The sequence below is a fragment of the Peromyscus leucopus genome, chromosome 16_21, assembly GCF_004664715.2.
Source record: "Peromyscus leucopus breed LL Stock chromosome 16_21, UCI_PerLeu_2.1, whole genome shotgun sequence".
NCBI classification, from domain to species: domain Eukaryota; kingdom Metazoa; phylum Chordata; class Mammalia; order Rodentia; family Cricetidae; genus Peromyscus; species Peromyscus leucopus.
The window spans coordinates 64336051-64408139 of NC_051084.1; the positions used below are offsets into that span (position 1 = coordinate 64336051).

The 72089-nt window shown below is 37.2% G+C and overlaps 2 protein-coding genes across 3 annotated transcripts in view; both read right to left on the minus strand.

Annotated features, from left to right (window-relative positions):
- Positions 1 to 16403: 16403 nt before the first annotated feature.
- Positions 16404 to 43573, minus strand: LOC114692398 (cysteine-rich secretory protein 1-like). Of its 2 annotated transcripts, none has more exons than XM_028868128.2 (8): positions 43390 to 43573; positions 31119 to 31192; positions 28594 to 28710; positions 27387 to 27474; positions 23990 to 24135; positions 22343 to 22437; positions 19409 to 19497; positions 16404 to 17153 (listed from the first exon to the last, which is right to left on the minus strand). In XM_028868128.2, the coding sequence occupies exons 2-8, from the start codon at positions 31188 to 31190 to the stop codon at positions 17026 to 17028; spliced, it is 735 nt and encodes a 244-aa protein (XP_028723961.1). In that variant the 5' UTR covers positions 31191 to 31192; positions 43390 to 43573; the 3' UTR covers positions 16404 to 17025. The 2 variants fall into 2 exon arrangements, with proteins under 2 accessions (XP_028723961.1, XP_037055705.1); XM_037199810.1 differs by lacking the exon at positions 16404 to 17153 and adding an exon at positions 18606 to 18694.
- Positions 43574 to 68088: 24515 nt separating this feature from the next.
- The window catches only part of LOC114692399 (cysteine-rich secretory protein 1-like), a 14655-nt gene continuing 10654 nt past the window's right edge, over positions 68089 to 72089 (minus strand). The window contains exons 6-7 of the mRNA XM_028868129.2: positions 71814 to 71906; positions 68089 to 68686 (exon numbers count right to left, since the gene is read on the minus strand). Coding sequence (XP_028723962.1) covers positions 68626 to 68686; positions 71814 to 71906 — 154 coding nt within the window. The 3' untranslated portion in view covers positions 68089 to 68625. The remainder of the gene's footprint in view (positions 68687 to 71813; positions 71907 to 72089) is intronic.

Sequence of the window (72089 nt, forward strand, 5' to 3'; positions counted from 1 at the left end):
TGATTATTTCCTGGCGTCTATTTCTCCTGGGTGAGTTTGTTTCTTTTTGTTCTAGAGCTTTCAGTTGTGCTGTTAATTCATTGGTATGGGATTGCTCCATCTTCTTTATGTGTGCATTTAGAGCTATGAATTTTCCTCTTAGCACTGCTTTCATAGTGTCCCATAAGTTTGGGTATGTTGTACTTTCATTTTCATTGAATTCTAGGAACTCTTTAATTTCTGTCTTTATTTCTTCCTTGACCCATTGATGTTTCAGGTGGGCATTATTCAGTTTCCATGAGTTTGTGGGTTTTCTATAATTTTTGTTGTTATTGAGGTCTAACTTTAAGGCATGGTGGTCTGATAAGATACAGGAGGTTATTCCAACTTTTTTGTATCTGTTGAGATTTGTTTTGTGTCCAAGCATGTGGTCAATTTTTGAGAAGGTTCCATGGGGTGCTGAGAAGAAGGTATATTCTTTTGTGTTAGGATGGAATATTCTGTAGATATCTATTAGGTCCATTTGAGTCATAACATCTGTTAGGTCCTATATTTCTTTGTTAAGTTTCAGTCTGGTAGATCTATCTTTTGGTGAGAGTGGTGTGTTAAAATCTCCCACTACTAATGTGTGGGGTTTGATGTGCGTTTTAAACTTTAGTAGTGTTTCTTTTATGAATGTGGGTGCTTTTGTATTTGGAGCATAAATGTTTAGAATCGAGACTTCATCTTGGTGGATTTTTCCCGTGATGAATATGTAATGTCCATCATGGTCTCTTTTGATTGATTTTAGTTTGAAGTCTATTTTATTAGATATTAGGATAGCTACACCAGCTTGTTTCTTAGGTCCATTTGCTTGGAAAACCTTTTCCCAGCCCTTTACTCGGAGATAGTGTCTGTCTTCGGAGTTAAGGTGTGTTTCTTGTATGCAGCATATGGATGGGTCCTGTTTTCTTATCCATTCTGTTAGCCTGTGTCTTTTTATAGGTGACTTGAGACCATTGATACTGATGGATATTAATGACCAGTGATTGTTAATTCCTGTTTTTTTTTTTTTGGTTGTGTTGTGTTGTCCTTCTGTGGTGTATGTTGGTGTAGGATTATCTATTGCTTGATTTTTCATGGATGTGTTTAACTTCTTTGGGTTGAATTTTCCCTTCTAGTTCTTTCTGTAGGGCTGGGTTTGTGGACAGGTATTGATTAAATCTGGTTTTATCCAGGAATATTTTGTTTACTCCGCCTATGGTGATTGAGAGTTTTGCTGGGTATAATAGTCTGGGTTGGTATCCGTGGTCTCTTAGTGTCTGCATGAGGTTTGTCCATGATCTTCTAGCTTTCATAGTCTCTATTGAGTAGTCTGGTGTTATTCTGATGGGTTTGCCTTTATATGTTACTTGGTCCTTTTCCTTTGCAGCTCTTAATATTTTTTCTTTATTCTGTGTGTTTAGTGTGGCGAGGGGACTTTTTTTTTTTTTTGGATCCAGCCTATTCGGTGTTCTGTAAGCTTCTTGTATCTTCATAGGTATTTCTTTCTTTAGGCTAGGAAAGTTTTCTTCTATGATTTTGTTGAATATATTTTCTGTGCCTTTGAGTTGGTATTCTTCTCCTTCATCTATCCCTATTATTCTTAGGTTTGGTCTTTTCATGGTGTCCCAAATTTCCTGGACGTTTTGTGTTAGGACTTTTTTGTCTTTATTGTTTTCTTTGACTGATGAATCTATTTTGTCTATCGTGTCTTCAGTGTCAGAGATTCTCTGTTCCATCTCTTGCAATCGGTTGGTTATACTTGTTTCTGTAGGTCCTGTTTGTTTAGTCAGGATTTCTATTTCCAGCATTCCCTCAGCATGTGTTTTCTTTATTGTCTCAAATTCATTTTTCAGATCTTGGAATGTTTCTTTCATCTGTTTAATTGCTTTTTCTTGGTTTGATTTGATTTCTTCCCATTTTTTGTTCGCTTTTTCTTCCATTTCTTTAAGGGAGTTTTTTATTTCGTCTTTAATGGAGTTTTTCATTTCCTCTTTAAGGGAAGTTTTTATTTCCTCTTTAAGGGAGTTTTTTATTTCCTCTTTAAGGAAAGTTTTTATTTCCTCTTTAAGGTAGTTTTTCATTTCCTCTTTAAGGAAAGTTTTTATTTCCTCATTGAGGGAATGTTTTATTTCTTCTTTAAGGGCCTCTATCATCTTCTTAAAGTCATTTTTAAGGTTGATTTCTTCTGTTTCTTCTGTCATGGTATGTTTAGGTCTTCCAGGTGTAGAATCACTAGGTTCTGATGTTGCCATATAGGTCTTTATGTTGTTGCCTGTATTTTTGCACTGGGGTCTACTCATCTCTTCCTCTGTGCAGTGCAGGTGGTGTCTGTGTCTGAGAGTGCCTCTCTTGTTCTAATTTTTAGTCTTGGTTTAGTAGGGGTTCTTGGTTAAATTGGTGCTATTGGGCTATTTCTTCAGGGACAGCTGATTTCAATCAGTGAGTTATATACTTATGATTCTGGTGATCTGGTTTGGTGTCTGGGTAGTGCCTTCTTCTGTGTTCCCAGGTCACGTTTTGTTCATTTGTCAACTCCTCAGCTGATCTTGTTTCTTCAGACTTTAAACTGTAGGCATCTGAATCCTCTCCCAGATGGGTTTCAGCTGAGCAGGGTAGTCTCACCAACACCTCCAAGTTGTTGGGTTTCATAGGATCAGCAGCTGGGCCCTGGGTTGTCCTCAGACGGAGTGTTCAGATTCATTCTGGTTCTGACCCATAGAGATAGCCTCTTCCCCAGATGTTGGGGTTAGGGGCGTCCCTGTTCCAAGCTGCGTCTGCTTGTCTCCATCCCTGGGCCTGTCTACCTCTGTGGTCCGCTGCTGGGCCTGTATGTCCCTGTCAGCTGCTGCTGGGTCTGTCTGCCTCTGGGGGCTGCCACCGGGCCTGAATGTCTCTGCCGGCTGCAGCCGGGACTGAATGTTCCTGTCGGCTGCCGCCGCTGGGCCCATCTACCTCTGCGGGCCGCTGCTGCAGGCCTACCTGCATCTGCTTGTCTCCACCGCTGGGCCTGTCTACCTCTGTGGGCCGCCGCTGGGCCTGAATTGAAATGTGATTTTGATTGTATGTTAATAAATAAAGTTGCCCGGGGATCAGAGCTATTAGAGCCATAGACAGAGTGTGGCGGTGGTGGCACATGCCTTTAATCCCATAGATCTCTGTGTGTTCAGGGATACAGCCAGCATTGGAGACATATGCCTTTAAGACCTAGGGGGATGTACATACAGACAGTGACGAGGCAGTCACGTGTTTGCGTTTACAACCAATGAGAAGGCAGAATGACTATGAAATGACTTACACACAGAGAAATAGCTCTCTTTTGGGAAGCTGGGACCACCGCAGGAGGAAGGGTGAGATTTTAGCTCTGAGCTCTGACCTCTTGGCTTTCTCTTTTACATTGTTTCTGCATTACTTATTTAATAAGACGGTTGGTTACATCTACAGACATTGGGAAGGATATTACATATTCATCACAGGAAAGATCAACTGAGTTGAAGTCTGAGTTCTGAATATTCATGTTCTCAAATACAAGGGTACCACATATGTAAAAGAAATATTACTAAAGCTTAAATCATACATCAAATTGCACACATTAATAGTGGAAGACTTCGAAACCCCACTCTCACAAATGGATAGACCTACCAGACTGAAACTTAACAGAGAAATAAAGGAACTAACAAATGTTATAACTCAAATGGACTTAATAGATATGTACAGAACATTCCACCTTCACAAAAAAAAGATACACCTTCTTCTCAGCATGCCATGGAACCTTCTCTAAAATTGACCATATACTCAGTCACAAAGCATATCTCAACAGATATAAAAATTTGTAATAACTTCCTGTACTTTATCAGACCATAGTGACTTAAATTTAAATTTCAACAACAAAAATTACAGAAAGTCTACACTCTCATGGAAACTGAATAATGCTCAAATGAATCGCCAATGGAACAAGGAAGAAATAAAAAATAAAGACATTCTAGAATTCAATGAAAATGAATATAGTACATACCCAAACTTCTGGGAGACTATGAAAGCAGTGTTAAGGGGGAAATGCCCATATAAAGAAGTTGAAGAAATCTCACACTAGTGACTTAACAGCATACCTGAAAGCTCTAGAAAAAAAGAAGCAAATTTACCCAGAAGGAATAGATGCCAAGAAATAATCAAATTGAGAGCTGAAATCAATAAAATAGAAATAAAGAGAACAATACAAAGAATCAATGAAACAAAGTATTGGTTCTCTGAGAAAATCAACATTATAGACAAGCTCTTATCCAAATTAACCAAAAAACAGAAAGAATTTCCAAATTAACAAAATCAGAAATTAAAAAGGAGACATAGCAACAGACAATGAGGAAATACAGAGAATCATCAGGTCATATTTCAAAAACCTGTACTACACAAAATTGGAAAATCTAAAAGAAATGGATAATAGGTACCACATACTACAGTTAAATCAAGACTAGATAAGCAATTTAAATAAACCAATAACCCCTAGGGAAATAGGAACAGTTATTAAAAGCATCCCAACCAAAAAGGGCCAGGACCAGATGGTTTCAGCACAGAATTCTACCAGATTCTCAAAGAAGATACTCTTTGAAAATACCAAATAGTATTCACATAATAGAAATATTCTTCAAATAGTTCCACATAATAGAAACAGAAGGAACATAACCAAACTTCTTTTATGAGGCTATAGTTACTGTGATACTCACATGACACAAAGATGCAACAAATAAAGAGAACTACAGACCAATCTCTCTTGTGAACATTGGTGCAAAAATACTCAAGAAACTATTCACAAAACATATCATCCAAAAACATATCAAAAAATTTATCCACCATGACCAAGGAAGTTTCATCCTAGAGATGCAAGGATGGTTCAACATATGAAAATCTGTCATTGTAATACACCATATAAACAAACTGAAGCAAAACATGATAATCTCATAAGATGCAGTAAATGACATTGACAAAATCCAACACCCCTTCATGATAAAGGTGTTGAGAAAACAGGAATACAAGAGCATACTTAAACATAATGAAGGGAAATGACAGCAAGCCAACAGCCAACATCAAATAAATAGAGAGAAACTCAAAGTGATTCCGCTAAAATCAGAAACAAGACAAGACTGTCCACTCTCCCCATGTATATTCAATATAGTACTTGAAGTCCTAGCTAGAGCTATTAAGACAACAAAAGGAGATCAAGGGGATACAAATTGGAAAGGAAGAAGTCAAACTTTCACTATTTGCAGATGATTTGATTGATAGTATACATTAGTGACCCCAAAAAATTCTACCAGGGAACTCCTACAACTGATAAATACCTTCAATAATGGGGCAGGATACAAGATTAATTTAAAAATCAGTATCCCTCCTGTATAAAAATGATATATGGGCTGAGAAAGAAATCAGAGAAACATCACCCTTTACAATACTCACAAATAATACTAAATATCTTGTAGTAACTCTCACTAAGGAAATGAAAGACCTGTATGACAAGAACTTTAAATCCATGAAGAAAGAAACTGAAAAAAATATCAGAAAATGGAAAGATCTCCCATGCTCATGGATAGGTAGGATTAACATAGTAAAAATGACAATCTTACCAAAAGCAATTTACAGATTCAATGTAGTCCCCATCAAAATACCCACACAATTCTTCACAGAGATGGAAAGAACAATACTCAACTTCATATGGAAAAACAAAAACCCAGGATAGCTAAAACAATCCTGCACAATAAAGCCACCTCTGGAGGCATCACCATTCCTGACCTCAAGCTCTACTATAGAGGTATAGTAAAAAAAAAATAATAATAAAATAAAAAATAAATAAATAAAAACGGCTTGGTATTGGCAGAAGAAACAACATGTGAACCAATGGAATTGAATTGAAGACCCTGACATTAACCCACATACCAATAAACAACTGATTTTTGACAAAGAAGCCAAAACTGTACAATGGAAAAAAGAAAGCATCTTCAACAAATGGTGCTGGCATAACTGGATGTCAACATGTAGAAGATTATAAATAGACCCATATCTGTCACCATGCACAAAATTCAAGTGCCAGTGGATCAAAGACCTCAACATAAAACCAGTTTCACTAAACCTGATAGAAGAGAAAGCAAGAAGTAGTCTTGAATGCATTGGCACAGGAGACTACTTCCTAAATGTAAGACCAGTAGCACAGACATTGAGAGCAACAATTAATACAAGGGACCTCCTGAAACTGAGAAGCTTCTGTAAGGCAAAGGACATAGTCAATAGGAAAAACTGACAGCATACAGAATGGGAAAAGATCTTCACCAACCCCACATCTGATAGAGGGAAGATCTCCAAAATGTATAAAGAATATAAGAAACTAAACATCAAAATGCTGAACAATCCAGTTAAAAAATGGGCTACAGGAAGATGGCGAAGACAAGCAGACACAGGTAGGCCTGTGGCAGCGGCCCGCGGAGGTAGATGGGTCCGGCGGCAGCGGCCGACAGGGACATTTAGGCCCGGCGGTAGCCGGCTGAGACATTCAGGCCCAGCGGCGGCCCACAGAGGTGGACAGGCCCTGCGGCAGAGATAAGCAGACGGAGGTGGACGGGCCCGGCGGCGGCGGCCGACAGAGACATTCAGGCCCGGTGGTGGCGGCCCACAGAAGTAGACAGGCCACTGGGCGGAAACGGACAGACGCAGGTGGGTCCGCGGTGGCGACTCCCGGTGGCGGCGGCAGACAGGGACATACAGGCCCAGCGGCAACCGGCAGAGACATACAGGCCTGGTGGCAGTTCGCAGAGGTGGATGGGCCCTGCAGCAGTGATGGGCAGAGGTAGGTAGGCCCGCGGTGGCAGCCGGCAGAGACATACAGGCCCGTTGGCCGCCCGCAGAGGCAGACAGACCCAGTGACAGCTGACAGGGACATACAGGCCCTGTGGCGGAGACAAGTGGACCCAGGTGGGCCTGTGGAGGCGGGCCACAGGGGTGGACAGGCCCGGGGACGGAGAGGGGCGGACACAGCTTGGAACGGGGATGCCCCTAGCCCCAACACCTGGGGAAGAGGCTATCTCCGTGGGTCAGAACCAGGGCGAGTCTGGGCACTCCGTCTGGGGACAACCCAGGGCCCAACTGCTGATCCTGTGAAACCCAACAACTTGGAGGTGCTGGTGAGACTACCCTGCTCAGCTGAAACCCATCTGGGAGAGGATACAGATGCCTACGATTTGAAGTCTGAAGAAACAAGATCAACTGAGGAGTTGACAAATGAACAAAACGTGACCTGGGAACACAGAAGAAGGCGCTACCCAGCCACTAAACCAGATCACCAGAATCATAAGTATATAATTCACCGACTGAAATCAGCTGTCCCTGAAGAAACAGCCCAATAGCACCAATTTAACCAAGAACCACTACTAAACCAAGACTAAAAATTAGAACAAGAGAGGCATTCTCAGACACAGACACCACCTGCACCGCACAGAGGAAAATATGAGTAGACGCCAGTGTAAAAATACAGGCAACAACATAAAGACCTATATGGCAACATCAGAACCTAGTGATTCTACACCTGCAAGACCTAAACATACCATGACAGAAGAAACAGAAGAGATCAACCCTAAAAATGACATTAAGAAGATGATAGAGGCCCTTAAAAAAGAAATAAAACATTCCCTCAATGAGGAAATAAAAACTTTCCTTAAAGAGGAAATGAAAAACTACCTTAAAGAGGAAATAAAAACTTTCCTTAAAGAGGAAATGAAACACTCTCTTAAAGAGGAAATAAGAACTTCCCTTAAAGAGGAAATGAAAAACACCATTAAAGAGGAAATAAAAAACTCCCTTAAAGAAATGGAAGAAAAAACGAACAAAAAATGGGAAGAAATCAAATCAAGCCAAGAAAAAGCAATTAAACAGATGAAAGAAACATTCCAAGATCTGAAAAATGAATTTGAGACAATAAAGAAAACACATGCTGAGGGAATGCTGGAAATAGAAATCCTGACAAAACAAACAGGAACTATAGAAACAAGCATAACCAACCGATTGCAAGAGATGGAACAGAGAATCTCTGACACTGAAGACATGATAGAGAAAATAGATTCGTCAGTCAAAGAAAATACTAAAGACAAAAAAGTTGTAATACAAAACGTCCAGGAAATTTGGGACACCATGAAAAGACCAAACCTAAGAATAATAGGGATAGAAGAAGGAGAAGAATACCAACTCAAAGGCACAGAAAATATGTTCAACAAAATCATAGAAGAAAACTTTCCTAACCTAAAGAAAGAAATACCTATGAAGATATAAGAAGCTTACAGAACACCGAATAGGCTGGATCCAAAAAAAAAGTCCCCTCGCCACATAATAATCAAAACACTAAACACACAGAACAAAGAAAAAATATTAAGAGCTGCAAAGGAAAAAGACCAAGTAACATATAAAGGTAAACCTATCAGAATAACACCAGACTACTCAATAGAGACTATGAAAGCGAGAAGATCATGGACAAATCTCATGCAGACACTAAGAGACCACGGATGCCAATCCAGACTATTATACCCAGCAAAACTCTTAATCACCATAGGCGGAATAAACAAAATATTCCAGGATAAAACCAGATTTAATCAATACCTGTCTACAAACCCAGCCCTACAGAAAGCACTAGAAGGGAAAATTCAACCCAAAGAAGCTAAACACATCCATGAAAAATCAAGCAATAGATAATCCCACACCAACATACACCACAGAAGAAACAAACTGGCGTAGCTATCCTAATATCTAGAGAAAAAGGATGTTTCAAAAGAGAAGAAGTCTTGTGGCAATGCCTCAGTGGTCCAGGTAACTACCAGAACTCGGAAAAGTTGGTTGAACTTGGCATTGACTGGGAGGCCAAAGATTTAAAAAGCAGAAGATTCTCTTAAGACATAAGTTGTGTGATAATAGTGTGGTTTGTGTGTGTGAATGAGAATTTGTAAATGTTGAATTCTAGGCTTCGACAATCATTGTCAGTGCAGATTAAGCTGCAAGTATTTATGTTCTAAAACTTAAATTATAAAGCTAGTTACGTCTCTCTAACAACTAGTTTTAATGTTCATGAGCATATTTTACCTACATTACTTTTTCAGGATATTGAGAAAGCACAGGCTGGAGGCTGGGGGCTAGATGGTTTTGAGGAAGAGGTCTTGGTGGACTCTTTCATAGAGCAAAGGGAAGCAATGCCTTCTGGGAAATGAGCTAAGTTTTAATCTAGTCTTTAAGATTAGAAATCAAAAACAAAAATATTAAGGAAAGGAAAACTTAATTGATCTTTGAAGTATTGTTATGTGGAATTGAGTGGGACTTTTGAGGCCTTTCTTCCAGAAAACAAGGACTTGGTTGTCAGGCCTATATTAGGCCTAAACCTTGGTGCCATGTAGTTGTACTTAAATCATTTCAATGGAAAGTGTCTTAGTGATTGGATCTTCTAGTGCAGTTTGGAGTTCTTCCATTTGAAAAATGTGATATTTACATGGGATTGTTTGAATCTTGTTTTCTAGTCCCTCCCCATCACCACCCTTATAATCTGAAGGTAGATTTTTCTCTTGATAAAGGAACAAAAAAGGTGAACATCCTGTTTGTAAATAGGTATCTAGTAACTAGTGGTAAACTTGAAATGGTAGAATTCTTTAAAGCCTAATTCTAGGTAGCCTTAAGAAAATGTATCTTAATTATTTTTGAACCTGTATTCACCTTGTTTTTTTCAAATATCTTAAGTTGTATTTTCTTTTTCAGAGCTGCTTCTTATTTGGGGCTACTTTTTTTTTTTTTTAATTGGGGCGTAATTCATAAAAGGGTATATTGTTTTGATGAGACTTTTTACAACTATGGCTGGATGTCTATCTTTAGTCTTCCAAGAAGGGCCATTTTACTTTTTTAGAGTTACTTTTTAAAGTCATGAGGTCAACAACTTGGACTACTATGCATGCAAGCGCTAATGCAAATTAAAGCCCAAGTTGACCTCCAGCAGCAGTTCATTCTATGTTGACAGTGAGAGAACACTTTGCCTGTTAGGATACTGTTACTCGTGGACTGAAATCCTGAAAAAACCCCTCCCCCTATTTTGTTTTTTGCAAAAATCAAGGTATATTCCAGGGTTTCCTGGTTGACCTCAACAGATAAACTGAGATGATCGTCTTAGATCAGAAATGATCTGAATGTAGATTTACAGTCTACGTGTACAGCTGGCTAAGTGAGATCGCTTTCACAGTTCTGCATGTATCCCATCGGCTCCCCATTAGTCACTGAACTCTTAAAACTGGTATTGTAACATTATCACAATGTTTTGCGCCAATTTTATAAACTTTACAGTACAATATGTGTTCCTTTTCTGAGGCAAACCAAAGGTATATTTCTCAAGGTTCTGCTGCTATCAGCAGCGTTGATGGAGGATTTTTTATACATTTGTAATAGATAGGAATAAACCAGAAAAAAAGAAGGAAAAAAAAGTGGTGGAGGAAAAGGTGAACACTGCAAGAATACTCAAAAGGCCTGAGAGTTGCAAACGCCAAGAATGGCTTTGCATAGTAAATGGAATAGAACAGCTCTGAACTATAGCTTACTTTTCCTGGTTTGGTCTGACAGAATGATTGAATGCTTTTGTACAAAAATCAGAGCCTTAAAAACAAGGATTTGGTGAGATTGTAAAATGGTGTGCCACTTTGGCAAAACAGTTTGGTGGTTGGTCAAAATGCAAAACATTGTTACTCTGTTACTCAACAATTCTATCCTTAGGAATATATCCTCAAACTACTGAAAATGTGCACCTATGAAACATGTACATGAAGGTTTACAGCAGTGTGTTGCTAATAGTAAAAAAGTTAAAACAACTCAAATAGCTATCAAATACTGGAGAGAAATAAAATGTGGCTTATTCATACAATAGAATATTATTAAGACATAAAAATGAATGAGAAACTGACAGATTAAATGACTTTGGTGAACCTTCATAATTTCATTTGTAGATCTTTCCATTTCTAATTTATAAGTACATTTGGGGTTATAAATTATAAATGTACTGCCTCCTGTCAACATTGTATACTTCTATTTGATGATTTCTGTGTCAAACATTATATGGAAATGTTTCCAAGTATTTTCTGTATTAACTGTGAATGAATAGAACAAAATAAATTGCCTGTGATGGAAAAAAAAAAAAGCAAAAAAAAAAAATGGGCTACAGAGCTAAACAGAGAATTCTCAACAGAAGAATCTCAAATGGCTGAAAGACATTTAAGGAAATGCTCAACATCCTTAGTCATCAGGCAAATGAAAATCAAAACAACTCTGAGATACCATCTTACACCTAGATGTCAAAAACACTAATAACAGCTTATGTTGGAGAGGGTGTAGAGCAAGGGGAACACTCCTACACTGTTGGTGGGAATGCCAACTTGTACAACCACTTTGGAAATCAGTGTGGCAGTTTCTCAGGAAAGTCGGAATCAATCTACCTCAAGACCCAGTTATACCACTCTTGGCCATATTCCCAAGGAATGCTCACTCATACCACAAGGACACATGCTCAAATATGTTCATAGCTGCATTATTCATAATAACCAGAACCTGGAAACAACTTAGATGCCCCTCAACCAAAGAATGGATATAAAAAATTGTAGTACATATACACAGTGGAGTACTACTCAGAACCGAAAAAACAATGACATCATGAAATTTGCAGGCAAATGGATAGAACTAGGAAATATCATCCTGAGTGAGGTAACTTAGACTCTTCTTCATAATTTGTGTGTATGTGTGCATGCACCTGTGTGTTTGCATGTCAAATATATGTTACCTGTTTTGTAGTTTTTCTAGGTTTTCTTCTTTATGTATGGAATGAGGACTTTCAAGGGGATCTGCCCCTATCAAACCTGGTCCATATCAACCTGGAATGAATCCACAGTCTCTCATTTCCTGAGGAAATAAAAGCATAACCACTTTCCCAATGCGACATATTTTTGACTTTCATTTTGAAGTCATGATATTTTTTTAAATATATAGGTTGGTTTAATCTGGATGCTTTCATAATCAAATGTCTCTTAGTAGCTATTGCTTCTTTATCAGTACTCAAAAAAATTTAAAGACAACACAATAGCATGTAAGATCCAGACTTCCTGTTTGTTTTCTATCTTTGCATGGTTTTTTCCATTGTATTACTTTCTTCTTTCTTTAAAGACTTTACTTTATTATCATTGAACTATTTATTTTATGACTGCATATGCCATTTTTCTTTTCTCTCCCATGTCTATGTACATATTTAAACACACTGTAAACCACTTAGAGATTTTTTTCTGTCTGCATATATCCTTACTGCATATCTATAATCTTTTCTGTCTGCATGAGCAAAACTTGAATTCACCAGGCATTTTAGTTCATAGTGTTCTGGTGGAGTTCTCTCTGGCAGTACTCACACTGGCAGCTCAAGGCAGAAGGCAGCAGCTGGGAGATGTATCTCTGTATTGCAGTTAGCATGAGAGATATGACACAAGGAAGCCATGTTTGGCTCTATTTTTGTGTGTTTAGGACCTATTTTAAAGCTTTTTTCAGGTCTTATGTGGATGTAGGTAACTCTCTTTGGGGGCCATATATAGGCAGACTTTTCTGTTTCACCAGCCATTTGCCAAATAACCACATAGAGACTTATTATTAATTATAAGTGCTTGGTTGATTGCTTAGGCTGATTTTTACCTAGCACTTATAACTTAAATTAATCCAATTTTATTAATCTATGTGCTGCCCTGAGTATTATTTACCTCACATACATACATCCCATTCTGCTCTCTTCATGTCATGGCAACTTGTCTTGACTCCTCAAACCCACTCTTCTAATCCCAAGTATACACTCTGCCCCAAAAATCCTGCCTAGCCATTGGCCAGTCAACTTTTTATTAACAATGACAGCAAAGGTTTATCCCGCAACAATGCTGGATTTTGTCAAAGGTCTTTTCTGCATCTATTGAGAAGATATTATGTTTTTTGTCATATATATGATTTATTGTATATATTGACTTATGTATGATAAACCTCCTATGAATCTCCTAAACGAATCCTACCTTTTGGATTCCATGTGGATTATTTTTTTTATATATGCCTATATTCAATTTACAAGTAGTTATTGGTGTTATTTGCCCCCATGTGTATTAGGGATATTGGCCAGAATTATCATAATCATCAATATCATTCTCCTTTTCTTTCACTTTCTCCCTCCCTCTACTTTTCTTTCTCTTTCTCCTATTCATCTTCCTCCTCTTGCTGTTGTTACTTTGCCTGGTTTTTGTTTTAGGTAATACCAGCTTTGTAGATTAAGTTTGTTGGTGAAGTTTCTGTTCTTATTATTTTATTATTAATTTTTACATCCTGACCAAAGTTGCTCCTTCTTCATCTCCTCCCAATCCTTCCCCACATCTTTTCTGCTCCAATATCCACTACTCCTCAATTTATCTCTAGAACAGGGCAGATTTCTCATGGATGTCAACCAAACATGGCATATCAAGTTGCAGTAAGTCTAGACACCTCCCTTTGTATTAAGGCAGGATGAGGTGATCTGATAGGAGGGAAATGGTCAGAAAAGCAGGTAGAAGAATCAGAGACAGCCACTGTTCCCACTGTAATGAGTCCACAAGAAGATCAAACTACACAACTGTAACATACATGCAGAGGGTATATAAGGGTTGGCAGTTCAGTCTCTGTGAGCACCTATGAGCCCAGTTTAGTTGTTTCTGTGGGTTTTCTCATGGTGTCCTTGACCCCTCTAGCTACTACAATCTTTCTTCTCCCTCTTCCACAGGAGTCCATGATCTCACCATAATGTTGGCTTTGGGTCTGCATCGTTTCCATCAGGTGCTGTGTGAAGTCTCTCTGATAATCATTGGACTATGAATCAGTCTATGAGTGTAGCAGAATATCATTAGGAATAAGACAATATTGTGTTATTTAATATCCATGAGTTTATGTAATTAATAAAGTATTGCTTGCTGTTGAATTTAATCTTCTAATGCATGTGTTATGTATAATACATTAAGTTCTTTCAGTTCGTCTGAATCTGTTAAAATTTGTTTTGTGTCCCACTGTGATGTCACTTGTAGAGAAGCTAAATAAAATATGTACATATTTTTGTGTTTAGTGAAATATTCCTCAGAAATCCTTTAGGTCTACTCGATATTTCATGCTATGTAATTCTGATGTTTCTACGTGACTTCTATTGGAGAAAGTGTGGTATTGAAATCACCTCTTTATTATTAGGTTATTATTAGTGCTAATCGGTAGGTCCCTTCATTTCTAGTAGTACATTTTAAAAAGAATTTATATAACTTCTTTATCATTATTATTAACCAATTGTTATTGTTGAGGCTTTAATAAAAAACTTATTTAAAATATAGACACAATGGGGGTTTGAGCATTTTTCTAGTAGAAAGTAATTTCAAAACAGTGACTCAAGTTTCAGAAAAACAGGGGATTTAGCTCTTCATCAAAGTGGCCTAAACATACATTCAGTATAATTTTCCTATGTCTTAAGTATAAGGTCATCCATAAAAAAAAGAGCCTGTTCTGAAGAGATTTTACTTATTTTATTTTTGAGAACAAGCAAGTAGACAGCACATAGGAGGGACTTGGTTGGGGGTGAGGGAAGAAAAAATAATTGCAGTTCAATAACATAGAACATATTTCCAAAAAGATCATAGAAAAAATTTCTCCAAATTGAGAACAGACTTACTCAAACAGACAGAAGAAACACAAAGAATTCCAAATAAACAAGACTAGAAAAGAGACACTCATAAAATGTTATATTTAAAACACCAAATAAAAAGAACAAAGTGAGGATCCTGAGAACTGCAAAATAAATCCACAGGTCAATATAGAAGAAAGCAAACCAAATTAACAGCTGATTTCTCAATGTAAAATGTAAAAACAAGAATAGCGTGGAGCAATGTATTTCACATTCTGAAAGACCATGAATGCTAACCTAGACTATTGTTCCCAGCAAAACTATCTGAATAGCTGAAGGAGAATAAAATATTCTCATTCTTCTATGCCTAGAAGTTCAAGATTTGATCTTTCCATGGCACACCACACTTTGGCATGTTGCTTTCCTATATGTGCCTGTTTATTCTTTTAAATTCTTTACTAGAATGGACCAGTTCTTTGAACTTTTCTTTAAATCTTGATATTCTATATCATCTACTCCATCCATCTACTTGACCTTCCTTCCCCTGAGCTTTGGTGACTTTTTCAACTCTACCTTTCTTTCAGCTGGAGTTACCATTAATATTTCTTTCTCTTCCTGAATATAGTTTTCAAATTCTGAATTGTCTTCATCATTTTGCATATATATATATATATATATATATTATACACACACATGTATACACACACACACACACACACACACTAGACATCATTCAGGCACTATCTTTATGTTATTTGAGATATTTGTTAATGTCTTGCTGTGGGATAATGCTTTTGTATACTGGTTTAATAAAACGCTCATTAGCCAGTAGCCAAGCAGGAAGTATAGGCAGGATAAGCAGACAAGGATAATTCTGGAAAGAGGAAGGCTGAGTAAGGAAACACCAGCCCACCAGTCAGAGAACAGCATGTAATGGCACAAAGGTAAAGCCATGAAATGCGTGGCAAAACATAGATTAACAAAAATGGGCTGAGTTTAAGTGTAAGAGCTAGTCAGTGCTAGGCCTGAGCAAATGACTGAGCAGTTTTAATTAATATAAGCCTCTGTGTGCTTACTTGAGGGATATGAGTGGGAAAGACTTTTCCCAACTGCCCTCTGGGCAGAGCATAGTAAAACCTTCAGGCTACAATGTCTTCCTTAAATCTTCAAATTCTTTGATAAAATTTTGTGATGTTTTAAAGATTTTGTGCCCTGAGGTTCATTCTCATTGTAAAATATTTCTGTAAAAGTAGAGGATTTGGTGGAATGGGGTCACACTGTTGGGGCCGTACATATTATGTTTTAGTAATTTGACCAGCAAATGTGGATTTCTTTCATTGATTGTATGTCTGATGTTAGATTCTATGGTGCATCAGAGTTATCCCAGTGCACAGGATGTCTTACAGTTGGGATTATTCAGGTGTTCTAGGGTCCACAGGACTCACTGTCTGTGGGGGCACAGTGGATATAAGATCTGGGTTAGGACTGAAAGTTAGATATGCCAGGAGTAGGATCAGGAATATTTATCAAACTCAGCTCCACTCTTGCATATTAATTGAAGTGTGTACTAATTAGTGTAAACACTTGTGAAGACTAAGAACCTTAATGTAAATAAAAATTAAGTAACTGTATCATAAACATTATAATACCATACTGGAATAAACAAACTCCAAATCAGAAATTCAAACAAATCCTAGGAGAGGAGTAATATGCAAATAGTAAGATTTATTTAAATTTCTTCAAACAATCAAGGTCAACACAGGCACCTGAATATGCAAATTCTGTTCATTACATTTCATTTTTATAAGGTGCTTGAAAAACTCAACAACTAAAATGTAAATTGAAGTTTAGAATTTGAACCACTAATTCCAGCGAATGTGAAGAAGAGCAAATGGTGGAAAGAAATCAAAGAAAGCTAATGGGGATTTGTTTTCAGATATAATAGCTAGGCAGAGCTAGGAAAGATGACTGACAGTTACAGTTCAAGTATAGGCTGTTCCTTCACTCTTTTGTGCTCTGGGAACCTGATTCTTTTTTCCAGGATGGAGTTTCAGTGACCTTAGTCACACAGACTTGGGCTTGACTTAACTCCATAAATGTGTCACAGAATTCAGAGGTTAAAGTACAAAGGTATTATTGATTATGTTATTTCAAAATCTTTGGATGTAAAATATTTCTACTAAATAGAACAATACAGAAGAAAGGAATATTTACTGTTTGGAATCATTTCAATGTATCTATACCTCAGATTTTCTAGTGGAATGTGACCAGCCCAAGTAGAGGAGGTGCTCTTTCTTCACATGGCCCTGTTCATTTGTACTGGAAATTTAATGAATTTTGCGTTTACAGTTACATGTAGCTTTGCACACTTGTCTAACCATTGGATAGTCACAGGTTAGTGCAGCCGTCAATTCTGCACAGATAGAAAACTTGTCTTCATATTCACAACTATTTGCTGAAAAAAAAAACAAAGGAATCCATTATTTTGTTATTATTTTCCTCTATTAATAGAGACAAAATAAAACACATAAATTGCGAGAAGGGGATTGAGCAAATGAATGGATGTCCTTTAAAATTAGAGCTTTATGACATCTCTTTGATATGAATTAATGTATTTCTTCACTCACAAAATGCTGGAGAAATTTAACTTCAGTGGTTCTTTGAGGAACTAAGCTATCTAGAGGTTAGAAAGATGGCTCAGTGATTAGGAGACCTTGCTCTTCTTGCAGAGAACCTGGTTTTGATTTTCAGAATCCACATCAGGGCTTAGGACCACCTGTAACTTCAGTTCCATGGGACCCAGTGCTCTCTTCTGTCCTCCGTGGTCACTGGGTTCAAATGTGTGTGCATAAATACATAAGGCACGCAAACATTTATAAACATAAGATAAAGATAAATACTAAAAAAGAACCCCACTATTTATAATGTCAGTCATTATGCAAGTAATTTCTAAACTTGTGAATGGTTCATATTTAAACTCTATATTCTTAGCAAAACAAGTTTCATAAATATGTTTTATAGCTACTGTTCCTAGCAGTCAGCCTCTTTATGTAAAAATACTGACCATTAAATCATTCCAGAATGTTCTGTTGTCCATGATTGCCCTAGACTTTGATTCTGTTTTTCATACAAGAGGAGCTAATTTTGTGAAAACAGAGGCTTGGAATAGTAGGTAGTGGAAAATTTTCTTCTGATTATTAAATATTTATATTCAAATGTACAGCAGTGACCAGAAACCCAGCAAACTCATTTGAAATTCACCCTACAGTCTTTGTCGTATCTTTGATGTATTTCGAGAGCTCATGAACCTGCGTTCAACTTATCCAGTCTCAGAGAACTGGAAACTCATAATTACCAAATCATTCAAAATAACTTGTTTATACCCTGTACTTTTGGTACCTTTCATCGAGATACTTATTTGTTGCCTAGGCTAGAATCTAGCCCATACAATCATATACCTCTGCTAATTCCACCTCCAGAGAAGCCGCACTACCGACACATGGCTAGTCCTCTTTCACTTTGTGTGGTGGTTCTCTGCAGGCTTTACAGCCAGCAGGAGGAAAAAAAACATGATCCATGAAGAGATAAGAATGAAAGTCAGCCTGACTTTATGGTAACAGTGCTGGTTCAGGACTTCTAGAGTCTGGCTGAGATCATTTTATATTAGCCATGTTTAAGTCCAGCACAATTTTGGGGGGAAAATGTTATCTGATAACAATTAATTCAGTTCCAAGTACACAGCAATTGAAGACATGTTTTCATATCATTAGTACTGTGAACTTTATTTAAACAAATGCACAATAAAGAATTCTGTAATTCACTGGAGAATGCACAAAAATCCCAGAAATTGCCACCAAAATTTTATACATTAACTTTGATGTTATTTTCCATGTTTATAAATACCTTATTGCTGTTACATTTCCTTTATGTAGCCTGGGCTTACCCGGAGTTTGATCAATATTCCAACCTGGGTTTGAACTCCTGATTCTCCTTCCTCTGCCCACAGAATGTTGGGGTTACATTAATTCTTTGTATTTATATTCATAATAATACTGAAAATTAGATACTATGACATTCATTTCACTTCCTTCCTGTGATGAAATCTCTCATACCTTTATTATGGAAGGAGAGAATTAATTCACACAAGTTGTCCTCTAACCTCAACACACAATCACACACAGAAGCCATTTCACACATGCATGTGTCTGTACATATACAGAGTGACACAAATACCCTTTCACAAATAAATAAAAATGTAACACAAAATTCAAATGATGCTCTGGAGGAGCTTAAGAATTTATTGTATTAAGCTCCTTGGTGGGCAAAGAATTGTATATTTCTTCCTTCTCTGGGCTGATCTGTGTACTATTATCTTAACCACTTAGATTTATACTGCTTTGTCTTCTTAAAATGCCAACCTTAAGATCCTACTATTATTGAGGATAAGAAAATTCACTTGAAATTTGTGGAATTATAGCCACAGGAATATTTCTGTAGACTCCAATAGCAATAATACCAATATAGTTGCAAGTATGCACTGATTTAGATGTTTCCTTAGACAACATAGAGTATCCTGTTTTTCAATGTCAAAAGTACATACATCCTAAACAGGAAAATTTGTAATTCTAAATCCTCTTTGAAAATAAGGCCATGCTATTAAATCTTAAAACAGATTTGATATTATTATATTAATATGTTAATAAAACTTACTGCAGAGTCCATCTTCACAGTGATCAGGACAAAGGGCACACGGTTTCCCTATTGTGTAAGGGATGTATTGCCATCTTTCAATATTACCACTGAAATTGAAATAGAAAACATCAAATACTTTTAATTTCTCCTGCATACTCAAATATTTGCATATCACACACACACACACACACACATATATATATATATATATATATATATATATATATATATATATATACATACATACATGGAATCCTATTAAAAGCTTTAGTTATGTCATACAAAAACAACTAACATTTCCTGAGAGTATTCAGATATAAATGTGAAATAATGGGATAATTAATCCATTCACATTTTCCCTCAACCATCATGTCAGAACCAGAACAACTGAAATAGAATAAATAAGAATCTAAAGGTTTAGAAATGTTTTATTGCTAAAACACTCTCTTCTTTCCTGATACCTGGAAAATACATAAGACAGGAATGGTGCTTAAGTATAAAAGATATTTCCTATACAGAAAGTTAGATACAAGAAAATGCTGTGGTTTCTATAGTGTGGAGGAGGTACCAATGATGTGCTGAGTTTCAAGTATTTATTGTATAATTGTTAAAGTCCTAAGTCTTAGGAATGTTTGTGGTTTCCTAAAGGTAGCGTGTGGGTTTGATACTTCTATGCTTATCAAAATGAGAATATTAATGAGAAAAACTATTTGTATAAACTATCTGAAGTGTGCAGTACTCTGAAAGTGCCAACCTATGCCTCAGTAGGAGCATCACTTAGCTTATCATCACAGGAAATTAGAAAAGTCAGATTCTCCATTGAACTAAGGGTGGCAAGGTGTGTGTGCAATGACCAAGGGCTTGCAGCAGAACCTCTCCTCTATATGCAGAACACAGCTCTAGGTGTACAAGCAATGTTAAAAATGAAAAAGTCAGAAAGCAGTGTAAAAGATCTGTCACTTGCTCCTCTTCATTACTCATCTGACACTTCTAGGTACCAGGCTCTAGATGCTTACTTGACCAGGCAGCTGGATGGAGTCCAGTGGCTTCCTTCTTTGTATTAATTAATGCCAACAGAATCATGCTTGAAAATTCTTTGAGGATCCTACTATTCAACCCACAAACATATTAGAAAGGAATGATTTGAAAGACTTGATTTGAAGACCCTCAGCCTCTTGTTGTATAAGTTTCTTGTATTAAAAGAATAATAGAGCTAGAGAGATGCCTCGGGACTTAAGAGGACATTCCCCTTTAATAGACTTGGGTTTGGTTCCCAGCTTCCACTTCAGGTGGCTTGCAGATGTCTGTAACTCCAGTTCCAGGGGAAATGATGACTTTGGTCCTCACAAGTGTTTAGGGTTGACAACCTGGGACTGGATAACTTATCAGGAGTCTCCTCCATGAAGAAAACTGATCCTTGCTTAACACCCATAGATTACCTATAGTTCCTTATCCAGGTCAATATAACCTTTTGTTAACACCCTTGGTTGCCTCCATGAACTCAAAGATAAGAGACTATTGTTAAAAACATCACCAACTTCAGACACAGGAGTTGGAGAAAATGAGCTGGAATGACCTGGAAGCCTCTTTCCTGCAGATTAGCTCTCACAGTATTAGAAGATGCTATGTAAGCTGCCATGGGAGAAAATAACCAATAGTTTTATCTTTCTGCAAAACTGTAACAATGACTAGCCTGCTTGCTATTTTTCCAAGATTAATTTCAGTTGCTTTATTTATGCATGTGAACACCCATACACCCACAAAGGCCAGAATAGGTCCTTAGTCCTAAAGTTAAAAATAGGTATGACCTACTTGACATAGTTGTTGGTATCAAACCTTGATTCTCTGAAAGAACAGCAATAATTCTCCAGTACTGAGTCATCTCTGTAACCCTAATGTTGCTACCTTATACCTGTAAGAATATACTAAGTCTTAAATATCAAAGGCTGGTTGAGAGGTCCTTCATATATTTCAAATAGTTAAGAACGCTAAAATATTAACACTTTTTCCTTAGAATTTACTAAAAAATTCTGAAAAACTCATTTATTATATCTTGATTTTAAAACTAGAAATTCACTTCCCTTCTATGCTATGTTTGAGCTCTTAAAAAAAATTCCCATGAAAACAATGAATATATATTCATAATCTGAATGTTAACTGAATTTTTTAAAAAAATACTTTAATTACATCTGCATCTATGTTTGTCCATTTTAGGCTTTGTGCATGTACAATAACAAAGATGAGATCATGAATTTGTGAGGATGTGTGGGATAAGAAGATTTCAAGCAGAGGGAAGTATGGAAATGAAGGAAATACAGTACTCCTATATGAAATTCACAAAAATTAAAACAAACTTTTTTTTTTTGGAATTTTGGGAAACTATTCTCTGTGTTGTCCTGCCTGGCCTCAAACTCATAAAGATTGACTGTCTCTGCCTCCCAAGTCCTAGGATTAAAGGTGTGAAACACTACCACACCTCAACAATTAAATTTTAAAAACAGATACAACAACCTATATAATCAGGGGTAGGATCAATTAATTAGAAGCACCACAATCACTAATCTGTGTCATTCACTCATGTTCACTCCTGGTCTACTATTAAAAGTTTGCTTTGTAGCCTACAAACATAGCATGAACTGACAATAGGAATTTACAATCCTCATACTTGGGTACTCATAAGGTCACCATTAGTCCAGAAAACAGCAATTGAGGAGGGAAGGGAGATTATTTTTAAAGATAAGTAAAATGCTTCTGAGTTTGATTCATGGAAGTGATGAGATGGACATTTCAAAGATTTAGTTAAATAAGTTTCAACTCTAGGAAATATTTAGAAGTTTATATTTCCCTCTCCATGTAAAAATATATCTTTAGTTTGTTTTTATACTATGATAATTTAAAAATGTCAAATTGCATTTGACATTGCTGAAAATAAACTTTGAAGTGGATACTTACAGAGGACAATAGTGACAAACATATAAGAATGGCAATAATTGGTGAGAACACTTAGCAACTCCACATGCCACTTGGAAAGATGAATTCCAAACAACCTATACACCCAGAGACAAAGACAAGGCACAGGTCAGATAGTAAAATAATGCAGAAAAACAAATACAAAATTAGAAACATCATTGGTATACTTTGTTTCTATATGCCTTATAGACATAGTTAAGTGATTGAATCAAACTACAGATGTGAGAACCTCCCGAAGGGGCTGCTGTTGGTCAGCTAGTCCGGCAGAACTTTTGGGAAGCACTCAGTGGAGTTTATGAAGGCTGAGAGTGGCTTCAGCTCCATCTCAGAGAAGCTTTCTTCTTCTTTGTCATCTTTGACAGTTTCCATGATGATGAGGATACAGAACGCTGGGATGAGGCCAAAGAGCGTTGTGTCAAAATGAAAGGCATCAAAGAATCTATGGACACTAGGAAGACACTGGTGTGATGTTTAACTCCTCTGACACTAGTTTCAGCCCTACAGGCATGTGACCATAAACAGTTAAAGGGTAATCTGGATATCAGGTCAACTCCTGGTCAGACACCAAACTGACCAAGATGTTGCTGGTGACTACTCTGAAGTGCCTTTGCAAAAACAAGTGTCCTATGTCCATAGAACCCTGGCCTTGGAAGATGAACCAGAACTTCCTCCCAGTGTCATAGAAGAGATTGTTCAGTTTGATACTCTAAGCTGTGATCATGAGTATCTTCTTATCTGTGTGGACAGGGATCATGAGTGGCTTGCAAACCTTTCTGGTTCATCGTGATGGAAGGCCAACACTCAGCATATTTCCCAGAAGTTGTATGTGGTAGATGCTTCTTTGTGGAGCTCTGGCATGGACATCCTAGTTTCCTCCTAAAACTCTGTTTCAGCTCAAGTCTCTCAACCTACAGGATCTGATCAGGTCAGGGATTGGGAGTTGACCCATGCCTGTACCACAACTGGATCTTTCCTTTACCCAGCCAATCAGGATCCCCATATCACCTACTTCCTAGTTATGGAAGGCCTTCTTTGACAGTGGGCAGGAAGGAGCCACAATCTTATAATTCTTGCTAAAAGAGTTATTTTATTTGATAGGAAAGGGCCCAAAGCCCTGGCCTTTAGATCCAGCAGGAAGATAGCTATTCAGGGTTTCTGGTAATAAAAGTCCAGGAGACTTTCCCCTTTTCACTCAGGAGCCATACACAACTGATATACGGTCCTGTTAAAGTTTGGGGAGGTGCCTTAGAATATAGGCCATTACCCCTGTTTGGGGACTTGAGTCAAGAAATTATGGTTAGGAAAATAATCAAGTATGTTCCCTTACAAAGATTAGATAAGCCATTAAAAGCTGGAAGCTCAAATAGCAAATGAATGTCAAGACCAATGAACAACCAACCACTCAAGATCTTCACCAAGGTGTACAGATGGTGTGCACTCTCTCTATACTCCATGAAATTGGGAGAATGTGATAGGATGACAGGAAGTTCAAAGCCATTCTGAGCTACATAGTGAGACCATGTCTCAAAAAGAAAATAAAAACTCTCTGCCCCGAAATTCTTTATTGAAATCAGTCAAGTAATTAAAAATATTCCCTTGCCTAGCACTTACAGAGAGTATTTTTCTTACCTGAGTATAATTTCCAACTATTGCATCAGGTGGATTTGGGCCTGAATCAAAGTTGAAATATTTGCCTTCATCAAACCAGCTTTGGATTACATGAGACCATGATGCTGGATAACTTGACATGAAGATATTCTCACCACATCTTATGTCTAAGGAAAAAGACAGACCACTCACAAAGACAGCAATAAAGAAAAAAAAGAGGAACACAAACACGCACACACGCAGGCACGCAGGCACGCATGCACACTTGCATGCGCACAGAATCCCTGCTTTTTAATATTATTACTCACAGTTCCTTTTGAATATTGCTTAAGAAACATCATTCAGACCTGAGGAACTTTTAGCTGAACAGTAGCCATAGGTATTCAAGATGTGTGTGCTAAACACCATGAGCACTAAGTAGATAGAGAAATCTTTTCTTCAGTAGCTTCTATCCTCAAACTCATTCATCCACACATTAAATTCTCCACACCTGTGTGCAATGTGTATGTGTGTGTGCATGCCTGTGCCTCAAGTGTACCAACTGTGGATTTGCAGTCTTGAAGAAGACCAAGATTAACTCCTTTCATTTCTCTCCTGAGTAGCTAGAGATTTTTTATAACAATTTTATGTATTTAGGATTATTGCTCTGTGTGAGCCTTCATTACAGTCATTCTTTAAAAAACTACAAGTACAAAGCAAAAAAAAAGAAAGGATTATATTTTCAAAGTATATATGGTCATCTCTGGTGATATTTTATTTGTGCTCTAATAAACAAAGCTTGCATGGAGATCAGAAGAAAAAGCTAGAAACTATGTTAAGCATAGAGACTGGGCAGTGGTAGCCCATGCCTTTAATCCTAGCATTTAGGAGGCAGAGAGTCATCTGGATTTCTATGAGTTCAAGATCACATTGAGAACAGAGCCTGGCATGGTGACACATGCCTTTAAACCCAGCACTAGTTGACCATAGAAGTCTGGAGGTCTATACAGACAGACAGGAAGTGATAGAACCTGAAGGGAAGAGGAAGTGATACAGCTGGGTGGAGAGAAGAAGAAAGATGACAGAGCTCAGAAAGGTATATAGGTATGAGTGTACAGGAAGTAGTTGTCTCTTTGGCTGATGATTTCCTAGAAGTAAGACTTGGCTGGCTTGCTCTCTGATTTTTCAGCTTTTACCCCAATTCATAGCTCCAGGTTTTTTATTAATAAGACTGTTTAGCAATTCATGTTACAGTCATGTCTTAACTAGAATATTAAAACTTCATGGGCCAGATTTTCTTTAAAAAATGGGGAAAAAAATCTTTTAACCTCCAAAAATAGCTTAGTATTTTTTATAAGGTCTGTAAATAAAAAATTACTTTAAATTTAACTGAATATTATAACCTTTTAAGTTATCTTTTACTCATTATATTATTAAATTAGAAATGTCTAAGAAGTAAAACCTTTAAAAGAGATTATTAATTTATTAAGTTTAAATTGGGCCAAAGGTGATCATTTTTAATGTTTTAAGAAATATATCATGGATGGCCGGGCGGTGGTGGCGCACGCCTTTAGTCCCAGCACTTGGCAGGCAGAGCCAGGTGGATCTCTGTGAGTTCAAGGCCAGCCTGGGCTACAAAGCGAGTCCCAGGAAAGGCGCAAAGCTACACAGAGAAACCCTGTCTCCAAAAACAAAAAAAAAAAAAAAAATTAGAAAAAAAGAAATATATCATGGTCCATTTATTAATTTTGTTATCATTTTTGCACTTCCTTATATAAATATTGTTTTGCAGTTTATTTTTTTTACAGCGTTCTTCCAGTTTTCTTGTTTTTCCTCTACACAAGCCTCTACCTTCTTCATGATATTACTCATAAGGCTACTTTCTTCTGCTTCTTCCATTTTTTGATGTTCAGGTCTAGATGTTGGAGGCGGGCTAGGTTCTGGTGATGCTGTATTGCTCTTCATTTTGTTGTATGTACTTCTGCCTTGACGTCTGCCCATCTCCTTGTGGTTCCTTCTTGGTCTTATCAATGTACTTGGTTCAGAAAGAGCTGACAGATTCAGGAAGTCTCTCTCTCTTGTCCAGAAGGGAGTTCTCTTGTCCAAATGGGAACTCCGGGGCAGGATGGAAGCTCTTATCTGGACCGGAAGTCTCTGGTCCAGAAGGGAAATCAGGAGCAGGATGGGAGATGGGGGCCGGTCTCTAAGTCTCAGGAGGTGTCTGGGGTCTCGGGCAGATGGGCGTGGGGGCAGGGCGTGGAGATTACAGGGGCTGCTGGTGGACTTGGTGAAGGGGATCCCTCTCGGTGGGGCTAGACGGGGACCTGCCCGGTGGCCAGAACCTGTGGCCAAGTTGGGCAGGTCTTCCCAGAATGGCTGGTGCCCAGGGATGGCGTCCCGGTTGGGCTCAGATACTCACCTCTGGTCCAGAAGGGAAGTCGGGGGCAGGATGGAATCGTAGTTTATTTTTAATTTAACATAATGTGTCCTTTTAGGCTTTCATAAGTTGAGCTCACACAAAATGAGGGAAGTGCTGGGTGTGCACATATTGGGACTTTCACACAAAATCCCAGTACTTAGGAAGTGAATGTTGAAAGAACAGAAATTTGAAGATATGTAGGGACATACAGTGAGACCTGTCTCCTCCCCATCAAAAATAATGAAGGAAATAGTAAATGTGAATACTAAGATATTTGATACTTCTTGAGAAAAATGAAGAATTAGTTGATCAAATTAAATATAGTTTTTATAATTAAAAAGATATCTTGGAAACACAAAAAGCCATATCATTAAAAATTGGGTTAAAAACAGAAACTCTAATTTCAGAGTGCTAGAGAAATGGCTGAGCATGTAAGAGTATACCTCCCTATTTCAGCAGACTTGAATCCAACTCCTAACATCCATACAGTGTAGCTTACCACGGCCTGTGACAACAGCACTGTGACAACCACCTGTAACCTGTAAGCTCCAGAGGGTCTGGTGCCTTCTTCTGCCCTCTAGAAGCATTCTTACATACATGCACACATGCATAAATATACATGACCCACATACACATAAACAAAACCATAATAGGATAAAAATTAAAAAGAGATTCTAATTTCACATTTCCTTTATAAGGCCATAATTAGTAATTATTTTCATCCAGATATCAGTTTCTAATCTTCAAAGCAGAGAAAGAGATGATCCATATCTTGTTTCAATTGTAAACTGGTTGCAAGGCACAAAACTGGCCTCAGGAAAGACTGTGTAAAATATAAGACATTCAATAAGCACAAACTTCAGACTTTCAGAGCCAACTCTGCCCCAGAAATATTTAACTTTTAAAACATGCAGCATCAGAGTGGGTGTTTATTTACAATTTTTTGTTAGCACAATATGAGAAAATGGGCTTTCCTGTGTGACTCTCCATGAAAACTTAAGTGATTTTTAGTTTACATACTGGTGGTCCTGGAATCTGCAGGACTGTGTTGGTAACTGCACTGGCTTGCCCAAATCTGTGCATTATCTTGGGAACCATAGCTCCATTGCTAAAGAGGAAAAAAAGGAAGATATCCATGGAATCACTCAAACAGCAGAGTCACATGATCTTTGCACACAGGCTGATATCATTGCAAAATTTCTGTAGGAGCCTTCTGATTTTCATCATAATCAATATATAATTTAGTATATGTCTAAAATTTTATATTAGCATGTATATTATCAGCTTTCATGGTGACATTTATAAATAAGTTTATTTTTCATGTTTTCCTCCCCCCATCTTCCTGAACCTGCCCATCCTCCCATGCATGCCCTCTCACCCACAGCCTCCATTTGATGTCACACAGGTTCACTTTCCTTCCATTTCCCATGTCTTCTATAGTCCTTCCCAACCCCCAACATTGATCTTCTTAGTAGTTTCATAACCTATGTCCAAAGATACTCCCTCTTATCTATGGACTGTTCTGTACCAAATAAATACAAGTAGTCTGTCTTCCCAAGCCCACAAAAAAGTACTAAAACCATTAATGGTCTAAAATTACTGAAATCACAACATCAATCATTAAAGACTGGGTAATTGCTATAGAGCGAGTATCACTAACCATGTTGAAGTACTAAGACTATTTTTACAGCTGTAAGAAGTTGCCTCATAAATCCTAGCTTCATTTTTTACCTCATTGAATAAATTTAAGAGACACATGGACTTTGGATCTGGATCCAGAGAGTAGACTATTTAGATGAAAGGTCATTGGACCTTAAAGGAGAAATCTTCTGATCTTAGGAGAAAAGAGTGAGCCAAAATAACATCGTGGCTTTTCACTGGAGATCAAACTCAAAAGATGTGATTTTAGTTCAGTAACTATAATTGATATAGCTCCATAATACCAATGAGTCACTGTTATAAAAGAAATTTAATGAATTCTACTCTGATCATTGCACAACTAAACACAGTAGAGATGTAGAGAACCAACTAAGTCTCTACATGCATGTTATAGCACATGGATACATACCCACACACATGCACACCAACAAAACAATGAATACATTTTGTTTTTAAATAGAATCTGCAGTAGAGGCAGACCCTCTTGAAGCACACAGGAGAAGCTAGATGCTATCCACAGGCTCTAAACAGAGCTCTCCAAATGCACTGTCCTGTTGTGAGCCCTCACCATCTTTAGTAAGTCACTACCCTGTGGAGAAACCATTCTTCTCAGTTGGTTGTGCTTGTTTACAATCTCTTCTTGGACTGACTCTTTAGAGGTTATCAAATCCTCAAAATTCGTATCCTGAAAAATTAAAAATTAAAGTCATGTTAGTGTATGTTAAGGTTGCATTAAAAAAGTGAATAAGTTGTCTAAGGTGAATGAAAGTCAATTTAAAGTACTCGGGCCAATGTTAGTCATTAAGCCTCGATAATAAATTTAAAACAATCTATGACTTTTCATGAAAAGTACTTTATATATAAATTTTGAGGATAAATAGAATTTATGGCATATCAAATAAAAACTCTTCTGAGGCTACAAATGTCAGTTTTGATTTAAGAGAGATCTATAATAATAGCCATGAACAGTAGAGAACCTTAAGTCATTCATACTCAGTTAGGCTGTAGCAAGTAAGTGCTAAGGATGAAGAAATATAATTTACTATAGACCTTAAGAGGCAATAGCCATCTGACCAGGAGTTTGAAAGCTTGTGAGATAATGTGTAGGTCCTTAGCCAATACATGTGTGCATTGTAGAATTTTATATGAAACAGGGTTTTGTGATCACTCTGAAGAGAGCTTTATCTAATAGAACATCCAAGTCAATTTGGAGACAATGGGTTCTTGAAAATAGTTGAGCATTACTGATTTTACATTTCACTGGACAGTAATAACCCTGATAAGTTAGCTCAGATGTTGATGTTTAAATTTACCTTTTTCATTTGTGTGGCACAGGTGGATGGAGTGATATTATGTGAATTGGCAGAGATATAAGAGCCACTTGCTGATATAAACATACTCCAAAATGTGCTGTTTTATAGTGTAGAGCAAAATGTTACAGCATAACTATCGATGGACTGACTCTCACATTCATTTCTTAGTGCTGGAATCTGTGGTTTCTCCTTTCTACAGTCTTACTTCCCTCAAGATTTTGGAGATATTGCACCCACAGATCTAAACACATTGCATTGTCAGGGGCTGCGACATGTCCATTTTTCCCTAATGATTTACGTTCTGAAAGCACTAATGACAGCCTTGTGTCAGACGATCTCTCACAGCTAGTGATTTCTAAGGCAGAAAGGATGTACATGTTAAAGTCATTGCTTGAAAATCTTCACATTTTATTTTAATATAAAGTAACAATATCCCCAGATGTTTATTTATTAAGGGAATGGCATCATTTTCTAAAACATTTATACTTAAGTGTATATGTTTGAGTAGAATATGGGTTTGTGTAATGAGTGCAGTGCCAGTGGAAGCCTTAAGAGAGTATCAGATTCCCTGGAATGTGAGTTTCACGTGGATGTAAGCCACCTGAGGTGGACGCTAGAAACCAAAGGGTCCTCTTAAAGTGCAGTAAATGCTCTTATTGACGAAGCCATCTCTCCAACCCCCAACCCCCAGACTTTTCATTTAAACCTGAAAAATCTACCTAAAGAGGTTTTGTTTCCAAAGACAATATATATGGCTTCTGAGAAAGCAGTTATTATTTTCTGCTTGTTATGCTACCTTCCCTGGTAGCTAAAAATTCCGTGAAACAATACATGTGCTTCCATTTTCTTAACAGAAAGTTGTACAGATTTAAAGAAAACATACCAGAAACACGGAAATGTGAGTTTATAATGTTAAAAGGTTTGTTTTGGATAGAAATGTGACCTAATAATTACAACACCACAAAGTAAAACCAAGAGAAAAAACAATAAGTGACTCAGAGAGATGAAACAGTTCTCCATGGTAACTCTCAAAGAAGCCCTCATTCATAAAACATGGCTTGAATCTCTCTGCTATTAGATCTTGAAAATTTATAAAGAAGTATCAATGGACCAAAGAGAGACGGGAGGCGGAAGGGATGAAGGGAAAGAGAAGAGATGGTTCAAAAGTTCTGTAAAATACAATCAATTTAAGAAGGAAACTGGGAATGCAAACAAATTGAAAGAACACCTAGATAATAATCTCCAGTTACTAATTTGATTATGGTAACAAAATACATATAGTGTATATTCCATTAATAACTGGTTTAACCAGTTATTGGCACTCGGTACTCTTGAGCAATTATAGTAGTCTTCAATGTAGGCGCCAAGAGAAGAGAATGAAGGCTACAGCAACCCCCAGTGCTTCTAATTTTTAGTAGCTTTCTAACTAAGAGGAGAGTTATTTTTCTGGTACTACACATTCCATCATTAAAGAAGGATACTGAGCCTCATCTGGGATTGTCTAAGCATAAGAACATATTATAAATAACAAATATTTGGCTCATGTACATATTTATTGTTTGCATAGTAGATATACTTAACCACTCTGGGGTGTGTGTGTGCGCGTGCGTGTGCATGTGCGTGTGCATGTGCGTGTGTGTGTGTGTGTGTGTGTGTTGCTAAGGATCAAAGTGACTTACTCCACACCCTGGCCTTCCAGAATTTGAATAGTGATCCTATAGCTTCCTAGCCTTCATGGTTGCCTAGATTTTTCTGATAAGATACCAAACTTTACCCATACCTTACAGTGTTCTTGAAGAATGGATGGGGCCAATACAGCAGCCAGGACCAACAACAATGGGAACAATGTCATGTCTAGAAAACAAAGAAGAGAAAAAAGATCTGCATTAAATGTTTAGTACAAGGAGTTCTGAGTAACACAGAAGGCAGGGGGAAGTAATGAGACTAATTTCCAGGATTTACTAGCAATATAACAAGGAGAACCTGAGGCAGACATTATATGTTCCCAATTGCTCCCTACCTTATAAGTTGAGACAGAATCTGTGAGGGAGCCCCAAACTCGCCACTTCAGTTAGTCTGGCTACACAGCTTGATCTGGGTATTCTTTGTCTCTACCTTCTGCCTGCATTGAAGTTATTAGCATGCAGCCACATCCACCTGGCTTTTACATTGCTTCTGGTGACTTAATCTCTGGTGCCCATGTTTGCATAACAAGTGCATTCTCTACTGAGTCATACTGCCAGCATCTACAGCAGGTTTTTAATGATTTCTCCTAACCAGAAAGAAGTTTTTCTTACTCTACAATTAATAAAGGCCTATATAGATGGATATAATGCATAAATAGGTATAGTTCATAAAACTTTCCAAAGCACCCTTTGCCCCAATTTAGACACACAAAATAGCATAGAGTATTTTTTGTGTCACTTGTTATGTGACCTCTTTGGGCTTGGTTTAAAACTCATAAAAACCTAGCAGTTAAAACTGTGACTTAATATCCCACTTTACACATGAATAATATTAGTGTTAGAGATTTCATACTGACGCGTCATAAAAATTTTGGGAGCAAAATGAAATCTCAGCACCGGCTGTGTGGTGTCATAGCCTTCAGTTCTGAGAGCCAGAGGCTCCGGTGATTTAGAATATTATGTAAACAAGGAAATATGTCAATCAAACTCCAGCAGAGGTGCCTGGGGTGAGTGCATTACTGGAAGAATCACATGATAGCTAGTCACATTCTCCTGAGTATCTACTGTAATATTTTCTAAATTCCAATGTCATATTAAATCATCACTCAGTTTGCTTTGTCATGTTTCTCTGAGCTAGGAAGCAGTTAGCACAGAACATAAATTCTATAGAACAGCTAGAAGTCATTATGGACACAATCTGGACAAATATCCTGTAAGAAAAACAGCCTTGTCAATTCCTGAAAAGCATTCTCTTTTCTTTTCTTTCTTTTTTTTTTTTTTTTTTTTTTTTTTTTCCAAGAGTGAATACCCCTGTTTCCTTGAATTTGCTAAGCAGTGGCACTGGAATTCTGAGGTGTACCTGATCTACACTACTTGAAATTTCTGACATTCACTTAAGCAACTTACCTCTGTCTTTTGTAATGAGCTGTCTTACCTCAAGGACTGAGATTTACCACATAGCAGTCTAGTATCAAATAGCTCTAGGGATTGACACTCATCATAACTTTGACTGCTTTTGAATCCAACATCACAAGTTTAGCTGGATTGGCAGACTCTATAGGTTCAGATGTTGACTAGTCGAGTATATCATTTAAACACATGAAGAAAAGTATGAATAAGCTGAGCAGTGGTGGTGCACACCTTTAATCCCAGCACTTAGGAGGCAGAGGCAGGCGGATCTCTGTGAGTTCGAGGCCTACATGGGCTGCCAAGTGAGTTCCTGGAAAGGTGCAAAGCTACACAAAGATACCGTGTCTCGGAAAAAATGAAAAAAAAAAGAAAAGTATGAATAAATATCCTTTGGAATTACAATCTTCCCCAAAGTCATATAATTCCCTTTTAAATGATATTAAGTAGTATCATAATATCCTAATATTATCCAGTCATTTCCTTTCTGCCCCAAACACAAATATCTATGAGGGAAACTGCTTTTTCATATAGGATATATACACCATTTATACATGTAAGGAACCTACAAGCTACCTGAGTATATTCACCTATAATCAGAAAAATGAAATGTTTTATTTTCTGCTTGTTTTAATTGTATTTTATGGACCCGTTATATATTCTGGTGATCATCAATAACACATTTATTTCAAGTTCAGTGCTATAAGGTTGATGTGGACAATTTAAAATCATTAACAAGGCTACCTTCTCATCCATAATCTAATAATATTTGCATTAGTGCACAGAAAAATGTCTGTACTCCTAAATCGTAGTTCTAATAAAAGTACCTCTAATATAACTACTTTAGAAAGTCACAGATATTTTAGAATATTTTAGAATAAAGAAATTCATTCTCACATCTCTGTACCAAAGCATTTCCAGATTAAAAATAAAACTGAAATCATGTATACTTAGCTTTAGAAATTAAATTAAAAAATGTATTCAATAAAATTATCGACAAGGACTGTCAACAGTCCAGATGTGCAAAAACCAACTATAACATTTTACTACCGATAAGTTATAAATGCACTGGCATCAGGAGATTCATCTTCAAATAAAATAGTACTACTTACTGCTGATGTCCAAGCAAAATGAAATGTTTGTTCTGCTGAAAGGAGAAAGGTGGTGACAGACAAGAGTTGGAACTGTCTCTATGTACTCTACCTATTTCCTGCTTTGACACAATCTGGTTGTGCAAGCACATCTTGGATAACAAGGTATGACACAAGATCTGTCATGGTAGATTTTATAACTGTCATCTAACTGAAATTTTGGCATCATATGGTGACTCTGTATATGGCTATCAGAAACAAATTATTAGAGAAGTTTACTAGCTCTTGAGTGCTCATCTAATGTTATAATGTATCTATATATTTGTCAGTAGATGCTCCTAACCAAGTCACTTTCATCTTATAAGAGCTGTATTTCTCTCTTTTAAGGGGGCTGCAGAGGCGACTCAGTGGTTAAGAGTAACTTATGCTCTTACAGACAACATTGAGTTCACTTCCACCCATGTCATTTGTCTCACTACTGCTTGTAACTCCAGCTCCAGGGACCTGACACCTTCTAGTCTCCCTGAACACTTTATTCACATGCATGTACCTCTACACAGAAGCATATATATATATATATATATATATATATATATATATATATATATATGCATGAATTTAAAAAATAATTCTTTTGAGAATAAGTGTTAGATTATACTTTTCATGATCTCTAGAGAATTCAAGATGTCTACACAGAAATCTAAAACATCTCTGATTAGTTGTTGGACCAATTTGATTTAGAAAATAATTGTGTCCTTTACCTTTGTAAATTCAATGTGATAGTGCTTTACACAGTATATTGGTAAAGAATCCCAGAGCTCTCTGGTATTTTTAAGGTCCCTAGTATTAGCTTTTATTTTCTGGTCAAATGAAGTTGAACACAATATTGAGCAACATATCAAACTATTATCATTTCAGCGTGAGAATCCACACAAAGTTTTGTGATTTCTAAGCTTATTTTGACAACATAAAAGTGAAGCAGGATAAACTAACAACAACAAATTTCCTAGGCAATGATGCTAAGAAATCTTTTTTGATAAATAAGCAAGAATAACTAACACAATCACAAGTAGTACATACATAACACTGAGAGGCATTTGTGGGGCACATGCTGTCATATATATTGAAATATATCATACATAATTCAATAATCTATTCTTATTTTCTTATTTATCTTTAAGTTCACTGATTTATGTGAAAAAGACATACCAGAGAAGATAATCTACTCAATAAATGTTTTAATTGTATATAATAATAGGCTTACATATTAGACACTGTTTAAGACAATCTTTAAAGGTCAGGGTGGATTTGACCATAAGAAATTAAAGGCTCACAGGTTGCTTTCCTATCTTTCATCACCCCCTGATGTGTATTTTTTAAATATACAAGTGAGAGCTGGGTGGTGATGGCACACAACTATAATCCAAGCACTCAGGTGTTAGAGGCAGGTAGATCTCTGTGAATTTGAGGCCAGCCAGGTCTACAGAGTGAGTTCCATGACAGCCAAAGCTACACACAGAGAAACCCTTTCCAGTCAAAACAAATAGATAGATAGATAGATAGATAGATAGATAGATAGATAGATAGATAGATAGATAAGTGAAATATGAGCTCTAAGTAAGTAAATAGCATTTCTGAATCACATTCAGATATGCTGTCTCTACCTCCAGCTTTCAATGGAAGAATGTGGCAAGAGCATGATCAGAACAGTCTCCATCCTCACCCTGAAGGCTGCTTAATGGTGAGCAAATTCTCATAAGCTTGAGATTTCGGTTCTCATGAATATTGGTGAAATTTTTATAATGATGTCCACTTTGATATATACATGGGGAAATACTGTTTAGTTTACTTGTGATTAGATGATATAGTACGTATCATCCATTGCCATGTTCATGTAATTTCAAGGCCTTTCTTTATGTATGCAATGCTTCCTTTCTTTCTTACCTGAATAAAAATACTCTATACATCCGTGAATTATATGAGAATAAGTTGACTTTAGTAACTAATATGGAGTAACTGTTTCCATGAGAAATTCCCCAAAAAAAGTGAATGAAAATAGCTTGAAAGGCAAACATCTTCTGGCTTATGATTCCTGCTTTACAAATTTTCATAAACTTATTACTTTATGATCATTAAATACGCTACAATATATAAGGTTGCTGTGGTTCATGAAATAACACACATGAATTCAAGCATCAAAGTGATATTAGTTTTTCAATTGGGTTGTTACTTGTCGGTTTTGTTTTCTAATTTCTCACTTATTTTTGTGACCTTTTCTTTGTTGAAATATATTATAACAAATGATAATTTTTCATAACACATGTTTCCTAAATGTAGACCCCAGAGAATCTACAACTTACAGCTTACTGTTAGTCGGAAAGTTGAATAGGTAAACTGATTCTTTGTCTACACTATATGTATTTGGATTAGTGTCATAATAAAACTTGTAACTGAGTGCATGTGATTGTTGAGGAATCATAATTCAGCAAAAAGCTATAATGAAGGGAATAAATCTATTCATGGAATGTTAAAAATCTAGAAAACAATATGCATTTAGGTGAAGTCTAGTTTACTCCAATCAAAATGGTTAAGGTTGTAGACAACCCCTTAAAAATATCTTCTAGATTTACAGGTCTATGGGATAATGTATGATAACTCAATTCATGTGTACAATGTGAGATAATAAAATCAAAGTAGTCAGCAATTTTGTCTTTATCATTATGACTTTATGCTTTCAATGTGTAGTTATTTTATTTCAACTCCTAGTTATTTTAATATCTATAGCAAGTCATCATTGTGATCCCTCTGAATGCCATAAGATATCAGAGCTTATTATTTTTGTCTGTGTTTTAGGACATGCTCTTTAAACTTCTTCTACACTACACCATTGCCTTTGATAGTTGGTTCAAATTCAAATTGCTTTTTCCATTATTCAAAATATTATACATTTAATAAATATATTTAAACAGAGATTCTGTGACATTGCAATAAATATCTTGTATGCTGAGACAAAATTATAACAAAAGACAATCTCACTACTAAGTAAAATAGATAATTAAATGACATGAATTATTTCTAAATTCTCTTACTCAGCAGCTAGGAAGTGTCCAGCAGGGCAATCTAACATGTAGTATCTGGGAATAATAGCGTTTTTCTTAATACATAAATATTCAGTGGAATTTCTTCCACAGTTTCACCACATTTCTCATTTTGTGCATTAAGAATCATTGAGTTACAGTGAGTCAGAGAAATTTCAGGTATTGGGTTAAACATGTAATCTAAATAAAGAAAAAATAATTTTCATATTTACCGTTTTTTAATTTATCCACTTATGCTCATTAACCAGACTGAGAAATAAGTCCTTTCTCTTGGTGGATGATAACTGATTCAAGATACAAGATTGGCTTAAGTGTCTATACCACTAAATCACCTTCTATAATTTCCTCAGTTTGCAAATCTGTAGAGAAAACCACTGTACAAATATTTCTTTTTTCTCTATATTTTAGCACATAGACGATTGCTTTTAATTATTTAGATAATATAAAGGCCCATGGGTTTATGCATTTTGTAGCTTGTTTCTTAATCTTTGACCTTAACTTTTATGGCATTAAACTCTCTTTCGTGCTAGTTTTAAAACTGTCAGGAAGAACATCAAGAACACTGAAGAAAACAAATGCTACTTTCTAGATAGATAAGCTCCAATCAATGGGCTGTTTAATGAAACTACGTAAGCATAACTCATATGTTCATTAAGAAATACATACCTGAATGACTAAATCATGCCATATTGATATTTTTCTCATCTATGATGAGAAAAAACATTTTTAAAACTATTATAATTCATGTGTTTTCATTCATTTGGCTATTTGTCCCTATGCTTTATCCAACCTTGGTTTCAACAATTCTCACTCATATAAACCCTCCTCTTTCTCACTAATTAGACTCCCGGTTCTCCACCAGGGGCCTAGCCGTGGATCTCTGCATCCAGATCCCTCAGTCATTGGATGGGGTTTCTAGCACGACAGTTAGGGTGTTTGGTCATCCCATCACCAGAGTAGGTCAGTTCAGGCTGTCTCTCGGCCATTGCCAGCAGTCTATTGTGGGGGTATTTTTGTGGCTTTCTGTGGGCCTCTCTAGCACTTTGCTTCTTCCCATTCTCATGTGGTTTTCATTTACCATGGTCTTCTCTTCCTTGTTCACCCTCTCTGTTTTTGATCCAGCTGGAATCTCCCGCTCCCCCAAACTCTCTTTCCCTCGACCATCACCCTTCATTAACCCCACACTTATCCAGGCTGTTCATGTAGATCTCATCCATTTCTCCATCATTGGGTGATCCCTGTGTCTTTCTTGGGGTCCTGTTTTCCAGGTAGCCTCCCTGGTGATGTGAGTAGCAGTCCAGTCATCCTTTTTCCACATCTAGTATCCTCCTATGAGTTAGTACATACCATATTTGTCTTTCTGAGTATGGGTTACCTCACTCAGGATGATTTTTTTCTAGATCCATCCATTTGCCTGCAAACCTCATGATGTCATTGTTTTTCTCTGCTGAGTAGTATTCCATTGTGTATATGTACCATATTCCATTTATCCATTCTTCTGTTGAAGGGCATCTAGGTTGTTTCCAGGTTTTGGCTATTACAAACAATGCTGATATGAACATAGCTGAGCAAGTGCTCTTGTGGTATGATTGAGCATTCCTTGGGTATATGCCCAAGAGTGGTATAGCTGGATCTTGGGGGAGTTTGATTCCCAATATTCTAAGAAAGTTCCATATTGATTTCCAAAGTGGTTGTACAAGCTTGCATTCCCACCAGCAGTGGAGGAGAGTTCCCCTAGCTCCACATCCTCTCCAGCATAAGCTGTCTTCAGTGTTTTTGATCTTAGCCATTCTCACAGGCATAAGGTGGTATCTCTAAGTTGTTTTGATTTGCATTTCCCTGATGATTAGGGATGTTGAGCAATTCCTTAAATGTCTTTCAGCCATTTGATTTTCCTCTGTTGAGAATTCTGTTTAGTTCTATAGCTCATTTCTTAGTTGGAGTGTTGGGCATTTTGATGTCTAATTTCTTGAGTTCCTTATATATTGTGGATATCAGTCCTCTGTCAGATGTGGGGTTGGTGATGACCTTTTCCCATTCTGTAGGCTGTTGCTTTGCCTTGTTGATCATATCCTTTGTTCTACAAAAGCATCTTAGTTTCAAGAAGTCCCATTGATTGATTGTTTCTCTCAGTGTCTGTGCTACTGGTGATATATTTAGGAAGTGATCTCCTATGCCAATGCATTCAATACTATTTCCTACTTTCTCTTCTCGCAGGTTCAGAGTAGCTGGATTTATGTTGAGTTCCTTGTTCCACTTGGACTTAAGTTAACTATAATAAGTCACAATAAATATCAGTGTGTAGATATGTCTTCCACAGGACGATGAAACTTTCTGGGAAGGTGGCACTTGTTGACCCAAGGAAATTACTTGATCAGGGCCAGAAGTCGACCCTGTTGGCCAACACATACAACACTTTAGATCACAGTCTTCTCAGAGTCCTTCTTCCTGCTGTTCTGTGTAATCCCTTTCAGATACACAAATAGAATCTAATGTACGATGACTTTAGCAGTGTTACAAAAGAACATATCACAAAGGTAATATTGAATTAAGACATTAATTTTATACATGACTCACCCATTATCATATCCAAAGTTGAGCACAAACATGTTTTCAATAATACATATTGAATTATTGAATATTTAAGTCAAGAGGAAATGAGAAAAAAGAGGAGGGAGAAGCAGGCCAGTTTAGAAGAACAGTGAGGGAGGAGGGACAAGTAACAGGAAGAATGTTTGAAAAAGAAAACTCTAGAGAAACATGTTATTTTATGTTTTTCTAAAATTACATATAATACATATAAGCATGTTTATATACATACATACACATACACACTCATATACACACACAAAACTTATATGTGCGTATATATATACATATATATGTAAATAAAACTTAATTATGCCAGTGAGGCTAACAATACACCCTCTAAGAGCTTTAGACTATTAACAAAAACTCTAGTACCTGACATTAGAAAGTTCTGTTGAATTTTTGGTTAGGGGAGTCCAAGTGACTCTTAAAACAATATAGGCTTTTATTTGTTGCCCTTTGATACAGTCTAGAAGTTAAAGGAAAGTCCCTGTTTCTGAAGAGACCACACACATCAGATACAGGGCTCTGTCTCACTGGCTCTCATCTGAAAGCTTCCTTCTAGAAGTTGCTGTGCAAGGTGAGAGTGGAGAATAGCAATCAGTAGTCCTAATAAGCTGTTATGCCTATAAACCACAATAATGACAAGCATGGTAAGTTATCCTCAAAGGTTCATAGTAGCAGTCTTCTGTAGGCTGTAACCAACATCTAATTGTACTTAAAGACCCCTCTATAAGGGGTAAATTATGCTTGGTACTAGAAACCTAGCCTAGTTAGAAACTTAGGGCTAGTTAGGTCATGGGTCTTAGAAGAGAATTTACCATCAGTTTACTAGACAAATATATTTCCTACTTTGAAAAAACACCAACTGTACACATTGTTCAGAACTGCTGCGGTATGAGTAAGGCTTATCCCTGCTTTCTGGGGACCAGCTTCAGCAGAGATCAGACCTGAAAAGGGTGGATGCAGCAAGCAAAAAAAAAGTTGCACAAGATAACAGTTTGAATTTTTTCTGAGCCTCTAGGAATATTTTATTTGATACTGTGCTCAGGAGGCAGTATATAGAAGAGAATACTTGTTTATATCTATCCCAGAGCCACAGAGATTATTTTTATATCCTACAACAATGATTACATCATTCAGTACTGGCATTTCAAAAAATACCTAATACAGGTCTATTTTTCCAACATGAACCAAAACATTCTTTAAAAGACATAATCATAAAATTCAATGATCACAGTTCCTGGAGCAAGTAGACAGAGTTTAAGTAGGCGGTGGAGGAGAGGCCCTTAATGTTTCCTTATGGTCACTATTGCCAAACAATTAAATCTTAAAAGCTAATTCTTTTTTTTTTTTTTTTTTTTTTTTTTGGTTTTTCGAGACAGGGTTTCTCTGTGTAGCTTTGTGCCTTTCCTGGAACTCGCTTTGGAGACCAGGCTGGCCTCGAACTCACAGAGATCCGCCTGCCTCTGCCTCCCGATTGCTGGGATTAAAGGCGTGCACCACCACCGCCCGGCTAAAAAACTAATTCTTAACTTATAAAAAGCCAAACAAAAATTCTTATCAAATTATACTATAATCTGTTTTAAACATATATATATGTATATATCTATATATATATACATATATATATCCTAATTTACACATCTATATCATTTCTACTACATTCCTATCTTTCTTATTTTTATAATCTTCTAATGATTACCTCATAATGTAAAATCATATCTTTTCTTGATTCTTAGTTTTCAAATTTGCATTTTATATCTATAAAAGCATTAATATCTTCACTACAAAATAGGCAAAAAAATGTTCCCAAACTTATTTGTTGGTTTTTTGTACTTTCCCAATCTTGTTCTTCATCTCCATTTCCACAGTTTAGTTAGAACATACTGGTCAGTCGTCTCATCAATATTAATACTTTCAAATGCATAGGTTTTATATTACTTTTTTCAATGAATTTTATTCATCTAATTTCCTTTCCCAGACCATCTCAGACCATCAACATTTTGAGGGCAAAAGGGGAAAAGTCAGTGAATCCTAAAACCACTATACCAATGATTTTATTTTTTAAGTAATAAAATGAAGGAGAAAGTGGGGCTGTATCCACTCAACCAGAAACCAGACTTTGTCACACAGTTTCTATCCAAACAACAGTCCTACAGTCTCCTTAGCTAAGTGACGAGAACTGGAACTTTGTTACACAGTCTCCTTGGCCACACAGCTGTCATACATTCTATTTAGCTAAATGGTGAGTGGCGCCACCATCTTCCCCTTTTTAGTTGATCCATTTGAAATTCCACTGACAGTGTTCTGATGCCTCATGCCAATCATTGTAAGATGACTGGAAAAAGAAAAATAATAAGTAAAAAAATAAAAATTATCAATTCCAAATTAATAAAAAAAAATGGTCAAACAGTAGTGGAACCTATATATTTCCTAATAGCCTTAACTAAAGAAGTTGACACTTTTTCCACTTTGGAAGAATCAATATGAGTTTTACTTATAGTAGAATTTTTTTCAGGTAGATTATGAAAATCCAAAGAAAATTTGAATAATCCCAAACTCCCTTAAGGTGAAGTTGAATCCTGTCCCAAGAATGTTCTGAAGCATTGTGTGATAAATGAGTAACACAAATCCAGTGGAATTGCAAGTGACATTCTATTGATAATCTAACCTTAATATTTTGAATTTGATTTCTATATAAAGCACTACTTCTTCCAAAGCATTGTCTTTCCTAAGTACTTCTATCCATGTGTTCCTGAATCATAAGAGCAATAGAAACATTTTTTGATAATTAATTCACATGTTGAGCTGAATGAATTTGTTTAACCAAAGCAGCAGTAGAAAAAAACAAAACTAGCTGCAATAGCAACTAATGCAGTAACTTCTAAAATTAAAGTTGCGACACAACGTTTACCTCTGTAAAAAGCATGTACAACATTATTCATAACCTGTAAAGCAGGATTAGCATACCAATTGCCAGTATTATTAACAGGAAGTAAAATATGACATGGTTGGCCTAATGTAACAAAAGCCTCATCTGTTACATTAGAAGTAATACAATTGGACCCTGCCTTACTGAATGTACCAGGCTCTGTTGACTCTCCATGGGAGACCTTGACTTGGAGGAGGCGGAATTGGGGGATGGTTACAGAGGGATGGCTGGGTGGCAGAAAAAGGGAGGAGAGGGCATCTGTGGATGGTATGAAAAGTGAATAAAATAATTTTAATAATCAAAATAATAAAGAAATTCAATTAGAAAGAACACAATGCTTGCAAATTTTTTAAATGAATCACTGTTACTCTCAAAAATATATAAAGAACCAATGGATTCACTATGTAAAATTGCACAAGGAGCTCCAACACAGGCATCTCTTGATCATTTGTATAAAACATTACTGGATAACACCTAACCAAAGGTCCCCTGCTCTGCCGCCTTCTCTAACTGCAGCAGCAAAACCTACAGGCTCCTTGTCCATTTTTGGCCTCTTTTTAGGTTTCTTTTGAAAAGGAGATACTCAGGTGGCCAATCCTCCTTAAAATTTTAATTTCTTCTTCCTCTCAGTTACTTTCTGTTTGAAAAGACTCCCCATTCTTCTTATCTCTTTTCTCCTCATTACTAACCTCCTTTCCAAAGGATCTTTAAAAAGAGAAGAACAATTGATTTATTTTGAGGAGAAGTTTCTGTAGATTTTTTTTACATTTAGGTAATCTCCAACTTCCATTGGAGCCAAAGCCTGCTTGTTTAATGATAAATAAGCTAAAGCATCTACAGACATGCCTGTGATCCATTGGATTAATACTAATATCTAATATCTTCTCCTGCTTTATCCCAATTATCAATATCTAGGGAGCCTTGATCAGGAAAACAAGGACTAAGCTCATGCACAAACTGTAAAAAACTCACAAACTTGACTGTCCTCTGCTTTTATTCTTTTCTATTTCAATTATGTTTTGAAATATCAACAAAAAGCTTCCTTTCCTTAGACTCCACCTGTCCCATTGTATTAATTTTTCTTTTGTCTTATATACTCTCTTCAGCCCTATTCAATGACCAGGGGATCTTTATTAATTCTTTCTTATTAACCACTCTCACCCAGCCCAACTCTTTGATAGGTGGTCTGCAACACCCTTGTGGGATTCTCGCTGCACCAGAAACACCTTATTAATACTTATCTTACTTCAGGTATCCTGTTCAGGCGCCACTTATGCTGGGCACCAGCTGCAGCAGAGATCAGGATGGGAGAAGGGTGGATGGAGCAGGCGATGTAAAGAACTTGTGCCGGACAGCTGTTTGAATCTTTTCTGAGCCTCTAAGAATATTTTATTTGATACTGTGCTCAGGAAGCAGTGTATGGAAAAGAATATATGTCTCTCTCTCTTTCCAAGGAAAAAAGTTTATTTTTATATCCTACAACAATGATTACATCAGTCTATATTTGCACTTCAAAAAATATCAAATACGTGACTGTTTTCTCAACATGAACCAAAATGTCCTTAAAAAGTCATAATCATAAGATAGAACGATAACAGTTCCTGGAGCAAGTGGACAAAGTTTAACTAGGCGGGGGAGGAGAGGCCTTGAATGCTTCCTCATGGTCACTGTTGCCAGACTATTAGGATCTAAAAGGGCAATTCTTAACTTATAATATGCAAAACCAAATTTCTTATCAAATTATATTATAATCTATTTTAAACCTTTGTATATATCCTAATTTATATATCTACATAATTTCTGCAACATTCCTGTCTTTCTTATTTTTATAATTGTCTAATGATTAACCCATAATATGAAATTATATTCTTTTTCTTGATTCTTAATTTTCAAATTTGCATTTTATATCTATAAAAGCATTAATATATTCACTACAAAATGAGCAGAAAATGTTCCCAAACACATTTGTGGATTTTTCTGTACTTTCCCAATCTTCATCATCTTCTCCATCTCCATGGTCTAGTTAGAACATTCTGTTCAGTAATTTCATCAATATTAATACTTTCAAATGCATAGGTTTTATATTACTTTTTCAAAAAATTTATTCATCTTATTTCCTTTTCCAGACCATCAGAGACCATCAATATTCTGAGGGCATAAGGGAACAAGTCAGTGAATCCTAAAACCACTATACAAATGATTTTATTTTTTAAGTAATAAAACTAAAGGAGAAAGTGGGGCTGTATCCACTCAACTATTAGTCCCAAAATACTTGACATTGATATGGAATGGTTTATAGTTATAAATTTAAGGTCAAATTTGTTAAACTGTATGTATATTCCTATTCTTGTTTAAGGTATTATGTTTATGTAATTTATTTAAAATTGCAATGTATAATTAAGAAATACAGATTAATAATTAATCATATATCACAATCAAACATATAATTTTGTTAGGTTTCTAAGTATACAAAGAAATATTTTAATTCAGCAGGCAATCTTCAAACATTTCAAAGATCTACAGAATATGGCATTTAACATGTTTTAAGAACTTAGACTTTTCTGGACACTGAGACATGTCTCCTTTTGGCAGCACCAATTATTTCAGAAAGGATGAGGGGTACTAAAAAAAAAAAACATTATGAAGTTCGCTTTCAATGTGGAAAACTAGCTGTTTGGGTAAGGAACTGCTCTTGCCTGGACTGCTTGGTAAACTGGACATAGGAAGGTGACCACTTAACTTTGCCAAAACAAGGTGATATGGCCCTTCAGGTTTCTGCTTCACAAAAGAAACAGCCAGATATTCTGTAGGCCACAGAGAAAAGCAAGGGATCAATTTTGCCATTAGACAGAACAGTCCTTCAAATTTCCTATTTCATTGAAAAGTCTGTCAGACACTCTAGGACTATAGGCTGATGATAGATGCCCCAATGTTACAAAAGAACATTGGGTGAGTGTCCAGCCAGACAGCTGCCGGTCATTACTTGCATTTTTCAGAAGTTGCTTACAATGTACTTCCTGTTTACTTAGGTAATATTATATTAGTGTGGGATCTTTGATGGAGTTGAAGACTAGATAGTCATAATTACAGATTTCCTTAATTATGATAAAAGGTAAATTGGAAATAAAACTTTAGACTCACAAAAATAAAATGAATGATAGAATATTTTCTTTAAATTTGCCAAATACAAATAGACTTTAGATATTGTAACTGTAATTCCTGTTGATAACTGTTTTGTTATATGTAGTTTTAGTATATTAAAATGAAAATCTTCCTTTGTGATTAGACAGAGAAGAAGTGTGGTGGGATGGACTTTCTGTAGGCTGTGATTGTATGTTGCTACTATTGGTTAATAAAGAAGCTGCTATGGCCTATGGCAAGGCAGAATAAAGTCATGTAGGGAATCCAAGCAAGAGACAATGTAAATCACAGCAGAGAGAAATGCAAATCAAAACGACTCTGAGATATCATCTTACACATGTCAGAATTGCTAAGATCAAAAACAATGGTAACAGCTTATGTTGGAGAGGATTTGGAGCAAGGGGGATACTCCTACACTGTTGGCGGTAATGCAAGCCAGTACCGCTGTTTTAGAAATCAGTATGGTGCATTCTCAGAAAATTGGCAATCAATCTCCCTCAAGACCCAGCTATAACACTCTTGGACATATACCCAAGGAATGCTCAATCATACTACAAGGATACATGCTCAACTAAGCTCATAGCAGCATTATTTGTAATAGCCAGAAACTAGGAACAACCTATATGCCCTTCAACTGAAGAATGGATAAAGAAAATGTAGTATATATGCATAATGGAGTACTACTCAGCAGAAAAAAAAAACAGTGATATCATGAGGTTTGCAGGCAAAGGGATGGACTTAGAAAATATCATCCTGAGTGAGGTAACCCAGACTCAGAAAAACAAACATGGTATGTACTCACTCATAAGTGGATACTAGATGTAAAGCAAAGGATAACCAGATCACAACTCACAACTCCAAAGAAGCTAGCTAGTAAAGAGAACACTAGGAAAGACACAGGGATCACCCAACAACAGAGAAATGGTTGAGATCTACATGAGCAAATTGGGCCTGAGGGGGGGCTAATGGAGGGAATGGGTTGGGAGAAAGAGAGCATAGGGGAGCCTGATGAACTAGCTGGATCAGAAAGAGAGTGGGAGAACAAGGAAAGAAGAGACCACAATAAATAAAGACACCATGGGAATAGGAAGAAGCAGAGTGCTAGGGAGGTACCCAGGAATCCACAAAGTTGACTCCATCATAGACTACTGGCAATGGTCGAGAGGGTGCCTGAGCTGACCTACTCTGGTGATCGGATGGGCAAACACCCTAACTGTCATGATAGAACCCTCATGCAGTGACTTATGGAAGCAGATACAGAGATCCACGGCCAAGTCCCAGGCAGAGCTCCAAGAGTCCAGTCAACCAGAGAAAGGAAGGATCATATAAGCAAGAGGTATCAAGATCATGAATGGAAAAAGTACAGAGACAACTAGCCAAACTAGTGGAAACACATGAACTGTGAACCAATAGCTGAGAAACCCCCATGGAACTAGACTAGGCCTTCTGAATAAGTGAGACAGTTTTTTAGCTTGAACTGTTTAGGGGGGCCCCAAGCAGTGAGAACAGGACCTCTCCTTAGTGCATGAGCAGCTTATTGGAACCTACTGCCTGTCCTGAGACACTTTGCTCAGCCTTGGTACAAGAGAGGAGGGGACTGGACCTGCCTCAGCTGAATGTATCAGGCTCTACTGACTCCCTAGGGGAGATTTTACAATGGAGAAGGTGGGAATGGGGGGGTGACTTTGGAAGGAAGACTGGGGGTGGTGGTGGGAGGAGTGTGGACAGGGGAATCCATGGTTGATATGTAAAACGAATAGAAAAATCTCAATAAAAAGAAAAAAAATATTCATTTTACATACTAAACATAGGTCCCTCTCTTCCCTTCTTCCCCTCCAGTTCCTGCCCCCACAAGACCAACCATGCCATCCCTTCCTCTAAAAAGGTGAGACTTCCCATGGGGAGTCAGCGAGGCCTGGTACATTCAGTTGAAGCAGGACTAAGAACCTTCCCACTGCGTCAATGGTATGCAGAAAGCCAGCTCATGCACCATGAACAGAGCCTGATCCCACCACCAGGAGCCCCTCAAACAGACCAAGCTACATAACTGTTTCCCATATGCAAAAGACCTAGTCCAGTCACTGTCATTATAGAGCCTTCATCTAGTAACTTATGGAAGCAGATGCAGAGGGCCACAGCCAAGCATCAGGCTGAGCTACAGGAGTTCAGTTGTAAAGAAAGAAGAGGGATAATATGAGCGGGGGGGGGGGGGGTATCCAGATCATTACAGGGAAATCCAGAGATAACTGAATCAAGCTCATTGGAACTCACAAACTTTAGACTGACAGCTGTGGAATCCTTCAATTTTTTTTTGACATTTTATTTTATTTTATTTTACAATACTATTCAGTTCTACATAACAGCCACAGATTCTTCCCCCCCCTTTCCTGCCCCCCTCCCCTTCCCCCAGCCCACCCCCATTCCCACCAACTCCAGATCAAGGCCTCCCCAAGGACTGAGATCAACCTGATAGACTCAGTCCAGGCAGGTCCAGTCCCCTCCTCCCAGATTGAGCCAAGCGTCCCTGTATAAGTCCCAGATTTCAAACAGCTATCTCATACAATGAGCCCAGGACCTGGTACCACTGCCTAGATGCCTCCCAAACACATCAAGCCAATCAAATGTCTCACCTCTTCAGAGTGCCTGATCCAGTTGGGTGCCCCTCAGCCTTTGGTTCATAGTTCATGTGTTTCCATTCGTTTGGCTATTTGTCCCTATGCTTTATCCAACCTTGGTTTCAACAATTCTCGCTCATATAAACCATCCTCTTTCTCACTAATTAGTCTCCCGGAGCTCCACCTGGGGCCTAGTCGTGGATGTCTGCATCCAGATTCCTCAGTCCTTGGATGGGGTTTCTGGCACAACTATTAGGGTATTTGGCCATCCCATCACCAGAGTAGGTCAGTCCCGGCTGTCTCTCGGCCATTGCCAGCAGTCTTTTGTGGGGGTATCTTTGTGGATTTCTGTGGGCCTCTTTAGCACTTTGTTACTTCCTTTTCTCATGTGGTCTTCATTTACCATGTGGTCTCCTATTCCTTGTTCTCCCTCTCTGTTCTTGATCCAGCTAGGATCTCCCGCTCTCTTTCCCTCGACCCTCGCCCTTCATTGCTTGCACTCATGTCCATGCTGTTCATGTAGATCTCATCCATTTCTCCATCATTGGGTGATCCCTGTGTCTTTCTTGGGGGCCTGTTTTCCAGGTAGCCTCACTGGTGATGTGAGTAGCAGTCCAGTCATCCTTGTTCCACATCTAGTATCCTCCTATGAGTGAGTACATACGATATATGTCTTTCTGAGTCTGGGTTGCCTCACTCAGGATGATTTTTTCTAGATCAATCCATTTGCCTGCAAACCTCATGATGTCATTGTTTTTCTCTGCTGAGTAGTATTCCATTGTGTATATGTGCCACAATTTATTTATCCATTCTTCAGTTAAAGGGCATCTAGGTTGTTTCCAGGTTTTGGCTATTACAAACAATGCTGATATAAACATAGCTGAGCAAGTGCTCTTGTGGTATGATTGAGCATTTCTTGGGTATATGCCCAAGAGTGGTATAGCTGGATCTTGGGGGAGATTGATTCCCAATTTTCTAAGAAAGTGACATATTGATTTCCAAAGTGGTTGTATGTAACTAGCGTTTTCCTGCCTTGCCCACAGTCAGGACAAATCTTTGTCACCTGCCAGTCCCACAGACGCTCAGACCCAACCAAGTAAACACAGAGACTTATATAGCTTACAAACTGTATGGCCATGGCAGGCTTCTTGCTAACTGTTCTTATAACTTAAATTAATCCATTTCCATAAATCTATACCTTGCCACGTGGCTGGTGGCTTACCGGAAACTTAACATGCTGCTTGTCATGGCGGCAGCTGGCAGTTTCTCTCTGCCTCAGCCTTCCACTTCCCAGAATTCTCCTCTCTCCTTGTCCCACCTACTTCCTGCCTGGCCACTGGCCAATCAGTGTTTTATTTATTGACCAATCAGAGCAATTTGACATACAGACCATCCCACAGCAGTTGTACAAGCTTGCATTCCCACCAGCAGTGTAGGAGAGTTCCCCTAGTTCTACATCCTCTCCAGCATAAAGTGTCTTCAGTGTTTTTGATCTTAGCCTTTCTGACAGGCGTAAGGTGGTATCTCAGAGTTGTTTTGATTTGCATTTCCCTGATGATTAGGGATTATGAGCAATTCCTTAAATGTCTTTCAGCCATTTGAGTTTCCTCTGTTGAGAATTCTCTGTTTAGTTCTATAGCCCATTTCTTAATTGGACTGTTGGGCATTTTGATGTCTAATTTCTTGAGTTCCTTATATATTCTGGATATCAGTCCTCTGTCACATGTGGGGTTGGTGAAGATCTTTTCCCATTCTGTAGGCTGTCGCTTTGCCTTGTTGACTGTATCCTTTGCTCTACAAAAGCTTCTCAGTTTCAAGAGGTCCCATTGATTGATTGTTTCTCTCAGTGTCTGTGCTACTGGTGTTATATTTAGGAAGTGATCTTCTATGCCAATGCGTTCAAGACTACTTCCTACTTTCTCTTCTAGCAGGTTCAGAGTAGTTGGATTTATGTTGAGGTCCTTGATCCACTTGGACTTAAGTTTTGTGCACAGTGACAGATATGGATCTATTTGCAGCCTTCTACACGTTGATATCCAGTTATGCCAGCACCATTTGTTGAAGATGCTTTATTTTTTCCATTGTATACTCTTGGCTTCTTTGTCAAAAATTATATGTTCATAGGTGTGTGGGTTAATGTCAGGGTCTTCAATTCGATTCCATTGGTCCACATGTTGGTTTTTATGCCAATACCAAACTGCTTTTATTACTGTAGCTCTATAGTAGAGCTTGAAGTCAGGGATTGTGATGACCCCAGAGGTTGTTTTATTGTACAGAATTCTTTTGGCTATCCTGGATTTTTGTTTTTCCATATAAAGTTGAGTATTATTCTTTCCAGGTCTGTGAAAAATTGTGTTGGTATTTTGAAGGGGATTGCATTGAATCTGTAGATTGCTTTTGGTAAAATTGCCATTTTTACTATGTTGGTCCTGCCTATTTATGAGCATGGGGGATCTTTCCATTTTCTGACATCTTCTTCAATTTCTTTTTTCAGGGACTTAAAGTTCTTGTCATATAGGTCCTTCACTTGCTTGGTTAGTGTTACCCCAAGGTATTTTATGTCATTTGTGGCTATTGTAAAGGGTGATGTATCTCTGATTTCCTTCTCAGCTTCTTTGTCCATTGTATAAAGGAGGGCTACTGATTTTTTGAGTTCATCTTGTACCCTGCTATGTTGCTGAAGGTGTTTATAAGCTTTATCAGTTTCTGGGTGGAATCTTTGGTGTCACTCAATTATACTACCATGTCATCTGCAAATAGGGAAAGCTTGACTTCTTCCTTTCCAATTTGTATCCCCTTAATCTCCTTATGTTGTCTTATTGCTCTGGCTAGAACTTCAAGTACCATATTGAATAAGTATGGGGAGAGTGGAAATCCTTGCCTCGTTCCTGGTTTAGTGGAATTGCTTTGAGTTTCTCTCCATTTAATTTGATGTTGGCTGTTGGCTTGCTGTAAATTGCCTTTATTAGGTTAGGTGTGTTCCCTGTATTCCTGATCGCTCCAAGACTTTTATCATCAAGGGGTGTTGTATTTTGTCAAATGCCTTTTCCGCATCTAGTGAGATGATCATGTGGTTTTTTTTCTTTGAGTTTGTTTATATGGTGTATTACATTGACAGACTTTTGTATGTTGAACCACCCTTGCATCCCTGGGATGAAGCCTACTTGATCATGGTGGATAATTGTTCTGATGTGTTCTTGGAGTCTGTTTGCCAGTATTTTATTGAATATTTTTGCATCAATGTTCATGAGGGAGATCGGTCTGTAATTCTCTTTCTTTGTTGTATCCTTGCTTGGTTTGGGAATCAGGTTTATTTTAGCCTAATAGAAGGAGTTTGGTAATGTCCCTTCTGTTTCTATTATGTGGAACAATTTAGAGAGTATTGGTATTAACTCTTCTTTGAAGATCTGGTAGAATTCTGTGCTGAAAGCATCTGGTCCTGGGCATTTTTTGGTTGGGAGACTTTTAATGACTGTTTCTATTTCCTTGGGGGTTATTGGACTATTTAAATAGTTCATCTGGTCTTGATTTAACTTGGGTGTGTGGTACCTATCCAGAAAATTGTCCATTTCTTTTCGGTTTTCCAGTTTTGTGGAGTAGAGGTTTTTGAAATATGACCTGATAATTCTCTAGATTTCCTCAATGTCTATTGTTATGTCCCCCTTTTCTTTTCTGATTTTGTTGATTTGGATTCTCTCTCTCTGTCTTTTGGTTAGTTTGGATAAGGGCTTGTCTTTCTTGTTGATTTTCTCAAAGAACCTACTCTTTGTTTCATTAATTTTTTGTATTATTCTCTTAGTTTCTATTTTATTAATTTCACCTCACACTTTGATAATTTCCTGGCATCTATTCTTCCTGGGATACTTTGCTTCTTCTTGTTCTAGAGCTTTCAGGTGTGCTGTTAAGTCACTAGTGTGAGATTTCTCCAACTTCTTTATGTGGGCATTTAGTGCTCTGAATTTCCCTCTTAGCACTGCTTTCATAGTGTCCCATAAGTTTGGGTATGTGGTGTGTTCATTTTCGTTGATCTCTAGGAAGTCTTTAATTTCTTTCTTTATTTCTTCCTTAACCCATTGGTGATTCACTTGAGCATTATTCAGTTTCCATGAGATTGTAGGGTTTCTGTAGTTTTTGTTGTGGTTGAAATCTAACTTTAAACCATGGTGGTCTGATAGAACACAGGAGATTATTCCAATTGTTTTGTATCTGTTGAGTTTTTCTTTTTGGCCAAGTATCTGGTCAATTTTAGAGAACGTTTCATGGGGTGCTGAGAAGAAGGTATATTCTTTTTTGTTAGGATGGAATGTTCTGTAGATATCTATTAGGTCCAATTGGGTCATGGCATCAGTTATGTCTTTTATTTCTCTGTTAAGTTTCGATTTGGGAGATCTGTCCAGTGGTGAAAGTGGGGTGTTGAGATCTCCCACTATTAATGTGTGGGGTTTTATATGTGGTTTAAGCTTTAGTAATGTTTCTTTTATATATGTGGGTACCTTTTTTTTGGGGCATAAATGTTCAGAACTGAAACTTCATCTTGGTGGATCTTTCCTGTGATGAGTATGTAATGCCCTTCTTGATCTCTTCTGATTGATTTTAATTTGAAGTCTATTTTGTTGGATATCAGGATGGCTACACCCGCTTGTTTCTTAAGACCATTTGATTGGAAAGTCTTTTCCCAGCCTTTTATTCTTAGGTAGTGTCTGTCTTTGAATTTGAGATGTGTTTCTTGTATGCAGCAGAAAGGTGGGTCCTGCTTTCGTATCCATTCTGTAAGCCTATGTCTTTTTATAGGTGAATTAAGTCCATTGATATTAAGGGATATTAATGACCTGTGATTGTTCATCTCTGTTTTTTTTTTTTTTTTTTGTGGTAGCGTGTGTGTACTTCTCTTCTTTTGGGTTTACAACTGTGGCTTTATCTATTGCCTGTGTTTTTGAGTGTGTATCTGACTTCCTTCGGTTGGAATTTTCCTTCTAGTGCTTTCTGTAGGGCTGGGTTTGTGGATAGGTATTGTTTAAATCTGGCTTTGTCTTTGAATGTCTTGTTCCTTCCATCTATGATGATTGAAAGTTTTGCTGGGAATATTAGTCTGGGCTGACATCCATGGTCTCTTAGTGTCTGCATTACATCTGTCCAGGTCCTTCTGGCTTTCAAAGTCTCCATTGAGAAATCTGGTGTTATTCTGATGGGCTGGCCTTTATAGGTCACTTGGCCTTTTTCCTTTGCTGCTCTTAATATTCTTTCTTTATTCTGTACATTTAGTTGTTTAATTATTATGTGTCGGGGGGACTTTTTTGGGGGTCTAGTCTGTTTGGTGTTCTATAGGCTTCTTGTATCTTCATAGGCATTTCCTTCTTTAAGTTGGGAAAGTTTTCTTCTATGATTTTGTTGAATATATTTTCTGTGCCTTTGAGTTGGTATTCTTCACCTTCTTCTATCCCCATAATTCATAGATTTGGTCTTTTCATGGTGTCCCAAATTTCTTGGACATTTTGGTTCATGACTTTGTTGGCTTTAGTGTCTTCTTTGACTAATGAAACTATTTCTTCTACTGTATCTTCAATGCCAGAGATCCTCTCTTCCATCTCTTGCATTCTGTTGGTTATACTTGCATCTGAAGTTCCCGATCTTTTAGTCAGATTTTCTATTTCCAGCATTCCCTCTGTTTGTGTCTTCTTCATTTTTTCTATTTTCCTTTTCAGGTCTTGGACTGTTTCCTTTATTTGTTTCATTGCTTTTTCATGATTTTCTTTCAGTACTTTATTGTTTTCTTCCAGTACTTTATTGTTTTCTTCTAGGACTTTATTGTTTTCTTCTAATTTGTTTGCCCTTTCCTCTAGTTGTTTACAATGTTCCTCCCATTTTTTGTCTTTTCCTCTACACAAGCCTCTACCTTCTTCATGATGTTATTCATAAGGCTGTTTTCTTCTGCTTCTTCTTGTTGTATGTACTTCTGCCTTGACGTCTGTCCATCTCCTTGTGGTTCGTTCTTGGCCTTATCAGTGCACTTGGTTCAGACAGAGCTGACAAAATCAGGAAGTCTCTCTGTCTCTTGTCCAGACAGGAGCTCTCTTGTACAAATGGGAACTCTGGGGCAGGATGGAAGCTCTTTTCTGGATGGGAAGTCTGGGGCAGGATGGGAGCTTTTGTCCAGACAGGAAGTTAGTGGTAGGATGGGCACTCTTGTCCAGAAGGGAAGTCCAGGTCAAGATGTGAGCTCTTGTCCAGAAGGGAAGTCCAGGGCAGGATGGGAGCCCTCTCTGGTCCAGAAGGGAAGTCCAGGGCAGGATGGGAGCTGGGGGCTGGTCTCTAAGTCTCAGGAAGGGGCTGGGGTCTCGGGCAGATGGCGAGGGGGCAGGGCATGGAGATTGCAGGGGCTGCTGGGGGCTTGGAGAAAGGGATCCTTCCCGGTGTGGCTAGAAGGGGACCTGCCCGGTGGCCAGAACCTGGGCCAAGTTGGGCAGGTGTTCCCAGGAGTGGCTGGTGCCCAGGGATGGGGTCCAAGATGGTCCCGGATACTCACCTGTGGTCCAGAAGGGAAGTCGGGGGGAATCCTTCAATTTTAATAAAACAATTACTGATCATGAAGTTCAGATGATAAAATCTGTAAGTGTGAATTGCAGTACAGTTTATTTTCTGTATTCACCCTTATTCACTTCTCATTGGAACTATATAAAAAGCTCTAGAATGTTAAACTATTTCACATGAAAGTGGAATGCAGTCTCATAAGCCCAAGTGTTGTGGACTGATCATCCAGAAAATAAAAAAAAAGAACAAAGAATATGAAAGCACTAATGGCTGTGGAATGTCTTGCTGTATACTGTGAATGTGTTGCTATGATTGGCTAATAAAGATGTTATAGCCAGGCAGGAAATCTGAGTGACACAGGAAGAAGAAAGGCAGAGGTGGAGGAGACATGGCAAAATATAAATTAAGAATTAATTATGGCATAATTTAAGTATAAGGGCTAGTCAGAAATAAGCCTGAACAAATGGCCCAGCAGTTATAATTAATATAAGATTTTGAGTAATTATTTTATAAGTGGCTATGGGACCATGGGGGACTGGGTGGGACACAGGAAAACTTGTGGTTACAACTGACACCTGAAAAGTTCTTAATACATCAGATTTCACTCCCCTATTTCTTTTCAGAAAAGCACAGGCCTCCAAGGAATATCAATCGAACATGTCCTATCATGTTGTAATAAGACTAAGTACATCTCCTTAAGTTAAGCCTGTGTGAGGCAACCCAGTAGGAAGAAAGGTGTCCCCAAAGCAGGCAAAAGAGTCAGAAAAAGGCCCTATTCCCTCTGTTAGGAGTCCCACAATAAGACTAAATGACACAACTGTAACATGTGCAGAGAGCCTAGGTCAGTCCCATGCAAGCTCTCTGGTTGTCACAGTTCAATCTCTGTGAGCTCCAGTGATCCCAGGTTAACTGATTCTGTGGGTTTTCCTGTGGTGTCATTGACCCTTCTGCCTCCTGCAATCCTTTCTCCCTGTCAAATTCTCCACAGGTGCCTGCCCTGAGGAAATTTCTACCAGGATCCAGAACAGAAACTACAAGAGGCTAGGATACTGATCTGAGGGATATCAAATGAATCTAAGCACAATGAGTACTTTAGTCTGTTTGCTTTATTCTTCTCAGTCAATTATATCTACACAGCTTCTTTTCTGTTTTTATACTTAGCTTCTCTCATTCCCTCCTGCTGTTTTCTCATATCTATCTAGTTGCTTCCATTTCTTGTCCCTCTTTGATCCTCCAAGAATGTGTGTGTGTGTATATGTGTGTGTGTGATATACACATATATAAATGTATATATATGCATATATATATATACATATATATATATATTCATTAACAACTTGTTAGTAAAAACTGCAAAGTAAACTCTCAGGGACAAGTATTCTGATATGAGTCACACTTGGCAAAGACTTGATCAGCTTAATTTGTGACTGACAATAACTGTAAGTTGTAAAAAGTTCTGGCTATCTCTTAAAGGGATAGCTACAACGGTTACAAGGGAAAGAATTAAACCAATGAGAGATTTAGAAAATGGGGAAAAACTGCATGTACTCTTATGAGATTAATAATATCCAGACATGGTTAGTCAGATAACAGCCTTTTCTGTTAATCACCTGAATCTCAGGACTTACACATAAATAGTCTACTGAGCTTAAAATCTTGCAGAAAAATGGTATAGAAATAAGTTCAAAGTGTATATTGTTTTTTGATCAGAGTGAGGAGTTGCCAGTGAAGGAAGCTTAGAGGAACACAAGTGCTATCGATCTCTTGAAGGACTAAGATATACCAAGGCCAGACACCTGCACTATCACTTCTAGTTCAATAATTGTTCTGAAGGGTTTTGTTCTAACAATGCCAGGCATTTGCAATTCTACTCTGTGAAAGTTCTATGAGGACAGTGTTTACCTTGTCCGTGGCTAAGGATGGAGAACAAGACCTCTAAGTGTCTACAGTCCATATGGCAAAATAGACCCAGTTATGAAGCATATTTAGTATGTTTCTAGTCATAAAAATTGTACAGTTAAATAAGAAACCATCTTCTAGACTATCCACAATTATGTGTGCCCATAAGATAAGACAAGTCATAAGATTACATGTACACATAACATGGAAATGCACAATAAAAGAGGTGGTATCACGGTTGTTATTGCACAAAAAGTTTACAATAAGAAACAGCCAATTTATTGAAAGGGAGTAATTCCATAATACCTTGCATGATGGTTTCCTCCAACAGAACCCTTATTTTTGATAGGTTGACCTTCTGAAATCTAGTTGTCACCTGCTGTATACTCCCATGGTCTTTGGCTGGAAGCAGCTCTCAATACCTACCTGTCTCCTGAAAGATTTCATGAGCTCTGACTAGTATTTCACTGTGGGTCTCTGCATCTGCTTCCATCAGTTGCTGGAGGAAGCCTCTCTGATGACAATTATGCTAGGCTCCAGGCTGCAAGAAAAGCAAAGTATCATTAGGAATCATTTCATGAACTCTCTCACACCCCACATGTTTGTTTCTATCCTAGGTCTCAGGGCTATCAAGCCTCTGGTTCCTGGTTTCCAGGCTGTGTTAGGTATGAGCTCCCTCTGGTGGCAAGGGTCTCAAGTAGGACCAGTCATTGCGTGGCCACTCCCACAAGCTCTGTGGTAACTACCTTTCTTTACCCAGCACAACTTGCAGGCATGACAAATTGTAGGTCAAAGGTATTATGACTGGACCCGTGTCTCAATGCCTTCACTCGAAACCTTGCATGGTTACAGAAGATTTCCTGTTCAGGTTATGTATCCCTCATTACTATAGTTTTCAATAGCTTCACCCTTTTAAATTCCTGGGAGTTCCTACTGTACTAGGTTTCTACCCCAGCAAATGCCCTCCAGTTCCACCATCTCTCTCAAGACTCTCTTCTTCCATCCCCCTGTTCCCTCCTGTTCCTATCTCCACCTGCCCCAAGTCCACCTGTGAAATCTATTCTATTTGACCTTCCCAAAGAGATCCATGTAACCTGCCTTGAGTCTTCCTGGGTCTGTAGATTGTAACATTCTTATCCATTATTTTACAACTCATATCCACCTATAAATGAGTACATACCATGTTTGTCTTTATGAGTATGTGTTACCTCACTCAGACATCTGGTAATTTTAAATATAGAATCAGTTAGTAGTGACAGAGGGAAGAACTTCCTTAGCAAGAGATATCCCATAGTCACACTGGTTAATGGTAATGTTGTTGATGGAGGGCAAGTGTGAGCATGTTGTCCTCACATCCACAGTACCCAATGCTCAGAGTCCCTGTTCCCAGAATGCACTCTCTGCGTAATATATACCTAACTTCCTATTTACTATGCACTAAGAAATTATTTTATGTGCATGGGTGTTATGCCTGCATTTCTGTCTGTGTGACATGCCATGATTATTGTCCATGAATGGCAGATAGAGTGTCAGATCCCCTGGGACTAGAGTTACAGGTGATTGTGAGCTTCCATGTGGGTGTTGGGAAATGAACCTAGGATCTCTCCAAGAGCAGCCAATGCTCCTAACTACTGAGCTATTTCTCTATCCTCAAGCATGTGCGTTGTGTGTTACTGGAATCAGAAGAGTGATGTTTAGAAATGCTAAAAAAAAAAAAACCCACACACTAATCCTCTCTTCTCTTCTCTGAAGCATGAGGGTCAATGCTTCATTAATTGACTAAGTAACTTACTGTTGCTAGTCTGAGTTTTCATGCACCTTTCAATTTCTTTAACAAATAGGAAAAAGTGGAATATTTAATATGGCAATGATCAAATAAATCTAATGTGTGGTTTAGCAGTAATTTCTTCTATGGTAAGTAATAAGTACCGACAGTTGTGATTATGTACAAACTGGTGAATTTAGATGATAAACAAATACTTATTTTAAATATATGTTTATGTTTTTTTATGAAAACAATTGGCTAAAAGGGTCAACGTAGTTTCTTAATGTGAAAAAAATTTCAGGTTTTCATGTTTTTGATGTGAAGAGTAAAAAAAATAAATAACTCCCAAGAAGGGGACTGAAGACAGGTATGTCTAGAGAATGACTATATATTTTCAACTACTGGAAGGGACAATAGGAAAATTGTATTCTTCTGTCCCTTATAATTTGATGCCAGCTAGGGGACATTAGAGATACTTCACTGCATCCAGCAAATCTCAAGCTTTGTTTACATAACAAATTTGATTTACAGTGGATACTCTGTTCTTTCCTAAGTGACAGAATTTCAGGAGAAGGAGGATGTGTTAGCTGAAGGAGGCCATGACCCCCCCCCCCCAGTTGTTTCCTAGCTCTATTTGACAATGATTAACATAAAGCTTCCTTTGGGCGCTGAAGACAGTAAAGACATCATGAGTATTAGATTTGCTCATCTATACCAACAAAGTTTTGCTTTGGGAGAGCCCACTGAATATCTTCTCGAGGGCCCACAGTTTTATCTGCTAACTTGGTGGAGAACTTTGTCTCATAATGATCTTAGAGGACCAAGGCTGTTCTATGGTATTAAAATACCAAGTGGACAGAATGCTTTTATTTTGTCAACATTTATACATGTTCTCTAGGCACCTTGATAAGTCACATTCTTTTGTGTAAGCAAATTCCTTCTACACCTCACCTGCTTGAATAGCTTACAAGTGCAGAGCAGTCTTGTTTTGTATCTGTGTTATAAGGAAGAAAAATGGTGAAATGCTTGTAAAAACAGCTCCTTGGGGATCTGCTATAACATAGTTATTTTAATACAGTAGCTGTATGGGTTGTGTTACTATGAAGAATATGGGATGGGATGTATTCTGCCAGCCTTGATATAGAAGTGGAAAATGTAAAATTTTTGAATGTTTGATACACAAGTAAGGCATCTTGTTTCTTTTTTTCTGCAGTAGCAGTGTTAAGGTTACATGAGACCTGCATTTTAAACATATTTTCTGCTTCAATAATAATAGATGTATTAATTCTATTTATGTACTGAGAACATAACCAAGATAAGCATATAGTTGTGAATATTAAGTTCTTATTTATCTCATTGATTCACAGTCCATTAAAGGTGGAAACCCTGATTGCAAATTTAGAGTAGTAGCTCACTCAGACAAGGTGCTTTAGCTCCTGCTTGTGACCTTGACTACATATCCAATTGATGTGGAGCTACAAGGTAAATGGAATGAATATTTGTGAATCTGAGTCATAACACAGGCTGCATACTGCTTGTGCTTTGAAGCAGGGGACATTGTCATTTTATGTTATCCTAGTGGTCTATAGGCTACTTTCCACAGCATGGGATGCCTTGGTTGTAAAGTTGCTCTTGGATTTGTTACTATTATATCCAACCCTAGTCCTCTATATACACCCACCATATTCACTGCATGCTTTTCTGGGTATTGTTCTTGTCACACTGCCGGGCCATAGGATTGAAACTGGCTTCATCCTTGGGTCATATTGAGGATTCTAGGAATAGAATTGTGTCTGCAGGGACAGACGTGACCAACCCAAGGAGGTCATATCGATAGTGGAGACTAAACTGAAATCCATAGTAGAGTCGGTAATTCTCTGCCTCTTGAGTTCCTTGATGCACATACAGGGTGAAGCCACCCCCACTGTAGTGTTAGGTTTTATCTTTGTCCAGGTGAGGGCAATCTTTGGTGAAAGAATGCTTGCTGCCTCCTGCAGGAGACTAGCACAGGATACTAGCAAAGAGAACATCACATCCTTTTCAGGAGTTATGATATTGTCCCTTTTCTTTTTTCCTTCTTTCCTTGACTTACTTCTTGCATAATTTATAAATCAAGTACTTCTTGAGTTGGAACTTTCTACCAAAATTGAAAATGAGTAAAAAAAAATTCAAAAATATATTTATAAATGTTGGTTGAGTGGTGAAACTAGTATGAATGATATCTCTCTAGGCTGCTCTTTTTGTTCAGGATTGCTTGGGCTGTCTGGGGTCTTTGGAGTTTCCACGTGTATTTTTGGAGGTTTATTCTTCTGTTTCTGTGATGACAGTTGTGTAGGATTGCTTTGAAACTGTAAATCATTTTAAGTAGGTTGACAAGATTCACAATATTATTTATACAAAACTGCAAAAGTGTGTGTGTGGAGGGGGGTGTTTACAAATTCTAGTGTCTTCCCCCGTCTCTTTTAGCGATGTTAAGCTTTCAATCTCAAGGTCTTTCACTTTCTTAGTTTCCTCCCACAATTTTGTTTCCTTTTGAGGCTATTGTGAATGAGAGTGTTCCCTCTTCCCATGATCTCTTTCTCAGGATGTTTGTAACAGCAATATGGAAATCTACTAATATTTGTAAAGTAACTCTGTGTCCTACTTTTCTCAAATGTTGATAGTTTCTAATTTTTTTCTGCTGGAATTTACTGCATCTTATATATAATATAATCTCATCAAAAAAGTAATAATTTGAGCTCTTTTCCTATCTGTATCCTTTATTTTACTTCTTTTGTCTTATTGTTCTAGCTACCCCTTCAAGCACTATGTTGCAAAAGTGTGAGGATAGTGGACAACCCTGCCTTATTCCCAATGTAACCAAATAACTGAGTTTTTCTCCATTTAGGGTAATGTTGGTTGTGGGTTTTTCATATAGAATCATTATTATATTGAGGTATGTTCCCTCCCATCCAAGTTTACTTAGAACTTTTATCATGAAGCCAGTCAGTTCCCAAATAACCACTGAGAGACATTATTAATTAGAAATGCTCAACATATAGCTTAGGCTCATTTTTTTAGCTAGTTCTTATAACTTAAATTAACTTATTTTTATTAATGTATGTGCTGCCCTGAGGCTTGTTTACCTCATTTACATACTTCACATCCTGCCTGCTCTGTGTCTCATGGCATCTCCTCATGACTCTTCAGACTCTACTCTTCTTCTCCCTAGCATTCTCTCTGCCCCAAATACTATCTAGTCATTGGCAAGTCAGCTTTTTATTAACAACAAGAACAACACATTTTCGTAGTCTACAGAAGGATTATTCCACAGCACTTCCCCTGATTTGTCTAATTAAAAAGTAAGGTTTTTATTTTAACAGAGTAAATTTATATACCACAAAAACAGTTATCAATTAAGAATTATAATTACAATATCCAGTCCTTTTGTCTTAGGCAAAATAGAGAAAATACTCCATCAGCTGTCTTCTGAAGAGTCCAGAGTTTCATATCTAATTTACTTTCTGCAATGATTAGGAAGAACAGTAACAGTAATTATCTAGTCTTCAACCACATCAAAGACATAAAAAGGATAAAATAGTATTTCTGAGTAAACAGGAAGTGCAGAGCAAGCAATTTCCAAATTAAGACACCCTAGTTTCTTCTGTAACATTGAGGCATCCAACTTTGTCCTACAGGCCTAGTAATCTGCCATACATTTTTGAGATGCAGGGAGTTTTGAAGGACTGTCCTAATCATGTCTTAGCCAAGCTTGGCAGCCACTCTTTTGTACATCTTGCTGGTCCAGTTTGAAACGTATACTGTCAGAAATTGAGGCAAGTTTTCTTTGCCCAAATGACTAGTTTTTGCCATAAAGAAAGCAAAATCCGAATAGAGGTTCTTTGATGCCCATGATTCTCTTTTGAAATAATTTGGTACTGTCTGTAGCAGACATGACTCACTGTCATGAATAGCCTTTGGTTATTAAACATCCTTAATGCCATATTCTGTAGATCTTTGAAGTGTTTGAAGACCATCTACCTAAACATATCTGTTTAACCTTGAAAACATTCTAATATGACAAGTTTGATTATGATAGGAGACTAATTACTTACCTGTATATGTAATTTTAGCTAATTATAGTATAGCAATTTATTTCTATCAATAAACCAAATCCATACCAATGTAAAATATTTTGAGATTAATATTAGTTTTTTGGATTAAAGTATATTCAATAATTTATCATTTTCCTATCATTTCTATCTATATATCTATATAATACACTTGTTTTTTCCTTTAGAAAGAGATCCTTGAATTTAAGTCTTTGTTTAACATTTTCTCTGACTATGATCAATAACAATTTGTAACCAACCTCCATAAACAATGAGAAACATCCATAATCCATTGAATTACCACAACCCACTTATACTCCATCTCTTGGGAATGTGGGCATCATTTTTTAGACTACCTTCTGTTATTTGTAGGTGATGATATCTATGGAAAAAACTTGAGAAAATCAGGATAATTGTTAAGTTTTGACTAGAGAAATTTGTGAGGTTGGACCATTCAGCAAGCAGCCTTGAGGCTGTTTGAGATGCAGAATTCTGAGAAGACTGTAACAGAGGCATTTTGAGATGCTTGTTCACCTGGGCAAGATATTTTCATTGGTATCTGGTCTGCGTGTTCTGATAATACACAAACTTTTAAAGATAACCTGCATGTCTGTACTAATGCAGTATAGACTGTATGTTTTACATAAGTTATCCAAAGATTACTTTTTTGGTTTTATATTTGAGCAGATAAAGTATACATTACCTGCTTTGTAGTTTTTCTAGGTTTGTTTCTTTATGTATGGAATGAGGATTTTCAGGGGGACCTGCCCCTATCAAACCTGATCCATATTAGCCTGGAATGAATCCACAGCCTCTCATTTCCTGTGGAAATGAAAGCATAACCTCTTTCCCAAAGCAACATATATCTAACTTCTATTTTGAAGTCAAGATATTTTTAAATACATAGGTTGTTTTAATATGACAGCTTTCATAATCAAATGTCTCTTAAGTGCTATTGTCTCTTTATCAGTAGTCAAAAAATTTTAAAGACAACACCATAGCATATAGGATCCAGACTACCTGTTTATTTTCTATCTTTGCATGGCTTTTTCCTTCATATTACTTTATTCTTTCTTAAAGACTTTACTTTATTTTTAAACTATTTTATGACTGTCTATACCATTTCTCTTTTCTCTCCCAAGCCTATGTACATTTTTAAACACACTTAAGTGTCTTTTTTCCATCTTAATTTGTCTCTAATGCATATCTGTAAACTTTTCTGTCTGCATGAGCAAAACTTAAATTCACAATGCATTTTAGTTCATAGTGTTCTGGTGGAGCTCTCTCTGGCAGCACTTACACTGGCAGCTCAAGGTAGAAGGCAGCAGCTGGGAGATGTATCTCTGTACTGCAGTTCGCATGAGAGACATGAGACAAGGAAGCCATGTTTGGCTCTATTTTTGTGTTTAGGATCTTTTTTTTAAAGCTATTTTCAGGTCTTATGTGGATGTAGGTTTCCTACTTTGGAAGCCACATGTAGGCAGACTTATCTGTTTTACAAGTCGGTTGCCAAATAACCACACAGAGACTTATTATTAATTGTAAATGCTTTGTCAATAGCTTAGGCTTATTTTTTGCTAGCTCTAATAACTTAAATTAGCCTATTTTTATTCATGTATGTTCTGCCCTGAGGCTCATTTACCACATACACATACTTGCCATCCTACTCACTTTGAATCTCATGGCAACTCCTTACGACTCCTCAGACCACATCCTTCCTCTCCCCAGTATACTTTCTACACCAAATATCCCACCTAGCCATCGGCCAGTCGGCTTTTTATTAAGAATGAGAGCAACGTATCTTCACAATGTTCAAAAGGTTTATCCTGCAACAATGTTGGATTTTGTCAAAGGTCTTTTCTGCATATATTGAGCAGATTATATTATTTCTTATCATTTGTATGACTTATTGTGTTTATTGGCCTATGTATTGAACCACCTGTGAATCTCCTAAATGAATCCAACTTGATCCAGGTAGATGACTTTTTTTTTGATATATGACCATATGCAGTTTAGAAGTATTTATTGAAGTTATTTCCCTCTAGGTTTATTAGGGATATTGGCCAGAATTATCATAATCATCCATATCATTAATGTTATTCTCCTTTTCTTTTGCTTTCTCCCTCCCTCTCTCTTCTTGTTTCTCTTTCTCCTCTTCCTCCTCCTCCTCTAGATATTGTTTCTTTTTTATTTTATTTTATAATGTGATTTAATTTTACATATCAGCCACGGATTCCCCTGTCCTCCCCCCTCCTCCCACTGCCTTCCTCCCAGCCCATGCACCATTTTCATCTCCTCCAGGGCAAAGACTCCACTGAGGATTCAGCTCAACCCGGTAGATTCAGTCCGGTCAGGTCCAGTCTCCTCCTCCCAGGCTGAGAGAAGTGTCCCTGCATAAGCCCCAGGTTCCAAACAGCCAGCTCATGCACTAAGGACAGGTCCTGGTCCCACTGCCTGGATGCCTCCCAAATAGATCAAGCCCATCAACTATCTCACTAATCCAGAGGGCCTGAACCAGTTGGGGGCTCCAGCTATTGGTTCATAGTTCATGTGTTTCTGTTAGTTTGGCTATTTGTCCCTTTGCTTTTTCCAATCTTGGTCTCAACAATTCTTGCTCATACAGTCCCTCCTCTTTCTCACCAATTGACTCCTGGAGCTCCACCTAGGGCCTGGCCATGGATCTCTGTATCTGCTTCCCTCAGTCATTGGATGAGATTTCTAGCACAACAGTTAGGGTGCTTGGCCATCCTATCACAAGAGTAGGTCAGTTTGGGCTTTCTCTCTACCATTGCCAGTAGTCTAGTGTGGAGGTATCTTTGTGGATTTCTGGAAGACACAGGGATTGCCCAATGACAGAGAAATGGATGAGATCTACATGAGCAACCTGGACGTGAGTAATGGTAATGGAGGGCAAGGGTTGAGGGAAAGAGAGCTTAGGGGTGCGGGAGATCACAGCTGGATCAAGAACAGAAAGTGAGAACAAGGAATAAGAGACCACAATAAATGAAAACCACATGGGAATAAGATGAAGCCAAGTTGATGTTTCTTTACCTGGTTTCTGTTTTAGGTAATACCAGCTTTGTAGATGTTGTTTTTAAGTGAAGTTTCTGTTCGAATGTTTTATTATTAATTTTTACTTCCTGGCTACTGTTTCTTCTTCTCCATCTCCTCCCAGTCCTTTCCCTACCTCTCTTCTGCCCCAATATCCACTATTCCTCTATTTCTCTCAAGAAAAAGGGAGATTTCTCATGGATATCAACCAAACATGGCATATCAAGTTGCAGTAAGTCTATACATCTACCTTTGTATTAAGGCTGGATGAGGTGATCTGATAGAGGGGAAATGGTCAGAAAAGCAGGTAAAAGAGTCAGAGACAGTTGCCACTCCCATTCATAGGAGTCCCACAAGAAGACCAAACTACACAACTGTAGCATACATGCAAAGGGTTTATAAAGATTGATAGTTCAGTCTCTGTGGGCCCCTATGAGCCCAGGTTAATGGATTCTGTGGGTTCTTGTGGTGTCCTTGACCCCTCTGTGTACTATAATCCTTCCTCCCCCTCTCCCGCAGGAGTCGCTGATCTCAGCCTAATGTTGGCTGTTGGTCTGCATCTGTTTCCATCAGTTGCTGGATGAATCCTCTCTAATAATCATTGGCATCAATCTATGTGCATAATATAATATCATTATTAATAACACAATAGTATGTCATTTAATATCCATAAGTTTATATAATTACTAGAGCATTGTTTGCTGTTGAATTTAAGCTTGTAATTCATGTGATATGTAAAAGACATGAAGTTATTTCAGTTTGTTTGAACCTGTTAAAATTTGTTTTGTGTCCCAAGCTGTTGTCTATTGCATAGAAGGTAAATAAAATGTGCATTTTTTTTTGTTTTTAGTGATTCTACAGAAATCCATTAGGTCTACTTGATATTTGAAGCCATTTAATTCTGATGTTTCTTTTTTTTTCTACCTGACTTTTCTATTGGAGAAAGTATGGTATTGAAATCACCTCTTAGTATTAGGCTTGTGTTAATCTATGCCTTTATCTCAACTAGTACATTATAAAAAGATTTTATGTAATTTTCTATTATCATTATTATTAACCAACTGTTTATGCTTTAATAAAATATGTATTTAAAATATAGACACAACAGGGGGTTTGATCATTTTTCTAGTAGAATGTGTTATCAAAACAGTAACTCAAGTTTCAGAAAATCAGGAGATTTAGGTCTTCATCATAGTAACTTATACATACATTCAGTATGAAGTTTTCTATACCTTAAGCATAAGGTAATCTATAAAAAAGAGTATGTTCTGAAGGGATTTTATTTATTTATTTATTTATTTGTTTGTTTGTTTGTTTATTGAAAGCAAGAAAGTGGACAGAACATAGGAGGTGCTTGGTCAGGTGGAAGGTGAGGGAAGGAAGAATAATCCAGTTCAATGGCCTAGACCATATTTCCAAAAAGATGATAGAAAACTTTCGCCAAATTGAGGGTAGACATACTCAAACAAATGGAGAAGCACACAGAACTCAAAATAGACAAGACTAGAAAAGAGACACTTATAAAGTAATATATTTAAAACACTAAATAAATAGAACAAAGTGAGGATCCCAGAGCTGCAAAATATAACCACAGGTCAGTATAAAAGAAAGCCCATCAGATTAACAGCTGATTTCTGAATGGAAACTCTAATAAGCAGATGAGCCTAGAACAATGTATTTCACATTCTAAAAGACCATGAATGCTAACCTAGACTATTGTTCCCAGTGAAACAATCTGAATAGCTGAAGGAGAATAAAATATTTTCCCTTTTTTATGCCTAAAAGCCCAAGAGTCAGTGCTTCCATGGTACACCACAGTTTTGCACATTGCTTTCCTGTATGTGCCTACTTACATTTTATATTCTTTACTTGACTGGCCCAGTTCTTTTGACTTTTCTTTAAGTCCTGATAGTCTATCATCTGCTTCATCCATTCATCTGTCCTTCACCTGATCTTTCGTTAACTTTCAATCCCATCTTCATTTCAGCTGGAGTTCCCTTAAACATTTATTTCTCTTCCTGAATATTGTCTTCAAATTCTGAATTGTCTTCATCATTTGGCTATATAGATATATACCTAACATCATTCAAGAACTACTTTATGTTGTTTCCGATGTTTGTTCATGTCTTCTATAAACTCTTCATATTTCTTGATAAAATTTTGTGATGTTTTAAAGTTTTTGTGTCCAGAGCTTCATTCTCAATGTAAAATATTTCTGTAAATGTAGTGTATTGTAGTGTATTTGGTGGGACGTGGTGACACTGCTAGACTGTACATATCGTGTTTTAGCAATGAGACCAGGGAATGTGGGTTTCTTTCATTGATTGTATGTCTGATGTTAGATTCTAGGGTGCCTCAGAGTTATACCAGCAAATAAGATGTCTTAAAGTTGGGATAATACAGGTGATCTAGGTTCCACTGCACTCACCAGTCTGTGAGGGCATAATGGATATATGATCTGGGCTAGGCCTGAAGGTTGAATATGGCTTGCCAGGGTAGGGTCAGGAATATTTTTGAAACTGGGCTCCACTATTACTTATTAATTGAAGTGTGTACTGCTTACTGCAAACTCTTGTGAAGGCTAAGAACATGAATGTAAATAAAAATTAAGTAAATGGTATCATAAATATTGTAATACCATACTAGAATAAACAAACTCCAAATCAGAAATTCAAACAAATACTAGGGGAGGATTAATATGCAAATAATAAGATTTATTTAAATTTTTTAAAACAATCAAGGTCAGTGCAATCACTTGGACATGCAAATTCTATTCATTAAGTTAAATTTCTATAAGGTGCTTGAAAAATCCAAAAACTAAAATGTAAATTGAAGTTTAGAATTTGAACCACTAATTCCGGGGCATGTGAAGAAGAGCAAATGGTGAGAAGAAATCAAAAAAAAAGCTAATGTGGACTTGGTTACAGATATAGTTAGCTAAGTAGAGCTAGGAAAGATGACTGACAGTTACAGTGGAAGTATATGCTGTTCCTTTACTCCATTGTGCTCTGGGAACCTGATTCTTATTTTCAGGATGGAGTTTCAGTGATCTTAGTCATACAGACAAACAGTATAACCTTGGGCTTGACTCAACTCAATAAATGTGTCACAGAATTCAGAGGTTAAGGTACAAAGGTATTATTCATTATGTTATTTCAAAATCTTTGGGTGTAAAATATTTTTACTAAATAGAATGATACAGAAGAATGGAATGTTTACTGTGTGGAATCATTTCAATGTATCTATACCTCTAATTCCTAGTGGAATGTGACAAGCCTAAGTAGAGGAGGTGCTCTTTCTTCACATGACCCTGTTCATTTGTACTGGAAATTTAATGAATTTTGCCTTCACAGTTGCATGTAGCATTGCATTCTTGTTTAACCATTGGATCTTCACAGGTTGGTGAAGCCTTCAATTCTGCAGATAGAAAACTTGTCTTCATATTCACATTTACTACATATTCAAGTATTCATAGTTGCTGAAAGAAAGAAACAAAGATATTCCTCACTTTGTTATTATTTTCCTCTATTAGCAGTGAAAAAATAAAACATATGAAATAGAAAGGGATTGAGCAAATGTATGAATATCCTTTAAAATTAGAGCTTTATGAAATGTCTTTGATATGAATTAATGTATTTCTTCACTCAAAAAAGCTTGAGAAAATTAACTTCATTGGTTCTTTGAGGAACTAAACTATCTAGAGGCTAAAAAAAGGCTCAGTTATTAAGAGTCCTTGCTCTTGCAGAGAACTGGTTTTGATTTTCAGAATCCACATCATGGCTTAAGACCACCTGTAACTGCAGTTCCATGGGACCCAGTGCTCTCTCCTGTTCTCCATGGTCACTGAGTTAAAATGTATGTGCATAAATACCTACATGTACATCAACATTTATAAACATAAAATAAAGATAAATACTAAAAAAGAACTTCACTATTTAAAATATCAGCCATTATACAAGTACTTTCTAAACTTGAGTATGGTTAATATTTCAACTCTATATTCTCAGCAAAACAAGATTCATTGATATGTTGTATAGCTACTGTGCCTTGCAGCTAGCCTCTTTATGTAAAAATACTGACCATTAAATCAATCTAGAATATTCTCTTGTCCAAGATTGCCCTAAACTCTGATTCTGTTTTTCATACCAGAGGAGATAATTTTATGAATACAGAGATTTGGGAAAGTAGATAGTAGAGAGTTTTCCTCTGATAATTAAATATTTATATTAAAATGTGCAGCAGTGGCCACAAACTCAAGAAAACTCATTTGAATTTCATGACCCCACAGTCTTTGTCATGTCTTTGATGTATATCGACAGCTCATGAACCTCCATTCAGCTCACCCAGTCTCAGTGAATTGTAAACTCATAATTACCAAATCATTCAAAATAACTTGGTTTTACCCTGTACTTTTGTTCCTGTTTATTGAGACAGAGTCCTATTTGTTGCCTAGGCTAGAATCTAGCTCTTACAATAATGTACCTCTGCTAATTTCACCTCCAGAGAAGCACCACTCAGGCACATGGCTAGTCCTCTTTCACTTTGTGTGGTAGTTCTCTGCAGGCTTTACAGCTAGCAGGAGGAAAAAATAACATGATCCATGATGAGATAAGAATGAAAGTCAGCCCAGACCATGTCACATTAGCCATGTTTAAGTACAGCATAACTTTGGGGGAAAAAGTTTCAAATAGCAATTAACTCAGTCACGTGTACACAGCAATTGAAGACATGTTTACATTGAGGATCTTTACAAAGTACATGAGTCTTCCTTCATAAGAGTAGGTACTGTTGACTCAGAGATAGTACCCAGGATTTAAGGTCTAGGAAGATGACTGATGTAATATAATCCCAGCGGGTGTCAGGATTAGCCAGTCTCTAAGATAACATAGAAGTCATTAAGGCTGTTGAAATGCACAAGTGACATCATTTGTAAGAATGGGTTTGATGACCTAATATCACTGCTGAAGATTTACAGATAAAGGGTCTAGGATAAGTAAAACAAATTCTGGGAGATATGATGGAGCCTGTCTCATCAGACAGCAAAAGATCACCAGGATGTAAAACCTTGTAATTCCTGACATTCCAGAAAGAGCAGATATGCATCTCATTCCACTGAAGAGATAAACTCTATGTTTAACTTTCCTGACTTCCCTGTTTCTTATCTGTGTTCACAAGGCCTTTTTGCCCTTTACACTTGTCCGTGTACATGCCTATGTATATCAGCCCTGAAAAAACACAATTAGCAAAAAAATATTTTTATTCTACCTTCTTTCTCTGCAAGCCATTTTCATAACTTTTAGAGCAGTAACACAAAAATAACTAGTTCTGTATCTATATTTCCTAGCTGGCTCTTTCAATATGCTTTTTCTAAGAGCTATTTGGAGGATATAATTTCTGTAACGCATGGGAAATGATCGCCGGAAGTTCCAGACGATTGGGATCAGACTAGACTACATAGTGAGTTCTGGGTCAGCTTTGGTTATGTAGTGAGACTCTATTTCAAACTGAAAATGGCCTAAACCACAAATAAGTAAATTTAAAAACTATAAAAATAAAAATAAAGATAATTTTCTTTCTATTCTGTTTAAGTCTTTCTATTTGTTGTTTGTTCCTGCTAGAATAGATCAATATTTCAAACTGGTTATGAACTTCTGATGCTCCTTCCTCTGCCCTTGGAAAGTTGGGATTATATTTATTTTTATATTTATATTCATAATAATACTAAAAACAAGATACTATGACATTCATTTCACTCCCTGTGATGAAATACTAACATTTTTAAAGTACTCATAATATGTATAGACTTGATTTAGACTCTAATAATGCACAGAAAATGGCTTAAAAATCATGTAACTGATGACTGAATGGAAGGATATTCAAATAACAATCTAGGACTAGTGAGATGGATCAAGGTAATAGAACTTGCCATGAAGCCACTTGAGATCGATCTCTCATACCTTTATCGTGGAAGGAGAGAACTAATTCACACATGTTGTCCTCTAATCTCAACACACAATCACACACAGAAGCCATTTCACACATTCGTGTGTCTGTATATATAAAGAGAGACATAAATACCCATTCACAAATAAATAAAAATGTAATACAAAATTCAAAAGATGCTCTAGAGGAGCTTGAGAATTTACTGTGCTAAGCTCCTTAGTGGGTGAAGAATTGTATATTTCTTAAATCTCTGGGCTGACCTGTGTACTGCTGTCTCAACCACTTAGATTTATAGTGCTTTCTCTTCTTAAAATACCAATCTTAAGTTCCTAAAGTCATTGAGAATAAGAAAATTCACTTTAAATTTAGTGAATTATAGCCACAGAAATATTTCTGTAGATTCCAATAGCAATAATAATAATATAGTTACAAGCATGCACTGATTTTAAGTGTTTCCTTAGACAACATAAATTATCATGTTTTTCAATTCCAAAAGTACATACATCCTAAACAAAGGAAAATATGTAATTCCAAAAATTATATTAAGTACATATTTTTCTCTTGATAATAAAGCCATGCTATTAAATCTTAAAACAGATTGATATTTTATATTACTATATTAGTATGTTAATAAAACTTACTGCATAGTCCATCATCACAGTGATCAGAACAAAGGGCACACGGTTGTCCTATTGTGTAAGGTATGTATTGCCTTCTTATAAAATTACCACTGAAATTGAAATGCAAAAATCAAATACTTTTAATTTTTCTCTGTACACTCTAATGTTTGCATATATCACCAATATAAATTTTCATATACATATGGATTCTTATTAAAAGCTTTAGCTATGCCATAAAAAAAACCTAACATTTCCTAAGAGTATTCAGACAGAGATGTGAAAAAATGAGATAA

Excerpts from the sequence above, each read along its gene's own strand:
- LOC114692398 (XM_028868128.2), bottom strand. The coding sequence starts at position 31,190 with ATGACATTGTTCCCATTGTTGTTGGTCCTGGCTGCTGTATTGGCCCCA. Across the intron at positions 19,498-22,342 it reads GTTTGTCACTATTGTCCTCT|TGGTAATATTGAAAGATGGC; the intron begins GTAAGTATCCAC and ends TTTCAATTTCAG. Across the intron at positions 17,154-19,408 it reads CTGTGAAGATGGACTCTGCA|CAAATAGTTGTGAATATGAA; the intron begins GTAAGTTTTATT and ends TTTTTTTTTCAG.